Source organism: Thamnophis elegans, chromosome 14 (genome assembly GCF_009769535.1).
Source record: "Thamnophis elegans isolate rThaEle1 chromosome 14, rThaEle1.pri, whole genome shotgun sequence".
NCBI classification, from domain to species: domain Eukaryota; kingdom Metazoa; phylum Chordata; class Lepidosauria; order Squamata; family Colubridae; genus Thamnophis; species Thamnophis elegans.
The window spans coordinates 22,121,532-22,175,709 of record NC_045554.1 but is presented as its reverse complement, the minus strand read 5'-3'; the positions used below and the strand labels follow the sequence as shown (position 1 = coordinate 22,175,709).

At 42.9% G+C, this 54,178-nt stretch overlaps 3 protein-coding genes across 3 annotated transcripts; all 3 read right to left on the bottom strand.

Moving 5' to 3' along the window:
* Positions 1–5,611: 5,611 nt before the first annotated feature.
* On the bottom strand, positions 5,612–18,789 carry LOC116517888 (mucin-5AC-like). The gene is made up of 5 exons (XM_032231073.1): positions 18,755–18,789; positions 13,513–13,643; positions 11,352–11,446; positions 9,195–10,860; positions 5,612–6,216 (listed from the first exon to the last, which is right to left on the bottom strand). Exons 1-5 carry the CDS (start codon positions 18,787–18,789, stop codon positions 6,134–6,136), a joined length of 2,010 nt encoding a protein of 669 aa, XP_032086964.1. The 3' UTR covers positions 5,612–6,133.
* Positions 18,790–22,990: 4,201 nt separating this feature from the next.
* Positions 22,991–29,033, bottom strand: LOC116517421 (mesothelin-like protein). The gene is made up of 5 exons (XM_032230338.1): positions 28,777–29,033; positions 25,033–25,123; positions 24,613–24,754; positions 24,396–24,397; positions 22,991–23,159 (listed from the first exon to the last, which is right to left on the bottom strand). Exons 1-5 carry the CDS (start codon positions 28,902–28,904, stop codon positions 23,064–23,066), a joined length of 459 nt encoding a protein of 152 aa, XP_032086229.1. The 5' UTR covers positions 28,905–29,033; the 3' UTR covers positions 22,991–23,063.
* Positions 29,020–53,919, bottom strand: LOC116517887. Its single transcript, XM_032231071.1, has 11 exons — positions 53,722–53,919; positions 51,689–51,813; positions 50,641–50,776; positions 40,680–40,895; positions 39,669–39,839; positions 33,007–33,150; positions 32,876–32,925; positions 31,802–31,922; positions 30,503–30,588; positions 29,997–30,244; positions 29,020–29,084 (listed from the first exon to the last, which is right to left on the bottom strand). Exons 1-11 carry the CDS (start codon positions 53,917–53,919, stop codon positions 29,020–29,022), a joined length of 1,560 nt encoding a protein of 519 aa, XP_032086962.1.
* Positions 53,920–54,178: the final 259 nt, after the last annotated feature.

Sequence of the window (54,178 nt, the reverse complement as noted above, 5' to 3'; positions counted from 1 at the left end):
AAAGAAAAAAGAAAAGAAGCCCAAATTCTTTCTCTCCTCCTTTCACACCTTCTCCTGCTTTCTGGATCAAAAGGACCTTTATAGAGGGTCTTTTTACTATTCTGGGCAATCCACTTTGTGTTTCTCCCCCCCCCCCCGCTCCGCTCAGCAAAAGAGCAGAAAAGAGTGAGGTTTTGAAGGGGTCTCTCTAAAAACTCCCCTAAAACTTTGGTCGTCTTCCCCCCCCCTTTTCCAGCTTTGTTTTCTTTTTAAATGGCAAAGGGGAGAGTGGTTATGCTAACACACAAACGCACATACCGCATGGCTGCTATCCCGGCCAGCCACCCAGCCAGGCAGGGGCGAGCAGTAAATGAAGAGAGCACTGGCCAGCATCCCCACCTGCTTCCTCTTGGAGTCCTGGCAGCAGAGAAACAGGTTTCTTTTTTACCAGCCTCCCAGCTGATCCAGTCCCACTTACACATGCTCCTTGCAATGTGGCAAGTGTGGTCTGTCTGTCTGTCTGTCTGTCTGTCTGTGAGAGAGAGAGATGTGCATGCCTTCCATGGTGTGCCCAACACCTTCGAACACCTACCAGATCACTCACTGAGCGGCAGAGAAATCGGGCTTCAGCAAAAGGAAAAAAAGCAGTTTGAAATTAGCTCTCTCTGCTGCTATGCTAAAAAGGCAGGAACCAAGGCCAAGAGATAACAGGATGGCTAGCCATATTCGGTCAATCCCCAGAGTGGTAAGAGGCTGAATTGGGAGACCTGTGAATTGGCTTGTAGGACACAGAATGCCATGATCATAGGATTTATTGGGCACCGATTTTAATTCATAGAATATATCTACTACGAATATAATTGGAAGGGATATGTGTGTGTGAGAGAGAGAGGGAGGAAGGAAGAGAGAGGGAAGGAGGGAGGAAGTGGGAGAGATGCACACAAGAAAGGGAGGAAGGAAGGAAGGAATGGAGGGAGATTGAGAGAAAAAAGAGAGACAAACATAGAAAGAGAAAGAAAAAGAAAAAAAGAAAGAAAAAGTGGGAGAAAGAGATGAAAGAAAGAAAGAAAGAAAGAAAGAAAGAAAGAAAGAAAGAAAGAAAGAAAGAGGAAGGGAGGGAGGGAGAGAAAGAAAGAAAGAAGAAAGAGAACTTATGACCACAGTTCAACCATAGTTGAATTTTGGTTGCTAAGCAAGAGCATTGTTAAGTGAGTTTCACCATTTTCCAAATTGGCCATCCCCACCTGGTCACACGGCCACCAAGCCATGCCCACCCAGTCACATAACCGCCTAGCCACTCCCACAAAACAGGCCACACCTACAGAATAGGTTCTAAAAAATTTTGAAACCCACCACTGAAACAAGCTCTATACAACCTAAGAGTCTAAAATTTTCTTCACTTTGTAGTGAGTTTCTCCTTCTATCACTACTGGAGGAGGGGGAGGTTGGGTCAACGGTCTTAGACCGTACCCAATCATTGGCTTCAGTAAGCTGCAATGAAAACCTGGGTGAAATTTCCCTAGAATTCTGGGCAGACTGAGCTGAACTGTAACTGAGGCAAGAGGTTCCTTTGTTCTTTCACAACAGCACTGCCACTACAGCCACATAACTGGCATCTGTCTCGATTATGAATTGCTGTTTTGGGTCGGGGTGTTGCAGTATGGGCTCTTGGGCAAAGAGCCATTTTAATTTCTCAAATGCTTTTTGACAGTCCATTGTCCATCCAATGGGTTGGTTTGCCTTTGGTTTTGGCTTTGTCGGGGAAGGCCCGCTTTTTAACAGTTCAATCAATGGCAGGACAACTTCTGCAAAAGCCGGGATGAATTGCCTATAGAAGTTGGCAAATCCAAGAAAGCTCCGTAGTTGTTTGCAGGTACGTGGGGTTTGGCAGTCTAACAGTTGCCAGTTTCACTTTCCCTGAGTCCATCTCTATCCCCTCGCTGGAAATGTGATAGCCAAGGTAATCTAGTCAGGTTTTGTGGAATTCACACTTTGATAATTTAGCGTATTGCTTGGTGGCTAGAAGTTTTTTCAGGACCTGTCGTCCCAGCTTCTCGTGCTCTTCTAGGGTCTCAGAAAAGACAAGGATGTCATTAAGGTAAATGAGCATTAGCCCTTGATAAGCCGTTGATCCTGCGTAGGTCAATACATAGCCTAACCCACCCCCCACCCCTCGTCTGTATTCTTTTTGAAGAGAAGGGGGAAGTTACTTTAGACTTGTCTGGTTAGATAAAGCCCCACTCCAAATTGGCATCATTGTATTTCCTTAATTCCGCCATTTCTTTAGGGATCATGGAGTACATCTTAGGCTTCGGTAATTTTGCCCTGGGCATGAACTCTATCACGCAGTTGGTAGGGCTGTTAATTTTGACTGGTTGGATAAAGCCCCGCTTCAAATTGATGTCAATGTACTTCCTTAATTCTACCATCTCTTTAGGAGTCATGGAGTACATTTTCGGCTTCGGTAGGGTGGCTCCAGGCACAAACTCTATCGCACAGTTAGTGGGCGGATGAGGGGGGAGATAGTTGAAATCTTCCTCACTGAAAACTTCTGCCAAGTCCCAGTACTCTTTTGGCACTTGCTGGATGCCTGGGAGTTTTGTGTCTGCTGTGGGGGCTGCAGGCTCTGGGTGGTCAGCTTTATTGGGTTTGATAGTCCCCGGGTGGCCCTCTGGCTTCACGGGGCGGGGGATGCAGCAGCCCAAAGCCTATGATCAATTTTCAAATGCCGTCTTCCAACTTTATGGTAGGTACCCACTTGTCCAACCAGGATAATTGATTCATGCATTTTTTGAGCTACGATAAATCTGAGAAATTCATAGTGGCACCCTATCTGCAATTTCACCAAGTTGGTAATTAGCTTGGCAGGGGCCCCTCCAATTAGTGTCCCATCCATTTGCTTAAACCGAATGGGGTTTGCAAGGGTTCTTGTGCTTATGCCTAGCTGCTCCACGATAAGACATGCTGATTAAACATCGGGTATAGCCTGTATCCACAATTGCCTCAACTTCCCCTTCCATCCCCATCTCGGGCGCTATGAGTTTGGCTTTGATGGCAAAGGGGTGGATAGGTGCGCTTACCATTAGGTCATTATCCCCCCCCCCTTGCTTTCTTCATCTGGGTTTGGCAAGAGCAGTTGGGACTCCACTGATTCTTGGAGAAAGGGTTTGCATCTCTGCAGCTTGTTTAGCAAATTTGCCAGCCTCTCTTCTCCCAGGCAGCTTTATTTGCCTCACTGCTGGCTGAGGTTTCTGGAGGAGCTGTCCCTTTGGCACTTTTCCCTGTCTTCCTATTGACTGGGAATCGTCTCTGGAAGGGGTAGCTCCCCCCCCCCCGACAAGCTTTCCAAGCTTCCCCCTCCTCCACTACTTTGTGAATGGGGGAAGAGCTGGCACCGCTGTGCCTGACCCTGGTCTCCCACTGGCATAGGCGGCATTGAGGAAGAGGGTGGCTCAGGTGCTGCTCCCAGGTCTTCTGGTTCTCCCTGTTGGGACATTGTGGCTGGGGCTGGAACCGGTTGGGGGTTCAGTCTCTGGGGTTGCTCCGGGCCAGTTATCTGAAATAGTTTAGGTTTAGGTTTATTCGATTTATATGCCGCCCTTCTCCCAAGGACTCAGGGTGGCGTACAACATTAAAAGAAACACATAATACAAAAGTTAAAAAGAAATTAAATAGGATATCCCAAACCCAATTAAAATTGACAATGACACATTTTTTTTAAAAAAAGAATTAAAATTAAAATTAACAGTAATCAATGATTTGATTTGTTTTGTTCAGGCCAGGCTGGCTTGCTGGAAAAGCCAACTTTTAGGGTGCGTCGGAAGGACCGGAGGTCGGGAATTATACAAAGCTCCAGTGGCAGCTCATTCCAGAGGGAAGGCGCTCCCACAGAGAAGGCTCTCCCCCTGGGGGTCGCTAGCCGACACTGTCTGGCCGACGGCACCCTGAGGAGGCCAACTCTGTGGGATCACATTGGACGATGGGAGGCTACCGGTGGCAGTAGGTGGTCTCGCAGTTACCCTGGGCCTAAGCCATGGAGCACTTTAAAGGTCATAAGTAGTACCTTGAATCGCACCCGAAAGACAACAGGCAACCAGTGCAGACCGCCTAAATGGGATGTAACATGGGAGTACCTGGGTACCCCCATGACAACCTGCACAGCCGGTTGAATTTCAGGGTAGCTGTCAAAGTATTTTAAGGGAGATTTGGGTTAATGTCAAGGTTCCAAATAGCATCTAAAAGTAAATCAGAGTCCAAGGCAAAGTGTTGCTCAAAGTTCCAATTTATTAAGAGAGCCATGTTGGCGCATCTGGGAAAACCAAAATCTGAAAGCTTTCTGGTTTTCCCCACCCAAATGAAAGTTCACGAACTTGCCCCACACCACCAGCCCATCACATGGTCCAATCTTCCACTGCCATGCTGGCAATTCCACTCATCCAGTTCCAGTCAGGTGCAGAGGTGCAGAGATAAAGGATGACCTTGGCTTTCTAGAAAATGATTTTGTCTGGGCTCCATAAAATTTAATTCGTTACAATCCCCCCTCCCATTTTCCCCACAATAGAAAAGGCATAGTAGAATAATAGAAAGTGTGGCAGGCCAAAGATCCAAAAGGAATATGGCTGCAGGCCTGACAAATAATTGAATCTATCTTATACAACTAGTCCCTCTATATTTAAGAATGTTTCTTTCCTCTTGCCAAAACATGCAATGTATCAAAACCTGGGTAGGACAGGTAGTTCTAGGGCTGTGCAATCTGCAGCTGTGATCTAACTAAAATCTTAATTACTTAATTGCAAGATGAAGACTTCTATTTAAATTCGTCTGTGATGATGCAAAATTCAGAGGATATGAATGATTGCTTCCAGATCAATTTGAGAAACATATGCCTTCCACTATAGGACTCTCATGCCCTAACATTCAAAATCTATTACTTTTGTCATTAGCCCTAGTGAACCACTCGTGCTTAAGAGCTTTCCATTAGCTCCATCTATTAAGCTGATTCAAAATTCGAAGCTAGTAAATGGTAAGGGACATCAAAGGAGATATCATTTTAGAGCACTAAAAGTCAGAGAATTGTGGTGATATGTCAAATAATCTGAGCCCTCAAATACTTGGGCAGTATTCTTTCCCACATATACCTTATGAAACAGCATTTTCTCCTCATGGACAAACAAGGGTGCATACAAGAGAGAAAGCAAACAACTTCAGATTCAATTACTGGATTAGATGCTCATAAGGGAATTGGAGAGATGTACATTTGCTTAGATCTTTGGAAGTACAGGTAGTCCTTGACTTGCAACAGTTCATTTAGTGACGGTTCAAAGTCACAACAAGCACTGAAAAAAGTAACATGACCATTTTTCACACTTATGATCTTTGTAGCAGCCCCATGAACATGTCATCAAAATTCATATGCTTGGCAACTGGTTCATCTTTATGACCATTGCTGTGTCCAGAGGTCATGGGATCCCCTTTTGCAATCTTTTGACAAGCAAAGTCAATGGGGAAGCCAGATTCACTTAACAGCCATATTACTAACTTATCAACTGCAGTGATTCACTTAACATCTATGGCAACAAAGGTCGTAAAACGGGGCAAAACTCACTTAACCAATATCTTGCATAGCAAGAGACATTTTGGGCTCAATTGTGGCCGTAAGTCAGGGACCACCTGTAATTATTGAAGCCAGCCTCCAATGCAGGAGACAGTCAGTTGGGGCATCAAGAAAATCAGTCTGAATCGATGAAATACTTTTCTTCCTTTTTCTGGGAATCAAATGGTTTTGCTGCTACTGCTGTTTAACTCCAGGTGCCAAGACAGATGCTGAAAAAATACGTTTCAAGTTGCTTCCACTCAGAACTGAGAAACTCCAGTGGAAAGGTAGCATCTCCATGCACTGGAAATATGATCACGTTGTGTTAAATTAATATGACCAATTAGGGCACAGGAAAGGGACAATAAATGCAGTTTCATCTTCAAGCAACAAATGGTGCAATGATTTTCTACATACATTTTGACACCTGTCCACTTAGACAGAGTCTACTTAGCACTGATATCTTTCCAAGAGTCAGTATGGCTTTTGCAGTAGAATTTTGAAAGGATTACCAGTACCATCAACAATAATTATTAGGATGGGGAGGAGATAACCATATTTTTAGAGAAACTTCTGAATTGAGGTTCCAACGGTGAGAGACAATGCTAGAAGTATCCAGCTGAGTGATGTGTTTAAAGCTGATGCTGCATGGAGAAAATAATAAGGAATCAAGATCTGCCCCTTGCATTTTAAGGAACTCTTTTAAGACTACTACTCAATACAAGCTCGGATTCAAAAACAATGGTTAGATCATGCTCACAGTACAAAGTCATTCCATCAAGTTTACTTGTCCATGAGTATATGGAATAATATAAAAAGTTACTATGGCTGCATTCATAGATCACATGGAGTCATTATGTGGTTTGCTTCTTTAGGGTTTAATGCAATACCCGAAAATACGACATGTCCTGAAACTAAGGCCATGCCACATATTTCAGATGGGCAAAAATATAACCCCTCCCCCTGAAAATAAGTCCCCTGTACACCCCCCCCTCAGGCCAGGCAGAGCGCCGCTCACCAACCTAGCGGTATCCCGAAGATGCCAAGCTGCGGGAACCGGGGGGCAAAGGTGCTCGTGTTGCTTGGCGCCTTCGTGATACCGCTAGGTTGATGAGCGCCATTGTGCCCAGCTAGAGAGGGGGTTTGCCGAGCAGCTGTTCTGCTCCCCGATCGCGCGCCTCCCAGCCTCACGATGCCCTGGCCGTTTCGTCCAGGGAAAGCCCTTGTAAAAAAAAAAACTCGCAAGTTGAACTCATGAGGTTTTTTTTAACAAGGGGCTTCCCTGGACAAAACGGCAAGGAACGAGCGGAGCTGTCAGTCTCCAGTAGCGCTAGGACATGCGTCTCGCTTCTCCACCCCAACCTGCCACCCCTCGCTAAAGGGATGGTGGGGAAGGGAACCAGGCAGGCTGCCTTTACCATTGGGCAGAGTGGGAGGTGTTGGGCTGCGAGGTACGCCTCTTATCATTCCGGCTTCGGCACGTTCCTCGCTATTGTGTCCAGAAAAGCCCCTGGTAAAAAAAAAAAAACCCTTTCTCATGAGTTCAAGAAGTTTAATTGAACTCATGAGAAGGGTTTTTTTTTTTAGCAGCAGCTTCCCTGGACACAATGGCGAGGAACGGGCAGAGCTGGAAAGGTAAGAGGCGCCCCTCACTTTTCGCCTGCCCCAGAAAATACCCCCCCCCCAATAATAAGGCCAGGGTCATATTTCAAGGTCCAAAAGAAAATAAGACCCTGTCTTATTTTCGGGGAAACGCGGTAGATGAACTGATCCTTGAAGTTTTTGGCTCATTGTTTATGGATAAGCGTGATGTCTGAAGTCATCCAAACATAATTTATCAACAAATTATAATTAACATCTCTGGCTTAGTACAATGAACCAGGCAGTATTATGGCTAGGGTTTGCTAAATCCATGTCTGGCATCCTGGCTTTTAAAGCAATAGCAGGTCTTACCCCCTCTCAGTTTTAACCAAGATGAAGACCTTGTCCCCAAAAAGTGGGGGAGAACTAGACCTTTGATCCATAGTCATGCCTCCTGTGCAGTGGTGGGTTTCTCAGTTTGGCCAGTTCAGCCAAACCAGTAGTAGCGGTGGCAGGAGGTTCCGTCCACCCGCTGGACACTTCTGTGCATACCCAGAAGGGCTGCACGCGAGCAGGAGCGAGCCCAAACCAGTAGTGAAAAAATTGGCAGCCCACCACTGCTCCTGTGAATGAACTCAGTTATTTCTTAATATCCCATTACAGCCTAAAAATAATATATATGTAAGCTCATATATCTGGAGGTTCTTCATATTACTCCTTATAGAAGGGTGAAATGAAATTATAGATAAAGATTTATATAACAGAAAGTATTGTTATAAAAGGTGTTCTTTGCATTTCAGAACTCAAAGTTGTTCTTTAAGCATTCACCTGAGCACAGATGGGTTTGCAAATAAGTAGACAACATGGCTGTCTCTGAACTCTCCCCGTTCTGGGTGTTCAGATAAGAGAAATGACACTTGAATGGAAATGAACATGAGAGCTGGTGCTCACACTAGCAACCATCTCCATCCATTTTGATATCTCCACATCAAAAACAGAAGTCCACCTTCAATTCCACTGGAAAGAGCACAAGAGGAAAAATCACTTTAGAAGTTTGTCTATATAGACCGGTTTTTTTTAACCTTGATAATTCTAAGATGTGTGGACTTCAACTCCCAGAATTCTCTATCCAGCATGCTGGCTAAGGAATTCTGGGAAGTGAAGTCCCACAATTTATAATTATCATGGTTGAGAAACCCTGATACAGAGGCTCCTTACTTAATATGGTTGCTGGAATTCTTCTTTTGTGAGCAGTTAATAATTTTTTTAAGATTCACTGTTTTAGTCTAAATTGTTATAGGAGAAATCTGACCACTAAAGATATGTTATCTATGCTACAATAAGGAAGTATTATAATCTTTGGGGATTTAAAAAAAAACTCATTCTACCCTACATCTCTAATATTCCCTGTTGATTTTTCATTAAAAGCCAAATTAGATCTGATCTGATTTAGCTTAGCTTTATGAGGTTGGTCAACCACTCCTGGTCCGCCGTAGTTAGTTCCCACAGCTGTCGATGCTGATTCAGAGTTAGAGCCCCAAACTATGCGAGGGACAGAGAACTGAGTGAAAAATTGCATTTGCATTCCGCCTGGCTGACTATGTACAGGGCACCGTCCCAGAAGGGATATATCTTCAACGCTATCCATCCTCAAGGCCTCACACAAGCTCAGCCACAAGAAGGCAATGTGAACAATGAACAAGCTTTTCTACTTACTTGTATGTCAGAGGCACCTGCCAACACTGAAACGCCTCTTTGGCCATTTGACTCCTCTGCCGATCTCAGAGGTGACGTATAGTTAACTTTTAATGAAATACTTCTTCGCCCAGCTAATATTCCCAGAATAATAATGGAAGCCTCATTTTTCAGAGCTATTTCTAGAGCATAGAAACTCTAATTACAGCACCTCTGGGTCCTGAGGAAAATCTATTTAATTTCATCTCAGATCTCATGCCAGAATTACTCAATTTTCTTTTCTGAAAAGTTTCACCCTCCTCTAAAACCAAGGCAAGTTTAGAAATAATTAAACCCAAATACACACCACTTAGTGGTTTCACATGAATGTAGCCGTTTGGAGTTGGGTGAGATGGTGGTTTTGTTGGTGGAGCTGCTCTGCTGCTTCTCTGGATGGTTGCAGCCGCCTGTGAGGTCGTTCTATTTGGGGAGGATAGTGGAGGAATAGCTGTCTTGGTAGAGGTTTCTTGAGAATGGAAAGTCATTTTGCTTGATGCAGTTGGCTGTTTGTCTGTAATTGTTATGGTTTTTTTGCTGAACAATGCTGGGTTTGTAGCCAGAGTGTGCTTAGGTGATGTTGAAAGCTGTTCAGAAGATGTTCTTGTCATACTGGACATGACAGAGGTGAAGTAAGTTCTGGCTGTGGTTGTATCCGCACCAACAGTGAAGTTTGTGACAACAGTGGGTGAGTGAAAAATAGTTACATTGAGACCAGCAGTTACATGTCCATCTGTAACAGGGCTAGGAAATGCTGTGCCATTGTTTGTGGTGTTGCTATCAGAAGCTCCTGTTGTTTCAGCAGAAGGGATCACATTGCTACTTGTTGCATTATAATGGAAAAGAGTGTCTTTGATGGTATCATTTGAAGTTACTGAAACATTATAAGAAATAGCTCTGGTTTTGGAGGTAACAACAGTGGTGGGATCTAAGGGAGTGGTAGTAACAACTGGAGCACTGACTGTGCTATTGTTAGAATCTGTTAAAAGTTTACTGAAGATGGTTGTGTTGAAATATCTTGCAGTGCTATGGAATAATGTTCCATCTGAAACAGCTGTGGCATTTAAGGAAGTGGTGGGGAGAACAGTGGCAGAGTCTGTTGATGCAGAAGGAAGGATTCTTCTACTGGCTGGATTGCTATTGAAATCAGTGACAATGGTAGAGATGGTAGGGACTGGTGTGCCACCAGTTTCATTTAAAGTAGTAGTGATGTTCCAAAAGGGAATTACCATTTCAGTTGGGACTGAAACAGAGGACTTTGTGGGGATGGAAGATGCGGCTGAGCTATTAGCTTTGGCATTGCTAGAATTTATGATATGTTCATTAGAAGTCGTCATGTTGATCCCTCTTGCAATGAAAGAGGCTGGGATTCCACTTATAGGAAAGTCTGTTTGATTGGTTGTGTCACTGTTGGAATCTATTGTAATTTCAGTGGGGACAGGAGTATTTCTTGCATCTGTAGGAACTCTTGTCCCAGCCATAGTATTATCTGAATCAGATATATTTGTGGGGAAAGCATATTTAGGCATTCTATCAGAAAGAGTTGTTTGGGTATTGTTAATGGAAGGAGAGATTTCATTAGTTAGGAGAGTGATTTTGAAGACAGGAGTTGAATAGGACTCAGTGGCATCTCTAGAAACGAATGGGTTCAAATCTGAGGTTGCAGAACTAATGCTAGGGGTAGTAATATTTATGTGGCCGGGACTAGATAAGGTTGATTCCATGCTCAGGATAACAGGGGAGGTGGCAGTTAACACATTGTCAGATTTTGTACTAAGAGATATACTTGACACAGTGCTGCCCATAGAAGTAGAGAACAGAGATGCCCTGCCTCCAACCAGGCCAATTCCAAGGGAATCCAGTTCAGACTGAAACTTGTTCTTGATCCACATGGCAACAGACGGATGGTTTTCAACTTCTTTCAGGTCAGGCAAATTAACACCAAGCAGATCTTTCACATCCTGGACATCGAATTTCTGCAATATAATTGCAATACTTTTGCTGATTCAGGGAGTGTCATCACAACTAGCTTTTCTGTTCATTATTATTTCTTCCCCCAAATATTCTACATTCCTTTTATCCAGAAAGCATTATACATACAGCTCTCATTAACTGAATGCACTTGTGAAATTTAAAACACTTTTAACAGCTTCTCCTATTCCACCTTGGATGCTGATAATCTTCTGAAATTGCATGATAAAATAAATTGTACCAAGGAGTAAATTCACATCCTCATCCTCCTCACCCAAGAGCCCTTCAGAGATGCTGGATATGTTTTTGTGCGACCCTTGCAATAGTTTAGTCTTTTTATGAAAATATATGCAAGACCTCAGGATGACATTGCCCAGGATGAGAATGCCATAAAATGTTGATTTTAGACAGGTCTTTTTTTTTTGGCGGGGGTGGGGTGGGGGCTGAATCTTGACATAATCCCACCTTGCCTAAATGACACAATGTCAGAACTAACCTTTACTTCTTCCGGATTTAAATTAATAAATGTATCAATATCCATAGCAACATGAGATCTAGCCAGCTTTTTCAGCTCTTCAACAGGAGCTCCCCCTTAAAAAGACAAAAAAAGAGTAAGATTTCTGTGGGAAAGGTAACATCATTCTTGAAAAACCTTCTTGAATCCAAGCAGATTTAAGTAAAAGGTGGTTAAAGTTGGGATGGAAGATGATGTGTCCAGATGGATTACTATCTCCATCATGTAAACAAGAACTTTCTACACCCCTCTTCCAAAACCTATAAGATTCTACATGTAATAATTTTAATATAATTAATAATGAAATGTGAATAAATCTATGCATGTTAATCCATTATTCCCATAGTATTCTTGTCTAATCAATTTCCTATCCCCATATTCTCAGAGTTTGATTTGATCATTGTCATTATCCATTTTAGTCTTCTTGAAATGTTTCTAGAAATAGTATTGGATGAAAGACAATGGAAGCTCAGTCACAAAAGCTGTTAGAGATTAAACAATGGATTTTTGTAGGTAAATAGGGCCTGAAGAACATTTTGGAGAATACATCACATAATTTGTGAATAGTATGGTATTAATAGTTATCAATTAGCAAATGACCTTTAGATGTGCCCCTATGTTAAGGTGACCAGACGTCCCGATTTCAGCAGGATGGTCACGCTTTATAACAATTTGTCCTGTGTCCCAGTCTGTTTTTAAAAAGTCCCGATTTTCTGGCTTCATGTTGAAAGCCCAGTGGATTTGATTAAGAAATCCTAACCGGGGCAAGACAAAAGACACCCTGTCTAATCCCTCTCTCTCTCTGTCTCAGTACTTTCATTGAAGATATTAAAAAGTTAAAGCAACAAAACAGACCCCCCCCCCGCGCCCCTTTTACTCACTTTTATAAGAAAAAATGACCAAGTACCATAGAGCTCCAGGAAATGGCTAGAGAGGTCGCGAGTGTTACTTCCTGGATTTTCCGGAGGGGAGGGGCACGGAGGTTGGAGATCTGCTCCAAAATGGTGGCAAAGTTTCTTTGAAAAATATTTCCCTGACTAATTTCACCATTTCAATTTGCTCAGTTCTTTGTATTAACATCTACATCATTCTGGGTTGACTTGTAGTGCAAGTCAACCCAGTGAGCTGGGTTTTTTTCTTTTATTTTTTTAATGTGTTTTAAAATAATATTTTATTTATTGTGCATAGGATTTTTTAAAATTCTGTGTGGATTCTTTTTTTAAATTGTCTTAGACTATTTAAAAGAAGATTCTATCCAAAATAAATTGAAGTGAAACCATGTTTAAAAATTCTATGCACAATACTTTGAAATATATTGTGCATAGAAAGAATAGTTTGAAATGTTTTACTTCAATTTATTCTGTGTGGATTCTTTTTTTTAATTGTCTTAGGCTATTTAAAAAAAGATTCTGTCCAAAATACAAAATACCAACTGCAGTTATTCACTTAAGAACTGTGGCCAGAAAGGTGGTATAGTGACCAAAGTTACAATGGCATTGAAAAAAGTGACTGATGATGATTTTTCACACTTAGCGACCATTTTCACACTTAGCGACCATTGCAGCATCCTCATGGTCACATGATCAAAATTTTGATGTTTGGCAACAGATTCGTATTTATGATGGTTTCAGTGTTCTGGGGTCATATAATCACCTTTTGACAAAGTCAAATGGGGAAACCAGATTCACTTATGTTACTAACTTATCAGCTGCAGTTATTCACTTAAGAACTGCGGCCAGAAAGGTGGTATAGTGACCAAAATTACAATGGCATTGAAAAAAGTGGCTGATGACCATTTTTCACACTTAGCGACCATTTTCACACTTAGCGACCATTGCAGCATCCTCATGGTCAGGTGATCAAAATTTTGATGTTTGGCAACAGTTACAATTTATATTTGTAAATTGTAGTTATGTTGAAACAAAAAAAATATTACAATACTATTTTTGCGTTGTATGAAAATTTTTGTTGCTCTGTATAAAATTTTTAATCAACCCCCGCCCACCCACCCCCCGGTCAAAGGTGTCCCTCTTTACCAATCTGAAAATCTGGTCACCTTACCCTATGTCTGGATTATTAAAGATAAAGTAGGACAATTAATTCTGGAGGAAACAGCATGAATGGAAGCACCTATCAAATGTACCTAGATATGGCTGGATAAGAGGATAATAGGCACGTGTTCCTTGTTGGTCGGCAAATGCAGTGTGGGCCTTTTGGTACAGGATATCTTTCTTCACTTGGGCACAAGTAGAAATATCTAATTTCTCAGCATGCCTAAGGAATTTAACATGTAAGAGATCAGATTTAGTCAATGAGATTCTACAAAAAAAATCCAGAAACATTTCTGAAACATTTAAAGGGCACCAGGTTATAGAAGGCTGAACCTACAAAACATCTCAATCAGAATAGAGCTAGAAGGATCTTGGAGGCCTTCTAGTCCAACCCCTGCTCAAACACTATACCTTTAGAATGCAGATAAGTGGCTGTCCAGTCTCTTCTTCAAAACATCCAGTGATGAAGCACCTACAACCTCTGAAGGCAAACTGTTACACTGGTTAATTGTTCTCACTGTTAGAAAGTTTCGCCTTAATTCCAAATTGCTTGATTAGTTTCCATTCATTGTTTCTTGGCTTCTGGTGCTTTGGAAAACAGGTTGACCCCATCTTTATGGCAACCCCCTAAATGCTGGAATACTGCTATCATGTCACCCTTTCATGTTTCTTTCTCTAGAGCAGCCATACACAATTTTTTCAACAGTTGTTCGTATGTTTTAGTTTTCAGGCCCATAATCATTTTAGTTACTCTTCTCTGCATTTTTTTCAAAGTCCCAACATCTTTTTTGTAATCGAGTGCCAACACTGGATGAAGTATTCCAGGTGTGATCTTACTATGGTTTTTTTAAAGCAGTACTAATGTTTCACGTGATTGTGATTCTATGCCTGTCATTCAACCAAGCATTGTATTAGCTTTTTTGGCTGCTGCCACATACTGATGGCTCATATTTAAGTGATTGTCCACTAGGACTGCAAGATTCCTCTCAATTGTAATTGTAATTGTAATTTAATAAATTTATATGCCGCCCAATCCCGTAGGACTCCGGGGGGCTTACAAATACAAGGGTAAAATAAAAAATAAAATATAGGGGGAAACAAAAACAGATTTAAAATCAACACACCATGCACTCAAACCTAGATGGGGGCTGGACCTCATTCAAGGGTCAACAGCCCCAGGCCTGCCGGAACAGCCAGGTATTAGTGGCTTTTCGGAAGGCCGAGAAGGTGGGAAGGGTCTGGATCTCTGCGGGCAGATCATTCCACAGGGCCGGAGCAGCTACAGAGAAGGCCCTCCCCCGAGGGGTCGCCAGAAGGCATTGTCCGGTCGACGGCACCCGGAGGAGGCCCAGCCTGTAAGATCTTATCGGCCGTTGGGAGGTATGTGGCAGGAGGCGGTCTCGCAGATATCCAAGTCTAGGCCATGTAGGGCTTAAAGGTAATAACCAGCACCTTGAAGCACATCCGGAGACCGATAGGAAGCCAGTGCAGATCGCAGAGGATAGGTGTAATGTGGGTGTATCTAGGTACACCCGATATCGCTCGTGCGGCTGCATTCTGGACCAACTGTAGACTCCGAACACTCTTCAGGTGCAGCCCCATGTAGAGCGCATTGCAGTAGTCAGCTGCTTCATGTAGATGTTAAATAGGAAGGGGGCAGGACCGAGCCCTGCGGCACCCCATATTTAAGGGGCCTAGGGGTCAACCTCTGTCCTGCAACCAACACCGACTGCAACCTGTCTGAGAGGTAAGAGGAGAACCACTGTAAAATGGTGCCTCCCACTCCCACCTCCCCCAGTCGTCGCAGAAGGATACCATGGTCGATGGTATCGAAGGCCACTGAGAGATCAAGAAGCACCAGGATAGAGGAATGTCCTCTATCCCTGGTCTGCCAGAGATCATCAGTCAGCGCGACCAAAGCAGTGTCGGTGGAGTAACCAGTCCTGAAACTCGACTGAAAGAGATCTAGATAATCTGCTTCATCCAAGGTACATCGGAGTTGAAAGGCCACCACTTTCTCAACAACCTTCCCTACAAAGGGGAGGTTGGAGACTGGACGGTAGTTTTTAAGGATAGCTGGATCCAGAGAAGGTTTCTTAAGGAGGGGTCTTACCACCGCATCCTTTAAAGGCTGCGGGAAAGATCCCTCCTGAAGAGAGGTGTTAACAATCTTCTGGAGCCAGCCTCGTGTTACCTCCCTGCTGGCTGAAACCAGCCAGGAGGGGCACGGGTCCAGTAAACAGGTGGAGGCACTCACAGCTCCCATGGCCTTGTCCACTTCCTCAGGAGTGACAAGCTGGAACTCGCTCCAAGAAATCCGATCAAGGCCCACCCTCAGCATCTCGGCTGGTACTGCCCAAGTGGAGTCCAGGTCAGTCCGAATCTGAGCGACTTTGTCCGACAGAAACTGAACAAATTCCTCAGCTCTTCCCTGTAAGGGTTCCCCCGCATCTCTCCCTTTCAGGAGGGAGCGGGTTATCCTAAACAGGGCGGCCGGGCGAGATTCTGTGGACGCAATAAGAGCGGAAAAATGAGCACATTTTGCTGCCCGTATCACCACTAAGTAAGTCCTAATATAGGCTCTTAGCTGTGTTTGGTCGGACTTGGAGTTACTGGCCTTCCAGCGTCGCTCTAGGTGTCTCTTCTGGCGCTTCATCTGCCGGAGTTCCTCGGTAAACCAAGGAGCCCTCCTGGATCCACTGCCGCGGAGAGGCCACAAAGGCACAATCCGGCCAAGAGCCCCAGCCGCCGCTGTATTCCAAGCAGCAACTAAGGACTCTGTCGGATTGTGGGCAAGGGAGTCAGGTATCTCTCCAAGCTCCGTCTGAAATCCCAATGAGTCCATCAGGCACCTGGGGTGGAACCATTTAATCAGCTCCACCTCCCTGCAGTGTGGGAGTAGTTTCCGAAAATCCAACCTCAGTAGGAAGTGATCTGACCATGGCAAGGACGAGATCTCTATGCCCTTCAGTTCCAGATCACGTCTCCACTGTCCCGAGAGTAACACGAGGTCGAGTGTATGTCCCGCTGTATGAGTCGGGCCCTGGATTACCTGGGTCAAGTCTATGGTTGTCAGGGAAGCTATGAACTCCTGTGCCCCATCAGAGCGTTCGCCGAGAAATGGCCGGTTGATGTCCCCCAGTACTATCAGTCTGGGGAACTCAACTGCCAGTCCGGCTACTGACTCTAGGAGCGTAGGCAGGGCTGTTGTAATGCAGCTGGGAGGTAGGTACGTTAGAAACAAGCCCACTTGACCCCCTAGGTCCAACTTCACCAGAAAGGACTCACACCCGACAGTCTCCAGAGCAGGGATCCCATGAGGAGCTAATGATTCTCGGATAATAGCAGCCACTCCCCCATCCCTTATCTGGTGTCGTGGTTGGGGGAGCACCTGAAACCCTTCTGGGCACATTTCTGAGAGGGGGACTCATGGCTCATGGCCCAGCCAGGTTTCAGTAATACATGCCAGATCTGCCCCCTCATCTAATATTAAGTCCCAGACGAGGGGAGCTTTATGAATCACAGACCTGGCATTTAGCAACAGCAACCTGAGACCAGGGCCCTGACATCTCTTGCCACTTGGTCCTTGAGTTGAGCTATCAGGGCCGGAACAAGGGATTGCTGTGACGTAGCGAACCCTCCTTCCCCGATAATGGCCAGCCCTGAAGCTCCCATCGTACCTGCCGCTCCCAAACGTAACTGGAATGCTCCGGCCAGTCCCAACCCCCGTAGACCCCTCCCTACCTCCCATGGCCCCCGCTCTCCTCAGCAGGCCATTTACTCCATGCACTCTGGGACGAGAGGCGAATCCGGGCCCCTGTCCACTTCTGCTTCTGCACTCAGTGGAGGGGGCTCCAGGCCGCACTCTCGGTCCCCTCATATATACCAAGCAGCCATTCTCAACATGCATAACCCACTATAACATTAAAAACATATGGGTACAGTAAAAACAGGGTATAAAAGATAAATTTAATAAAAAGTGGGATCATTCACTAGCATACATACACAAACACTCTACATGCAAAAACAGTTAGCGCAGGTCTTAATAATTGTGCGGATAGCTCTTAGATGTCCAAAATGGTTGAGAACCAGCAGTGGTCTACAGGTAGTATACAGGAGAATGTCTTGTCTTCCCCCTCTCCTGTAGGCCTGAAAAGGTCCAAAAGTATTTGTATTTGTATTTGTATTTGGTTTATTTGTATGCCGCCCTTCTCCAGGGGGGACTCAGGGTGGCGAACAACTCAAAGGGGAAAGGGAACATAAACAACAGTACACATAATTAAAATACACAAAAATCACACAGCCATACCAGTCGAGAGGGGAGGGGAACTCATCAACCCCAGGCCTGCCAGCACAGCCAGGTTTTGACGGCTTTCCGGAAGGCCTGGAGAGAGGTTAGGGTCCGGATCTCCACGGGGAGTTCATTCCAAAGGGCCGGAGCTGCTACAGAGAAGGCCCTCCCCCGGGTAGTAGCCAGATGGCATTGGCTGGTGGACGGAACCCGGAGGAGGCCGACCCTGTGAGATCTGACGGGTCTTTGGGAGGTAATTGGCAGCAAGTGCAGGGTGGCTGAAGCAGATCGAAGAATTGGGGGGGGGGGGCATCAATTGATGAAACGTTAAGTCCCCACCCATATTTCTGCCATCCTCCATCACTCCTTCCGCAGAACAAATGCACCACAAATGCACAGTCCATGGTGCCCTAATAAGATGAATTAGATGGGCGCTGTCCAAGTTGGTATTCCAGGGGCAGTGGTGGGTGGCAATGCGGTTGGAGGAGGTCAGGTGTTCAAAGGCCAAGATAGCAGAAAACCAGATGCTAGGCAGGGGAAACAGGAGGAGACTCCGCAGCAGCGAGGGCAGGCAGAAAGAAAAACTCACCAAAAAGAAAAGCCCAATCACGCAAAGAATGAAGGAAAGAGGCAGCGTCGACGAGGAGGCCAAGCGAAATGGAGAGTGGGGGCGTCCAGGGAGGGCCACGGCGGCGGCAAAGCCCAGGTCGATCCCCCCCTCTCCGGGGCGATGGCAATGGCAATGGCAGTTAGATAAAGTCCCCAAAGGCTCATCAAATCGCACAGACAGAGTCAAAAGGCATCGTAATTGCTGAGAGTCGATGGAAAACGCCGCTGTCATCAGCGCGGCGCCGCCATCTTCACCACCAAGCAGAAGATAAATAACTCAAAAGCCGCAGAAGATTGCGTAGTCCGGGGTCGCCCAAGAGTGGCGGCTCCTCCAGATATCTGGTCTCCTCGTGTGCCCTGGGTTTCAGACATCCCAGGGACCTTTTTCAGATGATTATGCCGTAGGTTCCAAGAATTCTCCAGCGCTTTTTCACCGAATTGCTTCAGAGCGAAAAAGCCTGGCAGCCATTCCGATCTCGCACATGAGCAGTGGTGTGCGAAATCTCTCAGTTACTATTTTTGAGCCAGTTTTCACCTAATCTGTACTTGTATCTTTGGTTTTTCTTAACGAAATGTAAAACTTTGCTTTTCTCCACATTAAAATTTATTTTGTTGGATAGGACCCAGTGTTCAAGTCTGTCAAGATCTTTTTGGATCCTGAGTTTGTCTTCTGGGCTGTTGGCTGCCAGCTTAGTGTCATCTGCAAATTTGATGCGTTCCCCTTCTATTTCCTCATGTATGTCATTTATGAAGTTATTGAAGAGTATTGGGCCTAAGATGGAACATTGTAATACCCCACTGCTTACTTCTCTCCATGCAGATGGAGGATGACTCATTGGGTACAGTTTGTCAGCCAGTTACAAATCCATAATTTGTATAGAGTGATGATGCTCTCTATCGCAATTTTTTCTACAAAAAAGGAGGCCCAGAGGGCAAAAAGCATCCTTCTGAACCTCCTTTCTCACCCAAGATCCATTTAATGAGGCCTCTAGCAACAAAAAGAGGCCCGGAAGGCTGCATCCCGTTTTCAAAAAGCCTTTGCTGGTAGGAACAGCTTCGGAGGAAAGCACCTGCTCTTCCCAAGCTCCGCTGGTGCCAACAAAAGCTTTTTGCAAAGGGCTGTCAAAGTCTATAGGAACGCAATCTCCCTGAAGGCTTCCGCAAGGAAATGGCAAATGGAGGGAAGGCCTGAAGGACCGAAGTCTTCCCTCCACTTGCAAAAGTCCAGGCCTCAATTCGCAGAGAATAGAGGTTTCAAGTGCGAGATCACACGAGATCAGTAGCACGAGATCTCGCATAATCATTAGGTATGTTACACCTCTGTTCTCTGCAAATGCACCAAAAGCCTGAAGCAACGAAGCAGGCCAAGAAAGTGCTTCGCAAGGTGAGTCTCCATTTCAGAGTGCCTATGAGGCTGGGGGAGCGGGGGAATAGGCAGGGTGAATGTTGCAGAAACTCTGCCGTCATTTGTAAGGGCAAACAACTTCTATGGTGTGCCAATATTCATAATTTTGGGACTTGTTCGTAAATGCTAGGGGCTGCTTATTGGTAAAGGAACGCTCGTAACTCAGAGATTACCTGCATAACGATATGTATCATTTATATCATGAAGTTCCATCTTCTTAGAATAATTCAGAATAAGAACAGCCATATGTTGGCAATCACTCAAAGAAAGAATAGTAGGATGGATGATCTTTTAGTAGTAGTAATGCTATTGTGTTTTCACTTTGTATTGATATGTTTTGTACTTTTTCTATGTGAGCAGCCAACAGCTATATTTACTAATTAATCTCCTCAGAATACCTGTTCCTCACTTGGGTCAAGCTTCTTTTAGAAATAGAATAGAATGAGTTGGAAGGGACCTTGGAGGTTTCTAGTCTAGCCCCCTGGACTAGAAATAGTGCAGGAGAACCTACACTATTTTATCTAAATGACTTGCTAATTATAATAAGTAGATAATCCTACTGCTAATTGTTCCCCAATCATCTTCCATTTTAGTTTCCAGACTGGGCCTAGGAGTCATGTCCAAATTTCCTCCTTCTTTAGTTAACACCCCCCCCCCCCCACCACCACCACCACTAAGAAACAGCAACCTACCTAATGGAAGCTGGGTTGATTTCCTGCAGCTGATATTCATCCAGAACACACAGGTATTTGCCTCCAAGCATGTCCAGTAAAGGACCAGTGAGTGAGCCTCCCAGTTCCATATATCTTGCAACCATCGCCTGAGCTGCAAGAAAAGAGTTACGTTTTAAGAAAGGATGTGTGTCCATAGCAGTGACAAGAGGTGAGGCTGGTAAAATATTTAGAAAAAAATGCTGAAGAACCTACATGGTCTAAGAAATTAGATAAAGTTAAATTTTGATATATATTTTTATTCAGACTGACACATTTGTTGTACAGAGCAGGAGGTATGTAAAGTCATGCCTGCAAGCTGTCTTTTCTTTTTGGACTTCAGGCCTGCCACACTTTCTACTGCGGGAAAATGGGAGGGGGGATTATATGGAGTGGGGTAATATGTAGCCATAACAACATTCTTCTAGAAACTCAAGGTCATCTTGTCTTTTCACCTGGCTGGAACTGGATGGGAGGAATATCTTTTCGTGGCAGTGGAAGATTGGCCTATCTGTGGTTGTTGGGACAGAATCTTGAACTTTCAACTGGGTGGAAAAAACCTGGAAGCTTCAAATTCGTGTTTTCCCAGTTGTGCCAACATGGCTCTCTTATAAATTGGAACTTTGAGGAATCCTTTGCCTTGACTCTGCTTTAATTTTGGATGCTATTTGGAACCCTGACATAAAGACCATTTAACATGTGTATATCAGTAATATTACATCCATATAAGAATACCACACTTTTTGTGTAAAAAGGTAAAAGGGGAGTAGTCAGAAAAGTGATACACTTAAAGTAACATTCATACACCTCTGGCTTAATATGAAAAGCAAACAAAATGCCTTTGTTGTTACTAGTTCACAGCAATTCTGTTTGTGGCCCCTGATGGAGAGATCCTTCTGATACACTACCTGCGGCATCTCCCATGCACCATCATTTGGATTCAGAAGAGCAGCCAGGGTGTCACTGGAAGTGAGGTTCCAACTGCCAATCTCGTCTGTACTGTACTGACGTGAGAGGAAGCCAAGCAGTCGCAACTGATCTTCTGGAATCCCATCAGGGTAGCTCTAAGAAAGTAATTCATTATAAATAGGTTTCATTAACAACGATGTAGCAGGCTGATGCTCTATTGGATGTGCAAGTTGGATTTGGAAGAAGGCGGGATGAAAAGATGATCAAGGTTTTTGAATTTTGGTGCTGGTGAATCATGGACATCAGGAAACCAAACAACAATCCCAAATCCCCACTTGTGGCACAATGACGCAGACATTAATTCCCCTGTTTTGGACACATTAATGCAAAGACCCAGTTTCTTTGAGAAGTCTATAATGCGGGGAAAAGAGAAAAGAAAGTAAGGTGGATGGGGCTTGATTAAAACTTCAAGAAACAGGCTATAGAGACACTTCAAACCCAGGTTGAGGGGCAGATCTTCTAGAAAATACATATTAGTTGCTAAGACTTGATGGGGTTAATCAAGCGACATGGTAGAAAAAAGAGCACATGGCAAGAACGGTCTTGGCACTTGGGGGGTTTACAAACCCTGGGGGAGAGGGAAGGACTAACAAAGTAAAGCAGGTGTTTAGGACAGATTGACCAAGGACAGATTGATGTGTCAACGTTGTCTGCTTAAAGACTCCATTAAAGTTTGTAGTAAAGAAACGAAGCAACTCAGCAAGTGTGGCCTGTAAGAAACCGACTAATAGATGAGCACATGCAATTTTGCTCACTTCACTTTCCAAGATTCTACACCCTGAGCCCTTTTCTCCTGGCATTAAACCCGATTACTGTATTGAACTCCCAGTGGCCTGTTGTAGTTGAATGAGTTTATGTGCTTAGGAGACAGGTGGCCTTCTTCTCCCTTCGGAGGCAGAGAGTGGGTGGGAATGAAGCTTTTCTATATCTCTTTAAAATTCATTGAAGCTATTAGCCTAAGCCCATAAAACTGCAACCAAGATAGGTAGAGTACAGTGAGATATTTGTTCTGCTATTCAATGCCTCAGATGACTTTCAAGGCACTCTGTTGAAACATACTTGGCTGTGATCTCCAACACAAGTGATTATTCTTCCCTTAGATATAAATAAGAATGGTACTCATTTTATTAAGTAAAAATGGACTCTTTCTAAAAGACTTTAAAATGTTGTTTTAAATGAATATAGTAAATTTTGAAAAATGACTTTAAATCTTATTGGCTTATTATTGTTTGCTATATCACTCACTTGAGTAGCAATTTTAATTTAAAAATTAATTTTAAAATATCTTTACTTTTCTTCTTAAGCTTAACTGTGTCACTACATGTTTCACTACCAATTCAACACTAGAGAACAGGGTGTCCTTGGGGGAGGGGGTGGGCGGGATCAAAAACATCAACACAGAGCTGTTGACTATGCAATCAAGCCACCCTTCCTTATATGCATCATGTGTGCAAAGCGTGGAAACCTGGGGTGAGTGTGTCACTCTACAATGTCAATTAGTTTACAATTTTTGGGACCCCTCTGAAGCACTCCTGGATACCAGGCCCTCCTCAGTCCATAGGCCACTCACCTTGGCCTAACTTCTTCTTAATTATGGCCCAGTAGTCATTTGGAAGGGCTGATCAAAGCAAAAGAGCCAGGTTGGCCTTCACAACTTCATCACTCAGACATGCATCCAACTGCTGGGCACTGTCGTAGTGAATTATGAAAAGCGGATCTTCTAGGCTGCTGCTGGGTGATGGGAGCAGACTGGCACTTGGGCAGAATTCACAGGGAAAAATCATCTCTTTTTGAGCAGATTTTGGGAAAGTCACAATTCTTGGGCTCTGTTGCTCGCAACTTCCAATTCTCTGTCAGGTCTCCTCCTGTCTCAGTGTCTCCCCTTTCCTTCAAGTCACCAACGTTTCCTCCTCCTTACTCATGCTTTTCCAAAACAATTCCTTTGATTGGCTGCCGCTTCCCTGAATGTTAATGTACATGTAAATAACAAACATGCTACAAAAATGATAGATTAACACTGGAATTGATCACGATGGTTTGAAAGATTTTTATTATGCCATTGTAGCACCAGCCAAGCCTAGTACAAACTATTCCCCAACATTTTTAAGGAAATGACCTACATACGGATAAAGGTGCCGGGGGGGGGGCGGGGGGCGTTGAGAAGAATTTTTAAATGTCAAAGATGTCGGCTACAACTGAATATTCAGTTCCTTTTGCATGTGATGCAAATAAAGGGGAGGGTTTTGATTGCAGTGCATTTTACTGCTTAGCATTTATTTTATATTGTGCTTCCAATTCTAATAGGAGTATCTCCCATTAAATACGACATGTCCTCATAATACAGCCATGCCAAATTTTTCTGGTGGGCAAAAATATAAGCTCCCCCACCCCACATATAAGCCCCCTGGACAACCCCCCACCTCTGGCCAGGCAGAGCGCCGCTCACCAACCTAACAGTATCCTGAAGGTGCCAAGCCGCAGGAACCTGGGCGGAAGCAAAGGTGATCGCACTTGGCACTTTCGGGATACCACTAGGTTGGTGAGCAGTGCTGTGCCCAGCTGAAGAGGGGGGTTGCCGGTCTTGCGAGCGGGCTCCCAAAGAGCCGGGCACAGCCTCATGGGGGAATGGCTGTGTTGCGCTGTCGCAGCAGTGCAACACAACAGCCATGAAGCAACCATGCTCACGAGCAACCACCTGGCAAACCCCCTTTGCCGCTGGGCACAGCAGCATTCACTGACCTAGGGGTATCGCCAAGCTGTGTGAGCTGTTCCACTCTCGCTCACCCATCTCCCAGCCTCCCGATACATGGTCCAGCTCTCATTATGGAGCCAGGGCACCTCCGCTGCCGCCATCCCAGCCTGGCTTTTTCCGTGGCTTCCAAGCCGGGTCTTTTGGCAGTGGCCACTGTGGGTGCACGCTCTATGATGGTACGCTCTGCAGGCGTGGTTGCTTCATGGCTCTTGCGTTGCGCTGCTGCAACAGCGCAACACAGCTATTCATCCATAAGGCTGTGCCCGGCTCTTTGGGAGCCTGTTCGCAAGAGAGCAGCCACCCTGGTACCCCAAAACAATAAACCCTCCCCCCATAATAAGGCCCAAGCCATATTTTGTAGGTAAAAAGAAAATAAGACCCTGTCGTATTTTCGCAGAAATACAATATTTGTTTGTGCATGTACAACAGAACAAGAGGCCATTTCCCCCCCCTTACTTTCAGTCGCCCGTTTAGTTCTAGGAGGGGAAGCTGGTTTAGATCCAATCGATTTTAAGAAGAGGATTGTTTTTGCCTTTGGAAAAGCTCTTTGGCTGTTGTATCCATTCATCACCTTTCTGAAGAAGATCATCCTTTCTTCCTGAGGAACAGAACATCCATTGGGACAATACATCACACATTTTTAATCAAGAGAGATAGTTTGGTGTAACGATTAATGTATCAGGCTAAAAACCTGGAGACTATGAATTCTTGTCCCACCCTTGACATGAAACCAGTTGGATGACTTTGGGCCAGTTATTCCTTCTCAGCCCTGAGATAACAGAGATTAAGATGGGGACCACTTCAGTTTCATGGTCGTAGCTGCCACCTTGACTTCAGAATGGAACCACTGCATGCACGTTCATCTGCTTCTCCTACCTTGTCAATGGAATCCCAGATAGTGTGATTTATGTAGAAAGCAAGAGGCCCAAGGTTTTCAAGGGTTGATTCATCCCAGGAGGCAGGAAATCTGGGTCACATGGAAATAGGTGTTAGATAGTGATGGTGTGTAATATTATTGAACAGAATACAGCTCATAGCTAGCAGAGCAAAAAGTAATAATTAGGTAAATGTGCAATTCTGACTCTGAAGAAATTTTGAAAGATCTATTTTTTAACATTTTATAATTTGAAAAAGTCTATAAAAATTAACTTCAAACTATGTTACCTTCCCATTAATTCAATGGTACTCATAATTATAATCTTTGTGTGTCCTTGTATTTCATACTAGTAATTAACTTTAGACCAGCATAACCCAAATTGATAAATACATATACATAGTTGGTAACTAAGCAGGACTTCCATTCTTTTTCCATTGGACTCCACCGCAGTAGATCCAGCCGAGACACAGGAGGACCACTTGGCAAATCATCTCTGGGTTGAGTTCCAGGATGTTGCCTCTGGGGATGTGGACAAGGCCATTCGAGCTGTAAGTGCCTCCACCTGTATTCTGGACCCGTGTCCCTCCTGGCTGGTTGCCAACAGCAGGGAGGTGACACATGGCTGGATCCAGGCGGTCGTGACCGCCTCCCTTCGGGAGGGGCACTTCCCCACCGTACTTAAAACGGCGGTGGTGAGACCCCTCCTGAAGAAACCATCTTTGGATCCAGCCATTTTAAACAACTTTCGTCCTGTCTCCAACCTCCCCTTTATCGGGAAGGTTGTTGAGAAGGTGGTGGCCTTCCAGCTTCAACGGGCCTTGGAGGAAGCTAGTTATCTTGACCCCTTCCAGTCTGGCTTCAGACCTGGTTACAGCACAGAAACCGCTTTGGTCGCATTGACCGATGATCTCTGGAGGGCCAGAGATGGAGGCTATGCGTCCATCCTGGTTCTCCTTGACCTCTCAGCGGCTTTCGATACCATCGACCATGGTATCCTTCTGCGACGACTGCGGGAGGTGGGAGTGGGAGGCACTGTTTTGCAGTGGTTCTCCTCCTACCTCTCGGACAGGTCGCAGTCGGTGTTAGTCGGGGGGCAGAGATCGTCCCTGAGGCCCCTAACATGTGGGGTGCCGCAGGGTTCGGTCTTATCCCCCCTACTATTTAACATATACATGAAACCGCTGGGCGAGATCATTCGGAGGCACGGGATAAAATACCACCAATATGCGGACGATACGCAATTGTATCTGTCCGCCCCGTGCCAACTCAATGAAGCGGTGGACGTGATGAACCAGGGTCTAGAGGCCGTTAAGAACTGGATGAGCGCTAACAAACTGGTACTCAACCCGGACAAGACCGAGTGGCTGTTGTGCTTCCCTCCCAATAATTTGACTAATGTACCAACACTTAGGCTGGGGGGTCAAATTTTATACCCCTCAGATAGGGTCCGCAACTTAGGAGTCCTCCTGGACCCACAGCTGACTTTTGACCACCAGCTGTCAGCTGTGACCAGGGGGGCATTTGCCCAGGTTCGCCTGGTCCGCCAGTTGCGGCCCTACCTAGATCGGGAGGCTCTCACAACAGTCACTCGAGCCCTTGTGATCTCTAGGCTGGAATACTGCAATGGGCTCTACATGGGGTTGCCCTTGAAGTGCATCCGGCGACTACAGTTAGTCCAGAATGCAGCCGCGCGAGTGATAGTGGGCGCACCGCGGTTCGCCCACGTTACACCCGTCCTCCGCGAGCTGCACTGGCTACCTGTTGGTCTCCGGGTGCGCTTCAGGGTACTGATGACCACCTTTAAAGCACTCCATGGTAGTGGATCTGGGTACTTGAGAGACCGCCTTCTGCCGATTACCTCCCTTCGACCAATTAGAACGCACAGACTGGGCCTCCTCCGAATCCCATCTGCCAGTCAATGCCGACTGGCGACCACACGGAGGAGAGCCTTTTCTGTTGCAGCTCCGACCCTGTGGAACGATCTCCCCGTTGAGATCCGTACCCTCACCACCATCCAGACCTTCCGCGCAGCCCTCAAGATCTGGCTCTCCCAGCAGGCCTGGGGATAGGTTCCCAATTCACCCGCCCGAGTGTTTGATTGCTGAACGAAAGTTGTGTTTTACTATTTTTCTTTGTTCACATTTTGTTTTGTTTTTTTGATACTGCACCCCCCTCCCTTGTGATTGTAAGCCGCCCTGAGTCCCCTCAGGGAAAAGGGCGGCCTATAAATTTTAATAAATACTCAAATACTCAAATTTTCCTTTCTATCCTCTCAAAAGCTAACCAGGGGTGGGTTCCGGCTTCTATTACTGCCGATTCGCTCAGGGACACGCTACACACATGTGCTTGATGCATGCTACATGAGCATGGGCAGTAGTAAAAAAAATGCTTTTGCGCATGTGCAGAAGTAAAAAACAAGATGGCGGCGCCTACAGTGCCACCGATAGAACCAGTTTGGGGGCATGGCTGAACTGGTCCAAACCAATAGGAACCCACTTATGAAGCTAACCAATGTTTGGTGTCTGTTATGGGGTGCTCCCACAATATATTTTGTGAGTGCAGACCTGCAGAATTCCAAAGGACTATTTTTTATTTTCTTTTTGCCTTTGTGTTAGTCTTGGCTCTTGGTGACTGCCAAGATGAGTCCCTGCAGGTCCTTCGGAAGATTTCAGAAGTGGTTTGCCATCGCCTCCCTCTTAGGACTGAGAGAGGGTCCTCTGGACGAAGGTTGCCCTGCTAGTTTTGTGTTCAGGGGAGAATCAAATTCTGGGTCGCCTGGGATGCCTTTAACCCTTACTTTCAAAGGGCTAATATCCCGTCGTCTCTATAGAGATTTCCAATCAGACAGAATATGAAGAAAACAGATCAGAACAGAATAACAGAGTTGAAAGGGACTTTTGAAATCTTCTAGTCCAAGGCCCTGCTCAAGCAGGAGACCTTCTACTCTTCCAGTCGTGGCTGTTCTGTCTCTTCTTAAAAGCCTCCAGTAATGGAGCATCCACAACAGGCAGACAGTTAGGAAATTTCTCTTTAGCTCTAAGTTCTCTGCTTGATTAGTTTCCATCCTTTGCTCCTTGTCCTCTTTGCTCCTTCAAGTGCTTTGGAAAATAAATTGGCCCTCTCTTCTTTGTGGCAGCCTCTCATATATTTTAACACTGCTATGTCTCCCGTAGTCTTCCTTTTCATTAGACTAGGCATATCCAAGTCCTGCAACCGTTTTTCATGTATTTTAGCTTCCTGCCCCCTAATCATCTTTGTTCTTCTCTGCACTCTTTCGGGAGTCTCAACATCTTTTTTATAATATGGTGATCAAACTGGACACGGTATTCCAAGTGTGATCTTACTAAGGTTTTAGAAAGAGGTACTAACATTTCACGTAATCTTGATTCTATCTCTTTGTTAATGCAACCTTGCATTGCATTGTATTTTCTGGCTGCTGCTACACACTACTGGCTCATATTTAAGTGATTTTGATAATTTCCTGTTTATGTGATAAAAAATTGATTTTTTTCTATTTTTATTTTATTCAAAAAAAGTTTAAATATAAAACTCCCAAGAATGTAAGAGAAACAAAGAAAAAACACAAAACATTAAGATTCATTAATATGTGTATAGAAATTGAATTATTGTATTAAAATTAGAGGGAATGTGTTTGAATGTTGTTTTCCCCCGCTCCCTGCCTCCCCCATTTTTTAACTGTAGTTTTAAAACCATTATTTTTCATTCTTAAAGGACTCTCTCACCCATATAAGGTATTCCCACTGGCCAGGAGCATCCTGAGGGCTGTAATCTGAGCAGCTGTGAGATCTGGACACTCTTTCAAATTCTCCAGGATTGCCGGGTCAGAGTCTGTGATGGTGGATGGCTTCATGTCACACACAAAGACTCCCAGCTTTTGGAGCTGCTCTTTGCTGAGTGAGGTATTTTTTACTCCCTTGTAAAACAGAGATTGAGCTTAATATTGGATCCAGGAGTTTTGCCAGAATTTAGCACTTATCTTTCAATACCTTAACCTGCATTTGGATGAATGCCAAGTTGGGAGCCATGCTTGCTGAGTACAAAGCAATGCTTTGAGTCAAGTGGAGTGTAATGTTTGAGTTATTTTGGGGGGGGGGGGTAGGATTTCCTATCTGACCAGGGGGTCATATACCAAAAGCATTAAAATTAAAGACCAGGATTATCACGAAGAAGTGGAATTCTGAGTCAACCAGGCAAGGGATCGATTGGATCCAACCACTCTTTCATTTCTCTCTGAGGAATTTTAGGGGCTTAGAATGTTTATAGAACTTGTTGCATCTAAATCTGGAGGTGTAAGTCAGGGGTCCCCAACTCCTGGGCTGAGGCCCACAACTGAGCTGTCAGCCATTTGGAACCGGGCCGCGGAAGTGGCAGGCAAGTGCGTGCGTGCGCACATCCCACTTGTGGAAACAGCAGGTGAGCTTGTGCCCCATTTGTACGAGTGGCAGGCGGATGGGCAAATGGAGCTGCATGAGCACATGTGCTTGTCAGCCACTCGTGCAGAACCATCCCCCCCCCCAGTCCGCAAAGCCAGAAAGATTAGGGAACTCTGCTATAAGGGATGTCATATGCCTAGAAAAATGTCCGTCTATATCTAAAACTGACTTTCACCCCTCCTCAAAAACACTGTTTTTAAAGAGACAATTAGAAGGAAGGACTTCTTATAACCCCAAATTCTGGAGATTTACTCAGGATAAAAAAAAGAAACATTTGCAGAATAAAAAAGCTTCTATGTCGGAGGTTCTGAACTTTTTTGACAATATATCCTTTTCAGGAAAAAATATTTTAAGCATGCATCCCAATTATATGTATATATTGTATATGTATAATTTATATAGTGTGCATGTACTATTATATTAAAATATGTACGTACATTATAAAACATATCCCCAAAATGAAACTAGAAAAGGCAGAGATAAATCAGTATTGTAACCTATCTTCTCACATTTCAATGAATCATCTTGTGCACCTCTTGAGATGTGCACACCCCGGTTTGGAGAGCCTGCTCTATAGAACACCAAAGTCAGCCAGGAAAAGAGAAGGAGGGAGAGAGAGTCATCACTCACAAAACAATGCAACGCATTCTCCAAAAGTCTGGCCCGCTGGGACGATCCATTGGCCAATAAACTTAGGTTCCCTTGAGAAGCCAAAGTGTAAAACATTTCACAGCTTTGATGTTCTACTTTACTAATGCTGGGGGGGAAACAGAACTGTCATCATTTAAAATGCAAGAAAAAATGGTTTATTACCCCCCCACCTTATAGCTACTTTTTGAGTAAATGTGTAAATATTTCATATCATGTCATGAAGATCATTGTTGCTCCTGGAACTCATCTTTTGGACAGTTGTTGGGAAGGTTAAAATTGCTAGAATCCAAAGAGAGCCAGAAGAAAAGCTTTAAAAAAAATAGCCCCTTCCTTTTGCTGGAAAGCACACTTCAGAATCACTCACGGGGAAAAAAGCAGAACGCCTGCTGGGTAGCTGCTGAGGTTTGTGGTCAGGTTGCTTTTGATGAGAAGTCGGGCCATGCAGGAGAGCTGATAAAAAGAAAACAAGGCATTGCTGTCACAATAAGCAAAAAAAGAATTGTATGCTTGTCACTGAAGGTAGATAAACTTCCCAACCATGTGGCCACCTGCATAGTTGCACTTCAGCCCATCTAATCTCCATCAGCATGATCAAAATCCAGGTGGACAGACAAAAGTGGGTCTTCTGAAGAGTTCAGGGGAATTGGATGCCTAAATGAGTGGAGCTCAAACACCGAGAAGTTACATGGTTGGGAAAGACTAGAATCAGAATTGTAAACAGATTTTGGGAAACACTTTGCATAACTATGGCTTGCTATTTTTTTAACTTAATGCTAAGCAGAAGAATTATTAATCATGTGCATTTTGGTTCAAATTTACTTATGGTACCACAGAGACTTCTTTCAGCTGGAGATCATAGTTTAATTCTCCCCGAGAAGACTGCACAATTGTCAACAAAGTGAAATGGAAGAGAGAAATCAGCAGCAAATTTCTCAGATAAACTAACATACATGAGTTTAGATGCATTATGGAACTCCACACCTGCCACTGTAGATATAAAGCAGTGCACAGAAATAAAATCTAATGGCACATTAAAAGTGGAGTGAATGGGGGAATCAGGTCTTGGCTGATGCCTTGCACTATTTCCTCCAAGAATGGGCATCCATGGTGTGTTATTCAAACAGAAAACCCACAGGTTCATGACTTAACAAGAAGAAGAGAGAGTTGGAGATGTTTTTCTACTATAAGGAAGATGTTATGTAGAATGAAATTCCCTCTTCTACATAATCCTGAAGCAAATAGATGCCTTAATTGTTTCACCTGCTTTAGGAAGTAGCAAACCACAAGAAATTAATTACCCAGCAATCCTTTAATATGCAGTCAGCCAATGTCAGGCTTGTCCCAGCCAATTCTGGACATGTTATAAGCAAATGTTCTATGACAAAGGTCTTGAGAGGTCAGTTTTATGGCAAATCCTAGAAAAGCCATTAATGAAAGAGGCCAGTTGATAGATGATGGCTGAATATACAGTATCACAAGTGCAAATCAAATGTTACCCTGTTTCATAGCAATCCGCCAGGCCCCTGCTTTGGGCAGGAACAGGGCCTTGCCGCTGACATGCCAGACTCAGGCTCTTGGCGTCTGCCCCACCGTATGCAGCCCTTGCCCTCTTTCTACCTTGAACCTGGGTTTGATTTGAACCTGGTCCAAGAGATCTCCTCACCTGCTCTTCACTCAAATTGGCCTTCTTACATCTCACTTCTTGGACTAAGGAGGAGAGCTGCTCAGGCATCAATTTACTTGCCACATCACACTGAAAGCCTTGCAAGATGAATGGAGAAAGCCTGAAAGCCAGAGAGACTGGTCAATCATGTCTTAGAAGATAATTATACCAGATTTCAACAAGAAAGCTTTTTAAGAATCTACAGAATTATCAAAATTCTGCCTCTGCTGTAGAGGCCCAGTAAATGATGCACAAGCTCCTGAGAGTCATTTGGCTGAGATGGGGCCTATAAAAATTAAATAAATATATAAAATTTTAAATGGGGCAAAAATTTGATCATAGTCACAGCTACCATCTTGACTTTTCTGACACCTTTGTAGAAGCTCATGTTCAATATTTCAAGTACTACTAGTCACATTACAATCATTGATTTAATGTTAAACTGTTTGCTTAACAACTGCAAAATTGGACATGCAAAGGTCCGTAAAGAGGGTGTACATAAGTGCACCAGCATGCCTACCGTCCCTGCCCTACTGTCCCCATTCATTTGTACTCATTTCCTTTGTTTATGTCCATGCTTATACTTATACCTGTTATCTTGTACATGTTTGACAAACTAAATAAAAAAAACTGGGGCATGTCTACCTAACTACCACATTGCTCAGCAAGAGAAGTTCTGGTATCAACCGTGGTGGTAAGTTGAGAGCTACTTTAGACAGAAGTTCAAGTTGAAATTTTGAAAGCTTGACAAACGTAACACATGCTTTGCTTTAAAAAAATTGCTGTATGTATGTATGTGCAACATGCTCAACCCATTTCTGCATGTTCAAAATACACTGAATCATAAACTAACCAAAGAGGCATTTAAGCTCAAACGTAGACAGCCTAGGTATGTTGGGAAGAAACAAGCTGGTTAAGCATGATTGGGTCCTCATTCCCCATACAGTATATAATTGAAATATCCTACACTATTTGAAGGGATAAATAAATACCATCTGTAGCTGCTCTATCTTGTTTTTCTCCTTTTCACCACAACATCCCCACTTACTCTACTATCATGATCCCAGAACTCACATTGTGTAGTTCTCAATTCTGGTGAAGAGATCTCCAAATATGACTGCTGCCTGGAATGAGAAGAGCACATCAGAAGCAAGAAATGCCGGAGTCTGCCCTGGTTCAGTCAGCAAATATGTCCAGAGCCATACCTGTTGTGGCGACCACGGTTTCTCATTGATTTTGTGGAGATCTGGAATCTGGCCTCCAAATATCAGCAGTGAATTGGGAACAAATTCAATTAAATCATCTGGAACATTATTTAAGATGTCATCAAGAGAGGAGTTTGAGAGGATCTGCAAATGGCCCGAAGAAAGTCAGGTGAACTGCTCCAACCAGCAGGTTTTAAAAGGTGCATACATGCGGAATATTTGTTTAAGGAAGGGGGGAACCCCAGAAAATTAGGGGACGGGAAGGGAGACCTAATTATACATAGCTGGATCCTTTCTCCACAGGGTCATAATCCCCAATGACCTTGTGGGAAAGGCTCATAGAATCATAGGACTGGATGGGATCTTGGAGGTCTTCTAGTCCAACCCCCTGCTCAAGTAGATACCATTCTGGACAAATGATTGTCCAATCTTTTCTTGAAAACCTCTAGCAATGGAGCACTCAACTCCAAGAGGGAAGCAGTTCCATTGATTAATTGCCCTGTCAGGAAATGCCTCCTTAATTCCAGGTTGAATCACCCTCTGACAAGCTTCCACCCATCACTTCTTGTTCTGCGCTCAGGTCCTGTGGAGAATAAATGATGCTCTCTTCCCTGTGATGGCCTTTAAGTATTAGAAGACAGCTAACCCTTCTCTTCATTAGGCTAAACATACCTGGTTCCTTTAGCTGTTCATGACCCTCCAGACCCCTTATCATTTTTGTTGTTCTCTGAACTCTTTCTAGGACCTCAGGATCTTTGTGAATTGTGGTGACCAGAACTGGACACGGGATTCCAAGTAAAGTCTCACCGGTGCAGTCTAAAGCAGTACCACCACTTCCCGTAATCTTCATGCTATTCCAGGGAGCTGTCCACCAGCAAGACGGAACCCTCCATGCCTCTCCCTTCACCACCTCCACCCCCAGGTATGGTGAGCCCCACAATAAGACTCAACACCGGATTGCACGTGCGCACTTGTGCCCTGCAGTCGCATGTGGCGCCCCACTCCACCCCGGGTTCCTTTTGCATTCCATTTTGGTGCCTTCAGGCGGAACAGAGCGCAGAGCCAGGATGCTGTGTAGGGCACACATCCCTCCACCCGGTCCAAACCGGGAGCAACCCATCTCTGATCGAGATCCTTCTGAATCTTTTTTTTTTTTTTAATATATTTTATTCATTTTCACATTCAATTTTACAATCACTTATATACTGGATATTTGCTATAAGAAAAGAAATAAAAGAAAAGAAAAAAGAAAACACGATTCATCATCATTCAGCATAAGACAAAACCCCACCTGACACTTCCAACCTCCATACACCCCATCTTCCCCCTCCAACTTTCCTTTCCTCCCTCTAACACTCCCCTTTCCTACTTCCCTTTCCCCTCAAACCTTCCTTCTTACACCCTCCTTACATTCCCCTCTCACTCCCTCCTTGCTCCTCCCTCTTCTTTCCTTCTACCTCTCCCCTTGGTGTATTCCTTTATTCAACTCTTATTTATTAATATTGAACTATAAAGATAGAAAATAGGAAACAAAATATGATAAAAAGAGAAAGAGAAAAAAAAAACCAAGGAAAAAAATATAAAGAAAGAAAAAAAAGAAAAGACAACCGTATACAAGTGCATTCTTCTTCTTATTGAAACTATATTACCACCCACCCACCCACCCCCCATAGGTCCCCCTCCCTAGTCCCCCCCGACTTCCCAGGGCCCACACCTGGCATTGTCCTCTGTCAAACCCCTTCTAAAGTATCTTGTGATCCTATGAATTAAAAATAAAAGTAATATAAGAAAAAAAATTGATACAAAAAAAATTACAAATTATAAAAAGAAAAAGAAAAAAAAAAAGAAAAAAGAAAAAACTCTTTGTATTTAGCTCAGCCCCCCATCTTTATTAATGTTTAAGCAGTATAAATCATTCTATATATATTTTATTCTCGTCTCTTGCTTCTTTGTTATTTACCCGAACTTCCTGTAGACTCCCCAGTTCATCTTCCTTAACCTTATATTCAAATAAAAATTTATGCAAATTTATGCAGACATCAGTTTTCGATCTAGCTCAAAATGATCTCACCAAACTTTCCTTTCTAGTAGGATTTAAACAGCGTGGATCATTCCACCTATTCAAATAATAATTTACCCAAGAATCAGTTTACATTCTGTCTCGAGATAATCTCACCAAGCTTTCCCTTCTAATAGAGTTTAAACAACGTAGATTATTCCGCATGAATTTTACCCTCATCCCTTGCTTCTCTGATATTTACCACAACTTCCTGTAGTCACTCCAACTAATCTTTCTTAACCTTATTTTCGAATAATAATTTACACAAGAGTCAGTTTGCCTTTTAACTCAAAGTAATCTGATCAAGCTTTCGCTACCCCTCCACCTACCCCGCGTTACCCGGCTCCCTTCCTCCCAAACCAAAATTCAGTAAAATTACCATCTCCACTCTCTTCACTTTAAAGTCCTGAACAATTTAAGCTAAAGTTCAAACATATAAGTCCCGTGAAATGTGTTCAACATCCGCTCCACGTAATTCAGTCCCAATATCACACCACCAGTATCCAATTCCGCTTTTTCAACCGGAGAGAGATCGCAAACCCCCATTCAATCCACAACTTTGAGAAATATTTTGAAATGTCTAACAGGAAAACATCATAGTCTAGAGACTGAATATCTTGCAAATTGTTGGGTCTAAACAGGATTACCGTATCTTAAACCAAACAAATATTTTGAAGACATAGCTAAATCCTCGATCTCCGCTCTTCTGCTTCTCCAGGAGGGGGAGAGCTACACCCTCCGTCTTGCAGCCATGTGGTCTGCTGCTTGCCTTCCCCTCCGCCTTGTCTTTCCTCTTTTCCGAGTGAGTCAGGAAGTCCCGCCTTCAAAGTCTTATAGTAGAAATCTTGAGCTTCCGAAACAGAATTGAGACGAAATCTTTGATTCTCAAATGTGACCGTGATGCCAGCTGGTGCTTCCCATTTATACTGAATCTGGTGTTTTCTAAGCTCTTCAGTTAGAAAAGTATAGTCTCTTCTTGCTTTTAACATCTGGGATGGTATTTCTTTGAAGACAATCAAATCCTGCCCATCAACTCGCAACCTATTGTTGTAAAACTTTTGTATGATCGCATTTCTGGATTCTTTTGTGGAGAAATATATGATTATGTCCTTCGGGAGCTGTCGCTGTTCTGCTACCAACGAATTCTGGCGATAGATTTTCCAAATCTGCCAATCAAAATTAAATCCCGGACTTCCCACTGCATGACTGAAGGCCTCAACAAAAGTCTGTTTCAAATTCTCTCGCTCCTTTTCACGCAATCCTCTGACTCTTATTGCAAATGCCTTCCTATTAAAATTTATCATAATGAGCTGTTCTTGAGTATCTCTAATTTTTTGTTGTAATGTTTGCATGTTAGTAGTCAAATTAGAATTAGCCTCCTCCAAACTTTCCAATTTATTCTCCATTTCAGCGGTGTAATCTGTCAGAGCAGACACGGCTACAAACGTATTCGCCTTCATTTGGGCAATCTTAGTCTTTAAGTTATCATATAACTCCAATACAAATTCTTTAATTTCCTGTTTAAAGTCATTAAGCATTTGAAAAAAAAATTCCTGTGTTAAGAAATCTCCAGTAGAGGGCGTAGGAGACAAGGGCAGCGATTTTGTAACAGATTCTTTAAGCACATTCGTAGAAAAACGCTTCGGCTTTGACCTGGGAGCCATCATGAGTAAAGAGATAAACAAATAAACAGCGCTCTCGCTCCCCTCAATTTCCAAAAAAAAATTTTGTTTGTAGATTTTGGGTAGTTAATGAGTAATAGTCTCCAGGAAGGTAAAGCCGGCTAAGTACATCCCCTATCAGTCACCAACGGAGAAAAATCGCCATTTTGTAATGCGTTTAAACAAAGAAGCCTCTAGGACAAACGAGGCTGGTGTTTAAGATAGTAATAAATGTAAAACCTCTCAGGGGTGGGACCCGCTCGTATTAATCATAACTTCAAACAACTTTGCTTTGTCCTGAGGGGGGAGTCTCCTGTCTAGGGCTGCAAAAAAGGCAGCTGAGAAGAACTGGCTGGAGATAAGGGCTCAGCTAACGCTGGATCTAATCTCCGTCCACAGCCAAAAAAAAGGAAGAAGGCTGTGAACTACGAATAGACCCTAGCCACTGGGCTTCTCCCTGCCCCTTTCTTGCCAAAAAGGGGTGATATCTTTGATCTTATTTAGATATACAGACCAGATCTCTGAGAGGAGCTCTGTTGAGCTCCCGTCGGCGACAGGCTCCTCCCCCAGAAGTCGAGATCCTTCTGAATCTTGAGTCTATCTTCCAAATGACTGACAATTCCCTTCAGCTTGGTGTCGTCTACAAATTTTAATGATTTCCCCTTTCTGTTCTTCATCTACATGACTTATGAAGATATTGAAAAGTACTGGGCCTAAGACCGAACCTTGTGTGTTTCCCTCCATGTAGATGTAGTTCCATTGAGGACTACATGCTTGAGAGCAGTTGATCAGCCAATTATGAATCCATCAGATGGTGAAGCTGTCTAACCCACATTGTTCTATCTTATCAAGAATTAGGTTGTGGTCTACTTTATCAAATGCATTACTTAATATGTTTGTATGCTTATTTACAATTAAAGACTTTTATAACTCAGAGGTTGCTTTTGGGAGAGTTGTTCTCCTGAAAGGCAGTTATAATAATTGTACAAAATAAATAAATCAGAAACTTAATGACAAATTTCAACATTATTCCCAATCCAGCTGGATGGCAGGGAAACTGTGGGGTTGTAAAGCTCTACCTACCACTGCAACTTTCTTCATCAGCAGCTGACAGAAGCAAGAAAGCAGCCGCCGCAACACTGGCCAACTTTGTCTCTGAGTTACCTACAGCAAGAGCAAGAGCCAAAGGCGACCCCCTCCCCCTTTCACTGTTGGTCTCCAACCAGGGGTTAGAGCTAACTGCCAGGGAAGCTTTAATCAGCCTTTCTGCAGTGACCAAGGATTGGCCTGGATGCTGCAAAGACCTCCCAACTCTCATATTCTTTGATTTACAGCAGATGCGGCTTGTTGAATTGTCTATTTATTTATTTATATATTATTCTATTCTATTCTATTTATTTATTTATTTGTTTGTTTGACTTATATACTGCTTCATAGGGCTTTCAGCCCTCTCTAAGCAGTTTACAAATTTTTTAGCAAATTGAGTCAGCAACTTGCCCCCACAGTCCGGGTCCTCATTTCACCCACCTCAGAAGAATGGAAGGCTGAGTCAACCTTGAACCGGTGAGATTTGAACCGCTGAACTGCAGATCACAGTCAGCTAAAGTGGCCTGCAGTACAGCACCCTAACCACTGCGCCACCTCGGCTCTTATATTCATTTATCTGAGCAATCCTAAAGGGACCCACCCAGGGGCGAAATCCTCCCAGTACGGGCCGGTTTGCCCGAACCGGTAGGGACGGTAGACCGTGGTTCTCCGAATCAGGGGTAAAAATCCCTGGTAGCCCCGCCCTCGCCACTGCCTGGTCTGGCTAAGCCTGCCTGGCGAACTACTAGCTTTTTCCCACCAGCCTCCAGCTTGCTTAGCTTCTCTTTTCAGACCGAATCCCAAGCTGTTGGAGGCAGAATGCCTGCCTTGCTGTTCGCCTGTTGCTTCTGAAATCCCTCAGCTGCAGCCTGCAATCCATCTCATCGGCTAGCAACTGAATCTGCCTGCCTGCCTGCCGCCTGCCTTGTGCCTTCAATAGTAAGTTGGGGGGGGGGGTACTTTAAAAAAAAGGTTACTTGGGGTTTTTTTAGGAATTTTTTTTTTAGGAAATAATAGTCATTTAAAATTAAAAAGTCTTAGCTGCTTTTATAGTTTTAGATTTGTGCAGCTTTCTGAGTTTTTGTGTGTTTCTTTAATGTTTCATACTCAGTACACAAACACACAAAATCACACGAAGCTGTATGTGACATTTTGTGCTTGTGAACAGTTGGTTTTGTGAGTTCTCTGTGACTGTGAGTTTCCTGCTTGTTGTAGGGGACATTTTGTGTGCTTTTACATTGTGTGAGAGTTGCATAATGGCATTGTGTTTTTGTTAAGTGTGAAAGTTGGTTTTTGACCTCTTTGTGGCTCTGTGAGTTTCCTGCTTGTGGCAGGGGCCCTTTTGTGTGAGGTGCAGCTGCTTCTGCATTGTGTTGTTTTTGTGTTAAAACTAATGTTTTGTATTTTGTGTGCTTTTGCATTGCTCCTATCACTGGTCCTCAGCTAACAAAGCTCTTTTTCTTCCTTTTGTAGTAGCAGCCTTTACCAGCAAGAATGAAAAGACAACAAACTTTGGTCGGTTTCTTGGCCAAGAAACCAAAACTGTCAGATAATACATTTTTGTAGGTCATTATTATCATTGGTGCATCGAAGACAACACTTTTATTGCTCTTACGTTAAGTATTCTTATATAAATATTCTTCATTATTCTTATTTAAGTATTAAATGCACGAAATGATTGGTATGTTTTCTTTTTGTAGATCATAAGGGCAAAGAAGTGAGGGTGACTTTGCCATGCCCACCCAGTCACATGACCACCAAGCCTCACCCACAGAACTTGTAGGGAAAATCTTTAGATTTCACCACTGGATCCACCCTTTTCCCAACATTTCTTATCGTCACTTTTCTCCTCTTACCTTGCTGACAAAGGCCTTCTTCACATGATTGGGACTTTTTCTGAAAGCTCTCTGAAAGCTCACATTCTTGGCCAGCTTAACTATGGAACTGGCTGCCATGGTGTCAAAACTGTTACCCGGCAAGCCTTCTGCCAGGGTACCGAGATGCTCAAATTTCTCCACTGTGTCTAGCTGCAGGAAGAAGGAGGCAGATGGTCAAGACTTAAATCACCTCTGCCTAGGATTTGCCTAGATTTGAGGGGGTGGAAGTGAAATGCCCTCTATTGGTGTCAACCACCCTAGCCATTACCCAACTTCTAACTCTGACCCCATCTGTCCAGAGCCCTGAAAGAAGAGGAGAGGAGATTCCAAGAGGCTAATTGTTTCCCTTGCTACTTTTCCTTTTCCTTTGTCTCAGTAGACAAAATGGAAACACATTTCAGAAGATGACCATGTCACTTCATCTCCTTCTCTTCTCTCACCCTCTTGCTTCCTTCTTTATCTCTTCTTTCATCAGGTGGCGGTATTGTGAATAGGCAGAATGAATACACAAAGGCCTCTTTTTGCACAGTACAATTACCAGAGACATTTTCCTACATTTTCTTTTCCTTTCCCAGCATTAGAAAAGTTAAGATCTATTCAGATCTTAGTGTCACCTTTGGAGATATGCTTTTGTAAGCCGTAATGGTACATAAAAAGCAGGGTGCTGGGCTCCACAGGGAAATTTAAAAAGTCAAGATCGTAACTGTGATTGCAATTTTGTCTTTTTAAAACTTTCCTGTGGGTGCCCTGGCAGGGCATGCATTAGTGGGAGATTGAGAGCGATGGCAGACAAGAAACTATTCTAGAGACAGGAGGGGAAAACATTAAGGTTTGTATATCTGCAGTGAGCTGGAATCCTCTCTCCATTGTGGTTTTTCTTCCAAAACTAAAATTAAAAAATATATCTTATTGAGTCACAATTACACCAGTTGAAAACTGGTGACACACACTGATATTAACAGATCAGAAATAGGAAGTCACAAGATTTACCTTGTAATTGAACAGGATCTTGTTTACCAGAATCTGGAATTGTCCTCTGTTCCAGTCTTTGACCTTGCCGAGTGATTCCAAAACCTTGTGATCTACTAGGTCTTGTGCTGTTAGATTTGAAATCTGACCCGTGGTGAGCCCCATTGCCTGCTGCCCCAAAGCTATCAAGGTCTGTTTATCAAATGTCTTGACTTGAGCCACAAGCATATGAGCAAGCTAGAAAAGAAAAGCTGGAAGTTATTCAACGTTGAGATATTTGAAGTACTAAATTGATTTGGAGAAAATTCCATGACAACATTTGATTTGTTTGTGTATATACAGGTGAAACTCGAAAAATTAGAATATCGTGCAAAAGTTCATTTATTTCAGTAATGAAACTTAAAGGTGAAACTAATATATGAGATAGACTCATTACATGCAAAGCAAGATAGTTCAAGCCGTGATTTGTCATAATTGTGATTATTATGGCTTACAGCTCATGAAAACCCCAAATCCACAATCTCAGAAAATTAGAATATTACATGCAATCAATAAAATAAGGATTGTTCAAAGAACAATATCGGACCTCTGAAAAGTATAAGCATGCATATGTACTCAGTACTTGGTTTGGGCCCCTTTTGCAGCAATTACTGCCTCAATGCGGCGTGGCATGGAAGCTATCAGCCTGTGGCATTGCTGAGGTGTTATGGAAGACCAGGATGCTTCAATAGCAGCCTCAGCTCTTCTGCATTGTTCGGTCTCATGTCTCTCATCTTTCTCTTGGCAATGCCCCATAGATTCTCTATGGGGTTCAGGTCAGGCGAGTTTGCTGGCCAATCAAGCACAGTAATCCCATGGTTATTGAACCAGGTTTTGGTGCTTTTGGCAGTGTGGACAGGTGCCAAGTCCTGCTGGAAAATGAAGTCAGCATCTCCATAAAGCTCATCTGTGGAAGGAAGCATGAAGTGGTCCAAAACCTCCTGGTAGACGGCTGCGTTCACCCTGGACTTAATGAAGTACAGTGGACCAACACCAGCAGATGACATGGCTCCCCAAATCAGCACAGACTGTGGAAACTTCACACTGGACTTCAAGCATCTTGCAGTGTGTGCCTCTCCATTCATCCTCCATACTCTGGGTCCTTGGTTTCCAAATGAGACACAAAAGTTGCTCTTATCAGAAAAGAGGACTTTGGACCATTGAGCAACAGACCAGGTCTGTTTTTCTTTAGCCCAGGTAAGATGCTTCTGACATTGTTTGTTGTTCAGGAGTGGCTTGACAAGAGGAATACGACATTTGAAGCCCATGTCCAGTCTGTGTGTGGTGGCTCTTGATGCACTGACTCCAGCCTCAGTCCACTCCTTGTGAAAGTCCCCAATACTTTTGAATGGCTTTTTCTTGACAATCCTCTCCAGGCTGCGGTCATCCCTGCTGCTTGTGCACCTTTTTCTTCCACACTTTCCCCTTCCACATAACTTTCTATTAATGTGCTTTGATACAGCACTTTGGGAACATCCAACTTCTTTTGCAACTACCTTTTGAGGCTTTCCCTCCTTATGGAGGGTGTCAATGATGGTTTTCTGCACAACTGTCAGGTCAGCAGTATTTCCCATGATTGTGATCCCTACTGAAGCAGACTGAGAGACCATTTAAAGCCTCAGAACCCTTTGCAGGTGTTATGGCTTAATTAGCTGATTAGAGTGGGACATTTTGAGCCTAGAATATTGCACCTTTTCACAATATTCTAATTTTCTGAGATTGTGAATTTGGGGTTTTCATGAGCTGTAAGCCATAATCATCACAATTATGACAAATCATGGCTTGAACTATCTTGCTTTGCATGTAATGAGTCTATCTCATATATTAGTTTCACCTTTTAAGTTCCATTACTGAAATGAATGAACTTTTGCACAATATTCTAATTTTTCGAGTTTCACCTGTATTTGTTAAAAGGCCCTGACCTTATCCTTTGAAACTTTGGTACAACTTCCAAGTCATCATTTAATTCTGCTGTTCAGTTTGCTGCTCAGGCCAAGGAATGGGAGGTCAAATAATCTCCTTGAAAATCTTTTGAGCATTTACAGGTCTAGAGTTCCAGATGGCTTCCTCGTCACCACAGGACGCCCTGGGAGCCACTTTCGTATGATATATCCTCCTGGTATGCATTTGAGTGAGCGAGTGATGGAATTGAGGAGGAGGAGGAGAGGAGGAGCCAATGTCGCAAGGAGACGATGTACGATCTCAGTGCTCTGAGTTCGCTGCCGATACTTTTGCCACTGGGTGGTCCAAATGGACCTAAACCATCCCGCAGAGACGGTGAATGGGAACAATGCTTCCTGCTGATTCAGGGACATCGCAAAGTCCCTGATCAATCCAGGAGAAGTTCTTCTAGCTGGCAACAAAAGCACAGCCCCTAGGCTGATGAAGTTGGGGCGGCTCCGAAATGGAAGGATACGGAAAGAGAAAGTGTTTTCAGTTGGTGAGGAATTTTTACCGTTTTAAAAGAGACTGCCTATAAAAAACTTAATTGGAGAACAGAAGAAATAAGCAGCGGAATTAAGCTTTGAATGGTTTTGGACAGTGGGTTATCTTACTTTTTAAATGCTATTTTCATGGATGGAATTTATGCAAGCCTTTTAAAACAAATGGATTAAGTTTTCTTCTATCTTTTTATTATTTTTTGCAACCTATGGACTAAAATTCTCCTTCATTACTGCGTGTGTTTTTCCCCTTTTCTTCTCTATTTCATTCAAGAATTTGACTTTTTTTAAAACTTGGAATAAAAAAGATACAAAAGGCAACAAAGAAAATTGTAACAACAGAGGGAAAGATGACATTGCTACTTGGAGGCTGGAGGTTTGTGTATTGGAAACAAAACACTTTTACTTCCTCACTGATTATTCTGGTTGGCACTTCAAGATCTCACTGTTTTGTCTATAGAGAGTGATAAGAAGAAAAGCATACACATGTCCCTTTGAAGTATATCTTTAACCAGAGAAAAGTGAAAATAAAATCTCATTGTGAATTTATGCTAAATCTTGTAAAAACCTTCCAAGCCAGAGCAGCAGTATTTGTCAGCTGGAGATAAGGGCACAATCTTAACAGCAGAAAAAAACTTTAAGTTTGCAAAAGATATTGTTAGAAATTCAGAAATTATCAAACACATTTGAGAGGATGGAGAAGAAGTTGGAAAATCTAGAGCATCTAACAGCAAAATATGATGAAGAAGTTGGAGATGTTTATCAAGTGGAAAAAGTGGAGGTGAGTGTGAAGTTCCCAGAAGATGACCTAATTAATTTACGAGCCTCGAGACAAAGTTCAAAAGAAATCCAATCATTTATTAGGATCAACATTCTGGCGTGGACTCCTGTGGAGCCAAAGCTGCTTTCGTTTAATTGCGTTTGAACTTTACCCCTTCTGTCCTGCGTCATAACTCATATTCTGCAACTAGGCTGTGGAACGAGTTACCAACAGAGATCCGGACCCTCCCCACCCTTGCAGCCTTCCAAAAAGCCACCAAAACCTGGCTGTTCCGGCAGGCCTGGGGTTGCTGACTCAAACCAGGTCAACCCCCAATTAATCCGGATATATGTTGTGTTTTTAAAATGTTTGTATTGTCTTATGTTCTACCCCTGTATGTTATTTTATTTTATTCGTACTTGTAAGCCGCCCTGAGTCCCCCTCGAGATTGGGCGGCATATAAACCCATTAAATTGACAATTGACAATTGACATGAGATCCAACTCTGCCCGAAGGCATGCATGGAATTTCCCCTTCCATGCCAGCCTGATAATAGTCATGGCAATGCTTTAGAAGTTGACAATTAGAGTCCTAAAAACCGAAGAGAAAAATGACCACAAAGAATTTAAATCCGCTGATATCTATGGTGATTGATTTGTGTCTGGAAATGGAAAGAGTGGAATATGGAAAGGGGAATTAAATGAAGGGGAACTCTACCCCAGATGGCATAGTGAAATTTAGTGATAGTAGATATAGTTAAATAAATAATTGATAATGATAATAATGTATACATATGTATTGCTATGATAAGTAATAATTGGATATGAATATTGAATGATACCTATGAAAGGAAGATTAGAAATTTTTTGGTTATATATAAAGGTTAATAAAAAAGAACTAAGTCAAATTTAGTTAAGTTTTGATTATTAAAATGTTATGATAAAGGATACAGTCAAGGAGAGGAGGAACCAACGTCACTACGATACAGATGTACAGTCTTGATGCTGCGAGACCGCAGCTGATACTTTCGCCACTGGGTGATCCAATCGGACCTAAACCGTCCCGCAGAGATGGTGAAAAGGAAGAATACGTCTTGCTGATCTCAGGGACATTGCAAAGTCCCTGATCGATGCAAGAAAAGTTCTTCAAGCCGGCGACAAAAACCCAGCCAATGCTGATGAAGTCCAGTTGGCTCCAAAATGGAAGAGTATGGAAAGAGAAAGTGTTTCCAGGTGGTGAGGAATTTTTACCGTTTTAAAAGAGACTGCCTATAAAAAACTTAACATTAATTTAAATTGGAGAACAGAAGAAATAAGTGGCGGAATTAAGTTTGGAATGGTTTTGGACAGTGAATTATCTTATTTTTTAAATGCTATGTTCATGGCTGGAATTTATGCAAGCCTTTTAAAATGAATGGATTAAGTTTTCTTCTATTTTTTTTTCTTTTATTATTCTTTGTAACATATGGACTAAAATTCTCCTCTTTCATTACTGTGGGTGTTTTTCTAACTCATTCAAGAATCGGACCTTTCTTTTAACTTGGAATATAAAAAAGATACAAAAAGAAATAAATAAAATTGTAATAATAACACTGCTACTCGGAGGCTGGAGGTTTGTGTATTGGAAATGAAACACTTTTATTTTTCTTACTGATTATCCTGGCTTGGCACTCCAAGGTCTCACTGCCTGTTTCTAGAGAGTGATAAGAAGAAAAGCATACAGATGTCCCTTTGAAGTATATCTTTAACCAGAGAAAAGTGAAAATAAAACTTTATTGTGAATTTATGCTAAATCTTGTAAAAACCTTCCAAGCCAGAGCAGCAGTGTTTGTTAGCTGGAGATAATGGCACAACTTCAACAGCAGAAAGAAACTTTAAGCCTGCAAAAGATATTCTTAGTAATTAAGAAATTATCAAACACATTTGAGAGGATGGAGAAGAAGTTGGAAGACTTAGAGCATCTAACAGCAAAATATGATGAAGAAGTTGGAGATGTTTATCAAGTGGAAAAAGTGGAGGTTAGAATTCTAAAAACCTAAGAGGAAAATGGCCATAAAGAAATTAAATCTGCTGATATTTATGGTGATTTGGTTTGTGTCTGGAAATGGAAAAACTGAAATACTGAAAGAGGAATTAAATGGAGGGGAAATCTACCCCAGATGGCAAAATACAGAAGAAGAAGAAGAAACAAAAGAATTTATGGATTTAAAGAGAGAAATTTTATTATCAACATCATTGATAACACTACTGACAATTAAAGATAAGCTGATTAAGGAAACAGAAGAAGGGCATCGAAATTACATGAGAGATTTTATAAGCAATAAGTTGCTAAGAGGAGTCCATACAAATTTGATTAAGGAGATGATTAGATGACTGATACCACAAATGGCAGAAGACATGAGACTGTTTTGCTACTAGAAAGATACAGGTTGATAGATGGAAGTGTATAATTTAAAACTAGTTAAATTTAGTGAAATTTAGTAACTAGATATAGTTAAATAAATAATTGATAATGTTACTAATGTATACAATGTGTAGTGTTATGATAAGTAATAATTGGATATGAATATTGAATGGTACCCATGAAAGGAAGATTAGAAATCTTTTTGATTATATATAAAGGTTAATAAAAAAGAACTAAGTTAGATTCAGTTAAGTCTTGATTATTAGGAGGAAAAATGTTATGATACATGATATAGTCAAATAAAGGAGGGATAATGATAACAATGTGTGTATATATGTATGTGTGTATGTGTGTATTAAACATATATATATATATATATATATATATATATATATATATATATATATATATATATATATATATATATGTTATATTTATGCTGATAAATAAATAAAGGGAGACTAGTATAGATCTATTTCAAGCTATTTAGCTCTCATCAGCTAGCTAGCTGATGAGAGCTAAATAGCTTGAAATAGATCTATACTAGTCTCCCTTTATTTATTTATCAGCATAAATATAACAAATATAACAAAAAGGCAACAGTAACAAATATTGGGTTTCTGTCTGGATGGTCTCTTGTGACGAGCCTAATGACAGAGAGTGGAAGTGTGACCTTCCTCCCATACTTGGGCATACCAGGGGTTGTGACTTTATATTATATATATATATATATATATATATATATATATATATATATATATATATATATATATATATATATATATATATTTAAAGTCACAACCCCTGGTATGTATTAACCACTGATATTAACCACTCAGCTGATAACAGATCAGAGCCTGTGGCTTAGTGGTTAATACATCTGCCTAATATACAATACAGCCCAGGTTCGAATCCCAGTAAGGGTATGGCTAGCTGATGAGAGCTAAATAGCTTGAAATAGATCTATACTAGTCTCCCTTTATTTATTTATCAGCACAAATACCACACAAATGTAACAAAGGCAACAGTAAAATATTGGGCTTTCTGTCTGGATGGTCTCTTGTGACGAGCCGATGGACAGAGAATGGAAGCATTTAGCTTCGTCCCATAATTGGGGCATACCAGGGGTTGTGACTTTAAATATATACCTTTCTCCCTGGCTCAGCTGATAACGGATCAGAGCCTGTGGCTTAGTGGTTAATACATCTGCCTAATATGCAATACAGCTCAGGTTTGAATCCCAGTAAGGGTATGGCTAGCTGATGAGAGCTAAATAGTTTGAAATAGATCTATACTAGTCTCCCTTTATTTATTTATCAGCACAAATACCACACACACACACACACACACACACACACACACACACACACACATATATATATATATATATATATATATATATATATATATATGTACAACATAAGGAAACTGGATGTAAATTGTAAACAGTGATTTAGAAAGGATGATTAGAAAATTTTGTTACTAAATATTACGGATGTTTAGCTAGAATAGGACATAAGGATTCAGTGTTATTGGAGGATTTTAGAAATAGTAAATGAAATACCAGTATGTGGTTATGTATTAAATCTTGGTATATTTTATGATGAAGGACGTGTAAACAATTATAGTCAAATGATTATGGTAATATGTATAAATATCTGAGTTAAAATATTTGAGTTAATATGAATTATGATTGATGTCTGTGGAAGAGACGCACGAAAGTCTTTTGTAACCAACTGGTACACTTTCTACAGTATATAAAGAAGGAAGATTCTTTATGTTGTGTTTGTTTTGAAAATAAAAAATAAATAAAAAATTATTTTAAAAAAGGATACAGTCAAACAAAGGAGGGATAATTATAACAATGTATATATATGCATGAGTACAACATAAGGAAATTGGATGCAAATTGTAAACAGTGATTTGGAAAGGAGGATTAGAAATTTTTGTTACTAAATAGTATGAATGTTTAGCCAGAATAGGCCATAAGGATTCAGTGTTATTGGAGGATATTAGAAATAGCAAATGAAATGCCAGTATGTGGTTATGTTTTAAATCTTGGTATATTTTATGATGAAGGACGTTTAAACAATTATAGTCAAATGAAAATGGAGCTATGATGATGGTAATATGTACAAATATATATATGAGTTAAAATACTTGAGTTAATATTAATTATGTTTGTTGACTATGGAAGAGATGCACGAAAGTCTTTTGTAACCAACCAATACACTTTCTACAGTATGTAAAGGAGGATTCTTTGTGTTGTGTCTGTTTTGAAAATTAAAAATAAAAAAAATATACATAAAAAAAGATATATCCTCCTGGTATGCATTTGAGTGAGTGAGTGATGGAATTGAGGTGCCACACGTCTCATTCAGAGACATTGCCTTCGGGGGTAGGTTCTGGCAGTAACTACTGCCGGTTTGCTCATGGGCGTGCTGTGTCCGCACGTGCATGCGCAGAGCAATACAAATTGTTCTGCGCATACGCAGAAGCAAAAAACAAGATGGTAGTGCATATGGTACCACCAGGAGAACGGTTCAGGGGCCTGGCAGGCCTGGGTTGCTGCCGGTTCCAGTGACCCAGGCCGCCAAACTACTACCGGTTTGGCCAAACCAGGCCAAACCAGTAGGAACCCACCACTGATTGCCTTGGTTTCAATCCCAGTCCGCACCTAAGGAAGCAGAATGTTGTCTTGACCCGTGACCCGACAAAAGGGCGAACGACAAAACCGCACCCGACTAAACCGCGTCGCTGACATCATCAACGTGGCGACAATAGCCAGCGCGGAGAAAGAAGGGTGCTTTAAATAGTGCATTGAAAGAAAGCCGATTTAACTTAAGGTAAGGGTTAGGTTTAGGGTTAGCTTTGGGGTTAGGTTAAGGGTTAGGTTTAGGGTAGGTTAAGGGTTAGGGTTAGGGTTAGGGTTAGGTTTAGGGTTAGGTTAAGGGTTAGGTTTAGGGTTAGGTTTAGGTTAAGGGTTAGGTTTAGGGTTAGGTTAAGGGTTAGGGTTAGGGTTAGGGTTAGGATTAGGTTTAGGGTTAGGGGTTAAGTTTAGGTTTAGGGTTTACAGCGTGCTTCTGTCTCCGCGCTGTTGTCGCCCTGTTGATGACGTCAGCGACGCAGTTTAGTTGGGCGCGGTTTTGTCGTTCGCCCTTTTGTCGGTGAACCATCTTGACCAGCTCTACATTTTAAATAGACCTCCCTTTCCTCTCAATACAATTTTTGTCATGAACAATGCACAAGGATGCCTTATCAATGATGTGGTTGACAGTGCTGAGAAGGACTAAGTTCTGCACTATTCCTATTGGCTGCCTGGGAGCTGTAGCCACACCTTTCCCCCTCCAGTCCCTTGCCAATGTCTCCAGGATAATTCTGATTTTGACAAGAATGTTTACATTGGTCTCTGTTCTTTTTTCAACAGAACCTAGGCTGATCCCCAATTAAGAGACAGTCCAAACAGCAGCTGTTTTCTAGCAGGAGGACAGGGTTCAGGGGAGGGGACCCTGCAGAACAAAGGGTGAGAGAGATGGTTATAATGGTGATGAACATGTGGCTGAAGATTAGCATGTTGCATTTTTGGAATTGATTTCTGAATAAGAAAACTTCTGTAAATCGAAACCAAAGAATCCCTGCATGCAACACAGATAGTTCTCTCTCTGTTGTCCCAGGTGCCAGCCCACCTCCATGCCTGTGATATGAAAAATGCTACTTATATTTACTTCCCAGGCCACTGTTCCTAGGCCAATCCTATCCATGACAAGGTCTCTGATCAGCCCTGTAGGGTCACCGTAAAGGAGCACCGACCATCTCTTCCTACTTCTATATTCTCTCTTACTTTATCAGGCAGCTTCTGCCATCTTTTACATCAAAGACAGGAACGGAGAAAGACCCACCTTCTCTGTACATTTCCCATGATACCAACTTGATCCCATTCATTGTGGAATGGCTCCACATTTGCATGTATAAGGAACATTTCTCTGTTCTAGCTTCTGGTGAACAACAACAGTGTCCCACTGAGAATAGAACCATGACCTCTCCCACCAGAAAAAATATTGGCTTTTCAAAGGGCATGAAAAAGAAAGTCAGTTGTATAAACAATTGGCTTGTTTAGACTGCATATTTAGCCAAAGAACAAATGTAGTTTGTTGTTTGATTTAGACTTTTCAGAAAAGATACCTGGAAAGGCTAGCGGTCCCAGCCCTCTTTCACTTCCCAATCCAATCCAGCAGTGCCCATGAATCTCCTTTCATGAATAAGCTTCAATATATATCACAAATTTAGGACTATCATTTTCTGAGCAACATGTACAAATAGAAAAGCTGAGTGAGTTCACCTGGCGGTCAGAGGCAGATGGGTTGGAAGAACTGCAATGGTGGTTGACCCGGGCAATGAAGCTCAAGGCCTCTGCAGGGCTCAGATGGGAGATCAAGGTTGAATGTTGTGCAAAACAAACGAGTTGATCTGGAAGGCTGGGAAGAAAGCAAAGACCAACCGCTGCTTCAGATTTATCCGAGACTCGTATCTTTGAAGATTTGGGTTAACTCTAGGCAGCTGCTAGGTGCTTCTTGAATTGATGCTCTGCAATAGCTACCGCTTGATGTACATGTCCTATTTTTCATGGATGCCTTTGATGGTGGCTCTGTGGTGATGCATGCATGTGGAAGGAGGGCACTCCTAGCAAAAGGCCCTGTTCGCCTTCGGTAGAGGGCTAATAGACAGGTGCTAAAGGTTAAGGAAAGCTTCCTTTGAGTTGGGCTTAATTCCTGATGACCTCATGGATCCATTTATGTAGGGGTTTGGGGGGTAACAATATAGATTTGCTGTATATAAAGTTAATACAGTTTGCCTTCTTTTTTTTCAGTATACATATTCTAGACTGGTTCTTCATCCAAGTATTGATCGGATATGAGACTGTTTAGCTTTTTCAGGCTCAAGCAAGATTAACTAACTAGTGTTTCACATTACGATTTGCTTCATACAGTGGCTGTTTCAGGCTGAAATGAAGCTTTCCCGAAGAGCTACTGTAAGATAGATAGGGTTAGTTTGGATCCACAACTCTGTTTTCCCTCCCATTCTATGCATTCACTCCACAGAATTGGAAATTTCCGTTTCCACAAAATGAAAATGTTTTTTACAACTACATAATTGTGCAGATTTTCTTACTATGTGATGGAAATTTCACACATGTATTTTTGAAATATTAGCATTCAAATACTTTTCCTTGAATTTCTTAATGGTTATCTGGAAAAGCAGCTTCAACAATTCTGTGTCTTATTTAAAGCTACAAAATATTTGCTTATCCGGGGAGGCTCCCATCCCCTAAATGTTATAGTTAATATATTAAAATATATTAATCACATCAGAAAGACATTTCAACTCACCTGTCAAGATTGAAATCCGAATCAACAGTAAATAATGCTGTAGCATACATTTCTGCCAAATCTTTACGGATTTTATTTCTATTGATCAGCTCCAGGTTGTCTCGGTTAAAAGCAAGATCTTGAAACTAAGAAAATACAAATTGTGTAAGGACTTTCCAGTATGAGGGATCAACCAGCAAATTTTATATCAGAATAGAGCTGGATGGGACCTTGTAGGCTTCTAGTCCAGCCCGCTGCTCAAGCAGGAGACCTTGGCGTATCCCATTTCAGACAAGTGACTGCCTAGCCTCTTCTTAAAAATCTCCAGTGAAGGAGAAACCACAACTTCTGAAGGCAAGCTCTTCCACTGGTTAATTGTCCTTACTATTAGGATGTTTCTCCTTAATTCCAGGTTGCTTCTCTCCTTGATTAATTTAGATCCATTGTTTCTTGTCCTGCCCTCTGATGCTTTGGAAAATAAATTGACCCTCTCCTCTTTGTGGCAGACTCTGAAATACTGGAATACTGCTATCATGCCCCCCTAGTCCTTTTTTACTTTAGACTAGCCAAACCGAAATCCTGTAACCATTCTTCACATGTTTTAGTCTCCAGGCCATCAACATGACTGACAACTGCAATAGCTCAGTTCTCACATCATGTTAAAATCAGTTAAATCATGATGAAATTCTACAAGCAAACATCGTACTTGTACCAACAGTCAGCTGAACACCCAATCCTCACAGTACTGTCTTATATCTAGGTATATTCACCCATCTTGTAAGGTTGTTTTATTATTATTATTATCCTTCTCATCTTCCTTACTACCCATTCTTCTTGGTATATTACCATTATTATTATTCTGTTGCTTCACATGTACATTGACAGCTTCTACACCAGACACAAATTCCTTGTGTATCTAATCACACTTGGCCAAATAAAACCTGTTCTGTTTTATTCTATTCTAATTCCTACTCTATTCTTCTGTTCTGGTCTCCAAGGTGGGGCGTGGGAGGAGTCACTGTGTGGGTATTGTTATGGCCCAATTGCCTGGAGACTGAGGAAATCTGAGGTCACACCCCCTGTTCCTCCTGGAGACTCCCCAGATTAACGTCAGCCTTCAGCCTAACAGGAGCTATTCAGTGACTCTCCAGTGAATAGAGTTAGGATATTTTTGTAGACTTTTTCTCCCTTTTGCAGTATCCACAGGATTTTCCTACAGCCTTATTTTACTTTTAGAAAATTTTTCCATCTCTCCTACCTCCCGGTGAAGGGGTGTGTGTGCAAGAAGCCAGGCCTGGCAGCAGCTGCCCTCCGGAGGTGAAGAGGAAGCCATCGGAGCTACAAAGACTCCGAGGGCAGCAAGAGGAGGAAGGAGTGGCTCAGCAGGAACCGCTCTAGACACGGACCGCATGGTCGGTGGTTGCCATCTTGGAATCGTGGGCGCATGTGCGCATAGCACTAAGGAGACTGTTGCAGTCTCCCAGCTCACCAGCACCTCCAGAGAACAGCTTCTTCAGGCCCGATTCCTTTGGCCATCAGTGGAGGCCCAGCGCAGGCGGTGCAGCAGCCTCTGATTGACCCGCAGGAGCCCAGAGGAGCACCGGATTGGCGAGCAGAGGCCTTGTGGAGGTAGAGAGAGAGAGAGAAAGACTCACAGTGAGTACTGCGATGGCGATGCCGCGAGGAACAAGGGAGCCAGGGCTCCCAGCTCTCTAGGGCCTGCTGATCCGAGTGAGGGAACCTCCAAGGGGGTAGGCCCCAGAACCCTACATTGCAGGGTTGTTTTCCCCCTCGTCATTCAGTTCCCTTCTGTGCAAGGCTAGGGCCACAGCAGATCTGGAGCCTCCTCCAAAGGCTAGCCAGAACCCCACCCCCAGCACTAGTGGGGAAAAGAAGAAGCAGGGCCCTTTTCACAGGCCCCCGGTGGAGAATGAGGAGATTCCAACTCCAGACCTTTTCATGGAGGCGCTCAAGTCACAGTGGACCAAGTTAGGGTCCTTCCCCACGCATGGGAGCAATGACCGTAGGTTCTACAATTTAAACCCAGCTTTCACCCAAGCTTTGCAGATGCCCTCCGTGGATGCTCCAGTGGCAGCCTTGGCTTCTGCTTCCTCCGTAGTAACAGGAGACATCTCCACCTGTCTGAAGGCAGAAGACAGGAGAGAGGAGCTGATCATGCGTAAGACCTTCCAGGCTGCTTTGTGGGCCATCAGGGCGGCGGCAACCGCATCCTTCTTTAATAGGTCCGCCATCTTATGGCTGGAGCAGATCTGGGACAGGACGCCCACCTCAGACGTAAGACTTCAACAGGACATCACGAAGCTGCTAGCGGCGATCCAGTTCTCAGCCAACGCAACCCTGGATGTGGTAAAGTATTCCTCCAGGGCTCTATCATTTTCTGTGGCGTCTAAACGCCTTCTATGGCTTCGTCATTGGATTTCCGGATAAAGTGGCCCCTGGCGGAGGCAGAATACACAGGAGACAAGCTCTTTGGACCCGCTCTGGACTCCA

Bases quoted from the DNA above. Each gene is read 5' to 3' on its own strand.
- LOC116517888 (XM_032231073.1), bottom strand. From the start codon at position 18,789: ATGGCTGCCAGGCTTTTTCGCTCTGAAGCAATTCG. The intron at 13,644-18,754 runs GTGAAAAAGCGC...TAAATTCCTTAG, and splicing joins TTTCGCTCTGAAGCAATTCG to GCATGCTGAGAAATTAGATA. The intron at 10,861-11,351 runs GTTAGTTCTGAC...ATTATATTGCAG, and splicing joins TAAATCCGGAAGAAGTAAAG to AAATTCGATGTCCAGGATGT.
- LOC116517421 (XM_032230338.1), bottom strand. From the start codon at position 28,904: ATGAAGCCATCCACCATCACAGACTCTGACCCGGCAATCCTGGAGAAT. The intron at 25,124-28,776 runs GTGAGAGAGTCC...CATGTGACCCAG, and splicing joins AGTGGGAATACCTTATATGG to ATTTCCTGCCTCCTGGGATG. The intron at 24,755-25,032 runs GTAGGAGAAGCA...TCTGTTCCTCAG, and splicing joins TCTGGGATTCCATTGACAAG to GAAGAAAGGATGATCTTCTT.
- LOC116517887 (XM_032231071.1), bottom strand. From the start codon at position 53,919: ATGGCGGACCTATTAAAGAAGGATGCGGTTGCCGCCGCCCTGATGGCC. The intron at 50,777-51,688 runs GTGAGTTGAAAT...CTTTCTTCCCAG, and splicing joins TCGGATTTCAATCTTGACAG to CCTTCCAGATCAACTCGTTT. The intron at 32,926-33,006 runs GTATGGCTCTGG...TTCTCATTCCAG, and splicing joins AACCGTGGTCGCCACAACAG to GCAGCAGTCATATTTGGAGA.